Source organism: Hesperophylax consimilis, chromosome 3, assembly GCF_061612785.1.
Source record: "Hesperophylax consimilis isolate HC1 chromosome 3, BYU_Hcon_1.0, whole genome shotgun sequence".
NCBI lineage: Eukaryota > Metazoa > Arthropoda > Insecta > Trichoptera > Limnephilidae > Hesperophylax > Hesperophylax consimilis.
In genome coordinates this window covers 43,474,965-43,547,053 of record NC_142838.1, presented here as the reverse complement: position 1 = coordinate 43,547,053, position 72,089 = coordinate 43,474,965, and the positions used below count along the sequence as shown (strand labels likewise).

The window sequence follows — 72,089 nt, the reverse complement described above, 5'->3', positions numbered from 1 at the left end:
TGAATACGCGGTATTGTAGAGGATTTAGTATTTTTGAATAGTTTCAAAAGTATATTTTTAGCATAAATTTGTTGTACATTTGGTACATCAAAACTATTGAAAATTTCAATCAGTTATTTTCCATAATTTGTACAAGTGTTGTCTATTTCAGTTTTTTTGAAGCAACTGGCCCATAATGATATAATAACAGAATTTGAATAGAAATTTGACAGAACTTGAAAAAGAACTTTAAAATTGGATGAATTGTCAATTACTGTGAATAACCCTTAACGCTGCAACATTACAGTAGCAAGAGTAAGTACAGTATGCGGACATTGATCCTACAAACGCCGATTAGAAATCTTGCAATTGGGGTGGTTTGAAACATGAAAATAAAGTCTGGGGAATGATTCACTGCTAGAATTATTTTCCACTGAAGTAAGTTCACTGAAATAACACGAAGGAGTCTTTTATCAGACTAGTTTTACTCCCTAGCGTCGCTCGTGATTTAAAATCATGTAAGAAGGAAATTTCGATAAATAAAGTTAAAAACAGTAATAAATTAAATCCATTACCGTATCAAATTTCTTTTTTTTCTATGACGTCGTTCTTATGACATTCAAAATAGATAGAAATGGGCTGAATAAATTCCAGACAGAAAAGCTCTCAATGTTTCATGATGCCTCTGTTCGAGAATATTTTCTAAAACAAGCTAACGGATAAGATTAGAAAAGTTCTGTGTTCGTCATACTGCATGAAAAAATAATCGCATTGTTTTCACTTTCGCTTGCACCTAAAATTTTCACAAAGCATAGACTGTTTTCAATCAAACAAATGTTTTCTTGAAAAACCATCATACGTCATTATACGTCAGATATTCTGCTGTATAATTTGTACAATTCATCAATTATGATTCATCAATGTGAAAGTTCTATTCAAGTGGTGTCATTCTTTCATTTTTTTGAAGAAACTGGCCCATAATGATAAAATAACAGAAATTGAATAGAACTTTCTACCTATTATACCCACCAAGGAAAACATTTTTTTATTAAATTAGCAGAAGAAATCAGAAACATTAATGATAAAAAACAAATATTGAACCATTTAAAAAAATATTTTAGGGAAAAATCATTTACAAAAATACTGATTCCCCTAGTATAACTTGAAAATCTCACAAATTATCCTACAATACTCTATTTATCCTCCATAATATATACCTGCATATTGTTTTTTTTTCTTCTTTCCAAATACAACAATTTGTATGGTTTTTAATTTCGTAATTATTTTTTATTTTGTAACCAAGTTATATTATTTTTTTCGCAAATGGACACTCCTCTTCTATTCACAAGCAAATGCTTTTAATGGAAGTGTAGTATAAATTAAAACAAATAAATAAATTATTATAAAATAAATAAATAAATACACTCCACGCAGGGAAAAAATAATTACTAATAAAACATTCTTACTAAGTGAAAAGGTATTCTCTAGACGACATTATAAAAACCCCTCATCAAATATGTATTCGTGTCACATGTCACCTAGAGCGATAGTGGCTCTATTTGGAGAAAATCGTGATCGTGAGTCATACGCATTTATACAAAATAGGGAAACCAATTCATGTATAAGTACAAAAATAATACGGCTTCGCAAAAACTAGGCGTGATCCAACATAATTCAGTTAGGAGTTATATAGGAATAATAGGAGTCCCATAAAGCTACCTTGTGGCACCCCCCTTTAGTGACGCATCAAGGCAAGTTTTTGGGGATCAATTTTTATATTCGCATTTGACGTGTTTGTGGCATGCTTCCGACTACTGGAACTATGTTCACGGAAAAAGTATTAACTCGGTTATGTGTCGGAGGTTTTTATGTGTTACTATAAAGTTTATTGCGTTTTTACTGGTTGTGCATGCAAATCTAGAAGAATAATTTTCTTAGAGAAATGGTTGATACGTGTGAAGTCGAGTATAAAACCACAGAGAAAATACGATTGACAGTATTTGTGAATATTTTAACATATTTAGTAATTAACTACATTATCTCACATACAATGCGCATTGATCTAAACATGTAAATCAGATATGAAATTAAGCGTTTATCAATAGAAGCGTGCAGTTAATTAAATCTGAAAAAGTGTGTAGCGTGTATGTCCCAGAAAACTAGCCAATTTATTTTATTATTGATATTCAAAAACTAAAGAACTAGCAAGGATGTACTTCGAATTTTCCTTGAATATCCATTGATAATCTACTCTTGGTCAGTACTCGTTTATTTATGTTTAGGGGTATCAGGTTTCTTGCAATGTGGGACCGTGGTTACATTGTAGGACCGTGGTAACATTGTGGGACCATGGTTGCATTAATTAATTTTATAGATCAAATTATTTAGATATTTTTATGCATCAATAAACGGTAGGTAATATTTAAGATTCCTTTGAATGGTAGTCTTTTAATATGATGGTATATAAAATAGTGAATAAGTGGGTGATTTCTAAATCTAGACACATCCGTCGGTATAAAATTACAGTAGGAACCGGAAAATGTGTAATTTCCTCAGGGCGTGACTTGGGAAGTGGGTTCACCCTCGGTCCAATTTACTATGAACCATTGAAGTTATGCCGTCAAAAGGGATGTACCAACAAATTAGATTCGTTCCACTTTGATCTAGTTCAATAATTGACAAGTCAAATATGAAATCGATAAAAAATAATGAACAGTACATATATCTACCATTATTATATAGTTATGGAGGCGCTATTGCGTACTATCTCTTCGTGACTAGATTTAGCAGTTTGCAGACGTTTGGCGCTATAGCGTTGGAGGTCAAATTGAACTACTTTGAGGCATGCAAGTGGATCTCATTGGATTGCTATTGGTATAGGAAGGATGGGTTTTTTCACAGAATCTGAACAATTCTTAAAATTTAAAAATAAATTTTCTACTTCTGTGAAAGTTCAATTCAAGTTTTTTTTATTATTTCAGTTCTGCGGAACATCTGACCCATAGTGAAATAGCAACAGAACTTGAATAGAACTTTCACATGACTTAAAAATAAGCTTTGAAATTTGAGAAATTGTTCAAATTCTATGAAACAACTGGTCCTAAGTGTCTCATTCATGGGTTACTCTGAATTCTTCACGAATCAGTTTTTAAAATGGAAATTTAAACAATTATCTGTGAAAATCATTATGTTATAGGTAGGTACTATAACCCTTGTATGTATTCTGCCAACTAACACGCATTCATTGAAAGGAAAAGTTCTAGATTTCATTCAATCGAATTACAGATAGACACATACACACATACACACAAGGGAAATCAATATTTTTAATTTGCAACCCTACAACAACGCCCTAAGAACAACTTGTTACCTATCAACCTACCCTTAAACTTGATGTTAGTTGATGATGTAACATATTTCAATTATAATGTTTATAAATGGCAACTTCAAATATTTTGACTTCAGTTTTAGTTATCGTTTCAAGAACTAATTATATGAACTACCTTCGTGCGGAGAAAACTGACTGACTAAACCCGCTTTTAACCCGATCATAATAAATCAACATTACTCATTTTTCTCCGAGCATTTATCCACCATCAAATACTTCCTTCAAAACGGATAAATAAATCATTATTTTCACTGGTGCATTCTGAAGATTACGTAATATTGAAATAAAATTGAAGGTATGTACAAACATAGTAGAATAATGTACACTGGTTACTTCTGAAATTTTGTTAGCACTGTTCTGATGTTTTCAAATTCCATCCACACAACGAACTTCCTGAAACTAAAAGCTCTGCCGACAAGATTGTACACCGAAACCCATTTGAGTCTTGGGAGGCTCGTTGGGAAGGGTTCTGCAATTACAATTACATAACAATTACTCTAAGAAAGTGTGACACGCCAGCCAGACCCTGTAATAATGACTATCATGACGACGGTTTGTTCCAACGACTTGACATTACGGGGTACATTACCCGGTAGTATAAGATATAGGAGGCAGGAGGTATAGGGACTAGAGACACCCTTACTTAAGAACACGATGTTATATTTAAAAGGCCGACTAGAGTACAAGCCTGGGCTCGCGACAGATTTTATTTATTTATATTATAAATTATACAGGCTTTTACAAACACTTAAAGAAGTAAAATTTATTAAAGAAATTTTTAATTAGCAAATAAGTAAATGAAAAAAATAATAAATACATTGTTCGAGGAACGAATAAGGGTTGGGATAGCCGTATTTTAAAGGGCTATTCCACACAGATAAAGCATGGATGAAGCCTATGGCTTATGACAGGCGAATGCGATAACACAATTTGTAAGGTTAATTCACAGTCAGCTTACCGGTGGTGGCGAACGAAATCTGCATCTCGAGAATCATCTGTCAGCACTGGAACGGTGATCGTTGTACGGTAGCACTCGTTATTTTGAATTGGATTGCGATAAAATAGTTTAAGGGATTATTCCGATAAATAACCGGCGATAGTATACACATTGGTTTTGACAGGACGAACGTTTTTGTGCGATTGTGCGGCTCACAGCACTCCGTGGTTATAGCTGACGTGTGTGAATTTAAACTGCACAGTTCAAATTCTGACCAAACTATTGGTTAGCACACGGCCTGTCAAAAGCAATCGGCGTGGCGGAACAATATACTTAGAAACATTTTTTTTAGTGTCACGTGATCAAGTCAGTGCCATCGAGCAGCGGCACTTTCAAGATGCCAGCGATTGTTATTGCTATTCATTTTATCCGCCTCAGTGGTCGAGGGGTTTGGCTCTCAACAAGCAAACTAAAAGCTTATTTGAGTATTTTTTTGTTTAATTACTCATTTAAAATAATTTATAATATATTTGCGGCACGTTCAGGAGTGGAAGACACTCTCAGTATCGCCCTGATGTAAGACCACCATTTAGAATTGAAACGTTGCTCGAGATGGCTTTGGGCCACCTTCCTCTCCCCCATCTCCTTTCCACCCCACTACCTTCAGCCTCAAAAAAACTGCTGATTTATGTGTTGTTTTACAGCACTACACGGAGGAAACTTACTGATATAAAATTATTTATAAATTTATTAAAAATCTCTTCAAACTACTCGTATTCCTATTAAAAACGGGACTGCCAGCCTTTAACGGATAAATTGACAGATCTGCTAACAAACTATCAGTCAGACACGAATGTGTTATGGAATTGTCCGAACACGTATATAATAACGGGATAGGCGCAGCTGCACGAACACGTGTTCCGATTTATTATGAAGGTACTAAAAGTTTATTAGGAAATGCTTAGCTATCAACCTTTTTAACAGGATTTTAATAAATCAGCCATACTAATTTTCACCATGTGACTTTGTAATTTAGCTTTCGCGCGCGCAGGCCTATACCCTAGTCGGCCTTGTATATTGAAGTGTGACGTCACCTTTCCTTCCCCTATATAATAATGTAAGGGATAAGTGAAGGGACTAGCGGAGTAGTGTCTTTCAACTTAGTTAATGGATTTTATTGTACATCAGAGGGTTTAAATAATAAACTAAGCGTTTTTATTGGAAACATTATATTCTGAACACGACCGTCGTAAAAGATGCATTCTTGATTGGTTTGTGGGTGGGTGGGAGAGCTGTCTCTGATCGATGCCGAATAAATGTTTCAACGCGGATGGCTTGAAGCTCGGTGAACTCAGGAAGCATGTTTATAATTATTTATAACTTATTTAAATTCAACTGCCTCCAAACAGGACGTCTATTTTTTTGATTAAATCCTATTGTTTAAAATCCTAAATAATGGTCTGGACAGAACTTACCAATTTAATAAATGTTCATATTCCGTCAAAATCAACCCGACAATCTGATTTATTTTATTTATCCCTCGGGTAAAACAAATATTAGAAAAAATCCCCAATTCCTCGTGTATGCGCACAATATAATACAAAATTTCACAGCATTGAAATTTTTGGTAATAACCTAAAGAAATGTCGATATGAAGTAATGCGTATGATCGATTATTAATATGAGAGTATGGTATGTATCGGGAGCATCTCCTATCCTGTTCCTATATTCCTCTTCCTCTCCCCTCCCTACAACCCAAAATTAATTGTAAGTTATTAAAACTTAATTTCCAATGAACTTTAGCATAAGAAACTTCTGTGGGTTGACTTCATTTCATTTGTATATTTATCATTGTATATTTTGTAAAAGCTGTTGGTTTCTTACAAATAAAGAAATAAATAATAGATAATACGAGGGATAAAAACGGGCTAATAGAAGACGTTACTCATAATCAAATGCATGCGTAATGCGAATACCGACTGCATTAGTTGACAGATTTTTAAACCGCCCGACGCCATGTATAGGAACGTATTCCGATCGTAATAAGACCGAGATCACAGGCTTTGTTAGCAATGAAATAAAATTTCTCGCAACGAAAATGTAAAAAGCAGTAATATAAATTTGCAGTACCTACTATCAGAGGAATATGTTGAATAGAAATATCGATTTACGCAATTCTCGAAAGCTAATCTTTGTGGATAGGCGGAAAGAGAAGTGTCAGTAGAGTATAAAACGTGAAAGCAAATGAAAGAAGTACAAAATACTTGAGTCTCGTCATGAGTTGGTATAAAATAAAGGGTATACAAATTACATTATATGAATGTGAATGAAGCAAATGGTGTACGCGAGACTGAGCTCAGTAATGACTAATCCTCTCTATCTACACCTGCGTGAATGTTATTAAAGGTTAATAATAACAAACCTCAGGTGTAAAATATAAAATATTATTGGTTTTGTTTCAACTCGACTGTTTTACTTTTCGTCTGTCCGTAAATTAGTTTTGTACGTTCCGTTTCCATTTTAAGATGGTGGCCGTTTTAGTGGTTCAGTAAAGATTATTTTTTAAATGTGAAATCGTCGTGTTTATTTGATATTTCTTATTCATATTTTTTTCAATATTGATGTTAACTACCTGATTAAAGAAAGTTAAATATTTTAAAAAAGGCTTGTCATTGAGATAGTGACGTTTTTTTGACAAATTGTAAATTATTTATTTTTATTTTTTTCCTAATATGGTTTATTATAACTGGTTAGGTATTTAAGTATCTACTTACAAATCTTATGATTTCATGGGAATTTTTTGTTGCGCGTTGTAAAAAATACTTTATAATGGGTGATATTTTATGTGAAACATATTAAAATAGTTATAACAAATTAAATTAAAAATGAGGTAAGTTCCAATATCGAGTCTCTCGCTGATGTCAATGGTAACAACAAGTATTCCCGAAACGCTCAGCGTGTACGTGTAGGTTCTATTGTATGTCGAAGTCAGTGCATTATCATTATGTCGAAGTGAAGAGAAGTGTGCAAGTGAAAATGTGGCAGGTGGTTATCTCTATGGAACTTCGAAGTGACTTAAAACGCTTCAAATAATGTACGACTACTTACTAAAATAATTTTAACAGAGAGAATCTTGTATGTGTGTATTATGTTACGTTTTATAATTGCATTTATTTTTAGAAAGACAATAAAATGCTTAAATTTGATTACGCAGCAGTAAAAACTCTCAAATATAGACCTCTGGCGTAACGGGAATTGCATATTTTCAGCTCATTCATCATTTCCATTGCGAGCTCTTGAGGTTAATTAACTACTGGTATCGAATAAAAGTACTAGCCATGTCTTGATACTCGGGTAGTTAACTACTGGTATCGAATAAAAGGTCTAGCCATGTCTTGATACTCGGGTAGTTAACTACTGGTATCGAATAAAAGGACTAGCCATGTTTTTGATACTGGGGTAGCTAACTACTGATACTCGGGTAATAAACTATTGGTATCGAAAAAATGATTAGCGATGTCAATTATTACAATAGCAATGCTCTGAAGTTCTTGAAAAAACTTCACGTTCTCATTATTTGTATGTAGTTACTGGCGTTACTGCATAACTATTAAGTTAGTAATTTTTTTATGGGAACACATTATGCGTTCATATTATGTAAATATTAAACATTTATTATTTGTTTACAATGAAAAATGCTTTCATACCAAAGACGCACATATTCTAAATCAAAATCTGCGTCCATTTCAAGAAAAAGTGAACCAGAACAGTGTTCAGAATTGATTTAAATAGCTTTTAGGTACCATTTGTTCATAATATGTTGCTGGTTTATTTTTTATTCGCACCTATTCTTAATCAGAATCTGCGTCAATTTCAAAAGAAAGTGAACCTTAACAGTATTCAGAATTGATTTAAGTAGGATTTAGGTAACGTTTGTTACTGATTTATTTGCCTATATGAAAATAAAAATGATTTTCTACCTATCATAATGAGATGATGCACCTTTACTAAATCAGAATCAACCATAACAGTGTTCAGAATTGGATTACGGATGATTTACAACTAATTTGTTCATATTATTCTACTGATTTATTTGTTTAACATAAAAATTGCAAATTATTTTGTACCTTAGTCAAAATGAGAACAGCCCTTTTTCTAAATCAAAATCTGTGTCAATTGCGAGAGAACGTGAACCGGAACAGTGTTCAGAATAGGATTAAGGTCTCATTTGTTCCAGTAACGTACACAGTACTTAATGTCAGTAATCTAATGGTGTGGGAACTAAGTGTCATCTGTCAAAGATAATGCATTTGATGAGGCTTAACTGGTCTTACTTATCCCACTTCCTTTTCAGCTTGGCAGCTCACTTGTTGGCAGCTGATGTTATTTCTTCTGAAAATAATCCGAAGAATTTTATTTAAAAAATTGATAACAGATTTAGTTTGTGATTTGGTATGTTACACGATGTTAAATAACAAACAAATAAATATGATATTATTACTATTTTTTTCGGTTTGACTAAGGATCAAACTTCCTACCCAGGAACTAAAGTCCACAACTCAACCAACCGCACCAAATCCCGATTGGATATGACTGATATTTATTTAAGTGTTTAACATTTATTAACACCGCGTGTGTGTATGTGATTGCAAAGTTGATAGAATAGATTGAATGATCAATTAGTGAGAAGAAATTATTAGTATTTTTTTTTTGTACAATATTGTATATTTCTATTTATATATTTTTTAAACTTCCGATTTAGTTGTCCGGGTTAAGTCTTCCCCAAAGGAAAAACTTAACCCTTCCACTCACTTTTCCACAAATGATCAGCTAGTCAATCAACACTATGTAAGTGCATTATATAAGTAAAATAAATACAAAACAATACAAGAACAACAACACGTCAAATCACCAGATATCAAATGGGAAAAAAAATTCACCGTCTCCAGATATTTTCATATCAGAGGGTTCGGCTCGGTAGAACTTCTAACAGGGCCTATAAATCCTACTGATCCCTCAACATAAATATTTAAAAAATCTTTTTTTATCCTACATGTATTCAAAATGACCGACTTTTGCATCTTTATATATAAATTTTTTGATAGATCTAATACGCCTAAATTTTATATATTTATATTTGGTACATTTCAGAGCACAATCCAGTAATGTTGGTCTCACTGGGTGGCTTATCCGTGCTAAGACCTCCATTTTATAATAGAAAAAATATACATAATACATTTGAAGAAAATATGTATAATGTTGGTGAAGAAAAAAACATAAGATTAACATAAATTTAAACTAAAAATATAGATTTAAAATTAAAGTAAAATAAAATAAAAATAAAATGAAATAAAGTTAAAATCGGAAAAATAAAATATGTGTTTGTGAGTGATGTGTGTTTTATATTGGTTTTGTGTGTTACTTGTAGATTTTATTATGTTATGTTTTGAAATTTTGGTAATATTGTCTTTTTTGTTCTTTAATCCATTTTGTAATTTTGTGTCTGAACTAATTTTTGTTTTCCTGTGTTAGACTGTTTAATGCTTTTGTAGCATGGTATTGATAGTGTCTTTGTCCAAAGCTTGTATTTACGATCTGAGTTTTCTTGTTTTCTTTGTACATTTATCTAACTTGTTTGTTAGTGATATTTTGTGTATTTTGAAAATTGTTTTTGGGTCTATAATGTAGTTTAGTAGTGTTTTATCGTATAATTGGCTAGTATGTCACAACTATAGGTTATTTAGTCTGTATCAATCAGTCTATGTTTTATTAGTATTACCTTTAAGATCGTTTTCTGTGCAATTTATAATGAATGGATAGCCGAGTTCGTTGCTCCTCTCCAAGCAATAATTCCATATTCTATAATTGATTGGCATAGTGAAAAATACATTGTTTTCAGATGTTTTATTTTGTATATGTTTCTTATGTTTAGGAAAATGTTTATTGTTTTGATGAGTTTATTTACGATTTGTTTGACGTGAGGTATCCATCTAAGGTTATGGTCAATTATGATTCCTAGATACTTTTTTGTTCTGTTTTTTTCTAGAGGAGGGCAATCGCAGATGTTGGTGTTTAAACATTCGTGTATTTTTATGGTGTTTGTGTTGTTTTTTTTGGCTGTCCCGTGCTATTTGTACTGTGTGTTGTGAATTTTGTTTTCGATATGTTTAGTATAAGTATGTTTGAGTCTAGCCATGTTTTCACTTGCGAGATTCCTAAATTCGCTATGTTATAATTCCAAACCTTAGATTTAAAGAGTAAAACTGTGTCGTCAGCATAACTAACTATTTTCATAACTAACCCTCTATTTTTATGTTGGAAAAAGCATTTATGTAAATAGTAAAAAAACGAAATATAATATTTTAACCATTTAGAGATTTTCTTTATCAGCTTTACATGTTGAGCCACCATGTCTGTCTGTCATTTCGCCATGTTGATGGCGAATGATAAATGATTAATTAATATATTCTCTTATCGTGTACCTTCGTGTCTCGCAACGCAACGCAACCAGGTAATTGGAAATTGTATTACAAAGTGTTGAACGGTTTACACTTGATTTACTGATGCCTCAATTCAATCTAATACTATAAATATTATGACTATTTACTGCATACCGCCGCCCCGGTAACCATTTGTTGGAAAACCAATACCCCTACCATAGGTCACCCAAAGTGGTTCGCTACGTTTGGTGACTTAGCAGGAGTGCTCAGGTTTAGAGGCTGAGGTTTGTATAAGTCTTAGCGGCGGATACGTTTGCCCACATACCGTATGGCAGGCCGGATTGGAAGAGACTGGTTGTGGGATGTTTTTTGACCTCTCCAGCCGGACCCTCTCGACCCATCTCCTTGCACCGCAGTGGGAGGGATGAATTCATACGTCCGTCACTCCAGGACACATTGACCCCAAATCCCTAACCACCACTCATACCTTCTTCCTTCTCAGCACAGCATCACCAAAGATAACATTTTTGTATAAAGATTTAATCCATGAAACTAAAATGCCTGAAGTAACATTTTTGCACCAACTATTAATTCCCATTCTGTTATGGAAAGCATCTGCCATTTTTTGCTAAATTTACTGTCGTGACAGAATTCGCTGGCAGTAAAAAGAAGAATCCGAGGATGAATGTGACGTTAATTTGGGAAGTGGTCCAGGATGGGAGGCTGCGTGGTGGTGGGGGGGGGGGGTTTAAGTGATAATTTGATGGAGATGTTGATGGAGTGGTAGGTTCTCAGTTTGGCGCCACTTCCCTGCAATTACTGGCATTTTTGAATGCCTAACAGATGTCATGGGGTTTTCTTTTTTCTTTTGGGCTATTCAGCATTGTGAGTGATGATTATTTGCGATAAGGAATTTGTTAAATTACGTAATATCATTAATGTTATTACATAAATACACATAATCTAATTCTTCTTCGTGTAATGTTTACCACTGAACCAAAGAACCATGATGAAGCCTCGTCTGTTTGTGCACGCTCTGTATTGTGTTGTACATTACATTATGTTTCCTGTTTGTTTATTTCTGTTTGTGTATCAAGTTAAAATATTACAGTAAAAATGGTGCCAAACATAACATTTTCAAGAGTCAGGGGGGAAAATCTGTTATCTGGGGTGATATTACACCTATAGTTATATAATTATAAAATAAACCGCGTTTTTCATCAAATTTCCAAAAGGCCTTTTCTCATCGTCCAATTCCACCGCGATCACCTCCGTTCTGTCATCTAATATTTTTGTTGTGGTGAAATAAAATGTTTTTAATTCTTAAAAATAATATTATCTAATTATTCTCCGTGTAGTGTTTATCACTGAACCAAAGAACTGATGAAGCTTGACGTAAATGTGTTAATTAATAAAAAAACTCGTGGTTAATAAACAAAGTATTTTATTTAAATATAAAACCTTTTATATAACAAGACGCTTCAGACAATGTAGTCAGTAACGGCAACACGAACATATCGATGTTATGAAAGAATGTGATAAGTAGTTTTGACAGTTGGAATGTTTGATTGCATCTTCATTTTTATGCAGATTTCCGCGTATAACCTTGGCCAGAGTTGGCACGGTATCAAATTATTATTACGTGCACCAGGAATGTTATTTTATGGAGGATAGGTTGTATATCCTGACAATATTTGATTTTGAACTGATTCTATCATAAAATAACACTATCAATAATACCACGTAAAATAACATTACTTTTAAAATTCAGACGAATGTCAGCAACCGGGCATTGATCATCTTATCATGTACGTGGAGTCTTTAATATATTACATAAAAAAGAGAACATCATTAATAATTAGGTCACATTAGAGTTATTGCGGTGCATACCATTGACGTACGGGTTTATGTATGGTGCGTGGTGCATACACAAAGTTTTTAACTAGTACTTTTATTTTAAATATATTAAATATTATATAATATAACATGCACCTTGTATCCTGGTTAAGAAACATTTGATTATTCTGATTAAATGGTGGGGTACACATAGTGTTAAATTAACCAACAAGAAGACAGAAATTTGATTCCAGATAAATTCGCTGTTTTAAAACGAATTTCAAAATAAAAATACTGTTTTTGAAAATAGATTAAAGGCTTATGAATGCAAACATAGAAAGTAGATGAAAGGCTTGTCAACGAAAACATAGAAAGTAGATGAAAGGCTTGTCAACGCAAACATATAAAGTAGATGAAAGGCTTGTGAACGTAAACATAGAAAGTAGGATGAATGGCTTGTGAACGCAAACATAGAAAGTAGGATGAAAGGCTTTTGAACGCAAACATAGAAAGTAGATGAAAGGCTTGTGAACCCAAACATAGAAAGTAGGATGAAAAGCTTGTGAACGCAAACATAGAAAGTAGGATGAAAGGTTTGTGAACGCAAACATAGAAAGTAGATGAAAGGCTTGTGAACGCAAACATAGAAATTAGGATGAAAAGCTTGTGAACGCAAACGTAGAAAGTAGATGAAAGGCTTGTGAACCCAAACATAGAAAAAGTTTTTAAAGTCGCTTACCGATAGTTTTTATCGTGTAAACTGTAATTACCACTTTATACGAAGCTTAATTAGATAAAGATATTATATAAGTTATTGTCACTTCACCTTTCTTGGTAAATATATTTTTTTTACTAAAAAATTTGCAAACCTTGACAAATATTTTTCAAATGCAAAATTTTGTTTCATAGAATTATTGCAAAATTTTCAGAATGTTTGTGTTAACCTTTTGTATGCAAATTAAAAGCGCGGTGTTCTCTCTTTCTTAATGAGATCGCATAATTTTTACGAGACCGTGTTAGGCTGGGAATAAATGTCCGAAAAAGACTCAACGTTTGTTTTATGTTAGTAATATCTCCGAAAATTGCCCTAGGGATGAAAATTTGTTTATTTTATTCATTTACAACACTTTGTTATTACATTACAGATTGGGGTCTAGATCGTTTAATTGTACTGTTTATACAATGTATTTGCAATGACCAAAATCTTGTAAGAGCGGTGTAGGAAATGAAAAACAAATTGATATTTTGTTGAATTACATTCAGGAAGTACGCGGCTCCCCCACGGGTGAGTTCATAAACAAATTGATTGGGCTTGCTCTACAATAAAGGAGGTTGATAATGACACTCTGGTACAAAGAAATGTATTTGATCCAGAATCTTATCGTTAGGTATGTAACCGTTTATTAAGAGATACAAAAATTAAATGACGCCTCAAAGTAGATTTGCGATTACCGAAGATGTAATATTACGTTGCATCTGCCATGAAGGTAGGTAATGATTTTGTAAATAAAAGAATGTGTGTACAAACGCCGCCGTATTAACTTCCTCCGACGAGAGAACGAGTCTCTCGGAGTTCTTGAAATCGCCAGTAAATAACGAGGCGACAATTGTGGCTGTCAGGACATATCAGTGGCAATAAACCGGACCTGTGATGGAGGGCCAGGCTGACCAGGACTACCAGGACTCCGGACATTCCTCATTTACCCATCATCGCCATTTCAAACCTGTTAGAAGTGGACAGCGCTCTGTCGTCAGACTTGTGATTTATAATTTCCTGGTCATTGTTGCCATATTAGTTTATTGAAACCCTACTAACATTTTTTTTATTTATTTATTTTTTTATTTTATTTTTTTTTTTATTATTGTACGACAGACAGGTAAGTCCAATTATGGTACAATTTTATTAAAACTAACAATACATGTACATATATTTTTTAAAACATGGTATAGTGATATTAAACACATCTATATCCGCTGGTAGGGCATTTAGTAAGGTCATACCTCTTGTCATGCTATGTCGGGCAATGACATCTGTCCGACCCTGCGGTATACAGAATAGGTCGTGGCTACGATTTCGACAGTATTTATCAGGAACGAATAATCCACAGCATGACAGGAGATATGGGCAATCGATAAGGTTTTTTAGTAACTTTAATTCAAATACCATGAGTCCGGCATTACGCCTAGTCTCCAGGCTTTGGTAATTTGTCTCCTTTAGCAGTTCCACGTGATGCATGAATTTCGGATATATTCCGTATGATCGCATGTAAACATACCTTAGGAATTTTTTTTGAATTTGTTCAATCATATTTATGTATTTAAGTTGATAAGGTATCCAGACAGTACTGGCGTACTCCAGCTTGCTTCTGACCACTCCGTTGAACATGGAGGTCATTGCTTCTTTGTTATTGAATTGTTTGCAAGTTCTAATTACAAAACCAAGAGTTTTGGAGCAAGCCGAGGTAAGCTGGACTATGTGGTTTGAAAATGTCAGCTTAGGATCAAAGATCACCCCAAGGTCCTTGATGATGTTTACGCGTGTAAGTACTTCACCATTCATTCTATACTGGCAGAATACCGGATTTTGTGAACGACTATAAGTCATAACAACGCATTTTTTAATATTGAAGTTAAGTTTATTTTCTACCGACCATATCATGATTGAATCGAGGTCGGCCTGCAGTTTCGAATAATCATAATCTGATTCGATTTCCTTCATCAGTTTCATGTCATCTGCGAATAGTAGACATGAGCTGTGACGTATGCAATCCTGAATGTCATCAATCAGAATGAGGAATAACATGGGACCGAGATTCGATCCTTGAGGAATTCCTGACAGAGCTGCGAACTTATGGGAGTCGTATCCATTTATATTTACATACTGACTTCTATCTTTTAAATATGACGCAAAAAATGTCAGTAAGGGTTGATTAAAACCTATTTTATGCATCTTTTTTATTAGAATATCGTGATCTACTCGGTCAAATGCCTTTGCGAAGTCCGTGTAAATTACGTCCGTCTGATGCCTACAGTCTAGGCTTTGTGCTACCCGTCGAGAGAAAGAGAGTAAGTTGGTTATAAAATGACAATATTTTCATTTCTAGATTATAATAATACATATAATATCTGGAGATTCCCGCGTCTTGATGTTCTAAATTATGGAATATTGACAGCAGAAAGAACGTACTCTAAAATTTCTCAATAATTCTTAATATGTCGTTCTTTCTCGCAAAGCGAATGTCGTCGTGCCTTTTAAGGATTTGATTAAAGTGCAAAAAATATCATTTATTTGATGTACGCAGCAGTCAACCTCATCCATCGATTGGAAGATTCCTTGCCTTACAAGGCTTTAAACGTTCTTCATTCTTTAGAAACCTGACTAAACCTCCAACGGATCGCAGATGCTTCAGGTTCTACGTTGTAGAATATGCAGGAAGTTTGGCCCGGAGGCTTTGGCCTATGGGGGAGCTTTGCCGCTTTTATAATTAACTGTCAACTTACTCAATTTAAACGCTCATTAGTGGAGAGTGGAAAATGCACCAACGCTTTTCCTAGATTGAATTTCCTCATCTGGTAAGTTCCCGGCTGCGTGCGTTAATTGCTTCGAGTTTCCATTTTACTTGTTTCTTCTAGCGTATTCCGTATTATATTATGTGGTCGGGAAAGGGTTGCTTAATTTAAACCATAGTATTAAATACTTTGCAAAGTTTGTTGCGCAAAAACGTTTGCGTAATTAATTCTCGGATATGGAGCACTCATTCAAAAACACATTTAAACCATATTTGTGAGGGAGTCCCTAAACGTTTCGGAAAAGAAAACAAAGAGCATTACACACATATATGAAGGGTCGGTTGATAGTTTGGCCCATCCACAAGTACTTGTGCAAGTTTTATCAGTAGCGATGCTCCCAGGAATCCAGGAACAAGGACGTCAACTAGTTCCCCTCCTTAATTCCTTTAAATTAAATAATGGAAGGTCAACTAATGAAATGAGAGCATTCCGCCCGAGTCCCGGCGGTGCCCGGTAGCAGTAAGAGGTACCTACTCCGACGAGAAGTTCCTTCACTTTCATTCCGCCCCAATGGAAAATCTAATAAAATTGAGCACAAAGTTACAGGAGCGGGCTTCAGGGATAGCGAAGTTTAAAGTCCACGCATTAAATTTACTTATAATCAACTCAATTCTCAATTTTTACATGTTTCTGCAGGTAAAGGTTAATACTGTTCTTCGAATTCGATTCTCGAGTTCGAGGTATCAATAATACTTAAATTTAACATGTAATGATCAAGAATTTAAGGCTTCATTCACGTAAAGAGTCTTTTAACGCATTGCAATTTTAGCAAGCCAGATTTTGTGTATAATCCATCGGTGTATATTATCACAGCGCGTGTTTTGCTGTAGAAACAAAGTTGCCACACCTCGATTAGTATGCAGCTAATGAGAACCATTATTACAATCGATGTTTTTTTTAACAATATTTTATATAAAAGAAAAGAATGTACATTTTTATGCAAACATCGCTTATAGTAGTAATTATTATAAAAATTTGCATAAATGCCTGCCACGTGTTCAAATACAAAGTAATACAACAATAGCTGATCGAAATGTCGATGTCAATAAAAGTAAATAGATAATTGACTGAGCGGTTGGATAGCATATTTTACATAGATATATGAACCCCACACAGGAGGATGCTGTATGGAGGTTCTTTTTAAGGAAAGAAGGGAGGAGGTTCTGGTAAGTGGGTAGGTAGGTTATGAGGGGTGAGAGGGAATCTGGAGGCAGTGTGTCCGTGAGTGACGGACGTATGAAACCATCCCTCCCGCTGCGAAGCAAGGCGATATTATACAATTGAGATAGTGGTGTTTCTTCGGACAAATTGTACAATTCCTTATTTAAAAAACATATTTGTTTAAAAAAAATATTTAGGGTTTATAAATTAACTAGGTAGATATTTTTAAATATTTTATGCTAATCGAAAGAATCGTTAGGTACTAAACCGCTTTAACAAAAACAAATGCGAAATATAACAAAATTTAATATTAAAAGGATTGTACATATTATGTGTTTTTGTATTCTGTAAAATTAGATGTTTTATATTGTGTTGGAAGTGAATTGTATAGTTTTATAGCCTGGAATCTGTAGTGTTTTTGTCCAAAGGATGTGTTGGTTTTTGGTATTAGTAGTTGGTGTGCATGTCTTGTTCTAGTATTGTGAGAAGTTTGTGAAGTTTTAAATGTGTTTAGGTTCTTGTAAAGGAAAGTAAGTATTTATTTGCAGGTCAGTGGTTGAGTGGGCATAGCGCTTGGGTCTCACCCGAGCGTCGCGTGTTCGATTCCTCGGTTGGCTAAGTCCTCCATCACAACACAAGCAACATTTTCGGCTTTCTGTGGTGGTAGTAGGAGATTTTCAAACATTGTTGGGTTATCCGTGACCCGGGAATGTTTGTCTTTCTTTTTTAAAAAAAAAAAAAAAAAAAATTTAGAATATAATTTTTGAATCTTCAACACTGGGAATTTTTTGAATATGGTTGACGTGGGTGTCAGTATTGGTACTTTGTATTACTTTTATTAAAAGGTTTTCTGAGCTTTATACAGTGTGTCTATGTATTTTTTTTATTGGCATAGCCCTAGGCAATAATGCCGTATTCCATTATGGATTGTGCTATTGCGAGGTATACATTCTTTATATCATATATTTTTAGCATATTTCTTAGGTTTTTGAAAAAGTAAAACAACTTTTAAATTGAAATTGTAAATTATTCCCAAATTAAAGATGATACAAGACAAGATGACATTTATTTTGTATTTTACTACACGATACATTAATAGATTTTAAGAGAAGGTGTATTTTTCATTGATGAAATTGTATATGAAAATGCATCTACCTACCATATAATTAATTACTTAGGTGTACACTATTTTTTAATTATTTTTTATTTGAAACTGCACAAGAGTCCCAACTGCTCCTCGTCTGATGCCAGTGGGACTATGGCATGCCCAACTAGGGTATGTTGCGAGGCTAAAAGGTAGTGGGGAGAGGAACGAGATGGGGGAGAGGGAGTTGGGAAAGTACCTGTCTATTCAGATCTGGTCACCAAACACAGCCAAATCCATTTCAAGCCACTTTTCAATTCTAAATGGTGGTCTTACACCAGAAAGATTCTGAGATTATCTTCCACTCTGGAACGTACCGCAAATATACAATATATTATTTTTAATTAGTAATTTGTGAAATAACATAATTTCATTTAAATTTACTTGCGCACGCCGGGATTTGATCCCGCGACCTTCAGCTTGCCAGTCAATACCCCCACCCTTCGACCACGGACGCTGTCAACCACAATCTGACGCTTGTATTAATTATTATTAACGCTGAAAGTAGTATTCAAACTCACCACAAGTACAACACAAAATAAATAACATTTAATATGTACTTACCTAATTTCTTTAATACATCAAAAAAGTACCTTAAGATATTTATATAAATACGATTGACGAAGCTCCATTTTAAGTCAGCACTCGTCACTTGCCGGCTCTGCGCTCTGCTCGAAGCTCGAAGGTGGAGTCCATAAGCCCTCAGAGACGGGTTTTGTCCCTATGACAAATAAATCCCCCAACACCCACACTCTTGTAATGTGCCAAGAACCTTGTCTTGTGCCTCAGCCTTCTACTAAATCTACACATTTAATGATATATGCCATTCTGCCGATAAATTTTATTGCTTCCCTTTTCCGTGGTGTACAAGCGTAGGGAGATAAATCTACACAATGCATATTATAGATTAGATTTATTTATAAAAGTACATTGGCAAAATTTGTAAAATGTACCTACTTCTAGGTAAGTAAGACATTAAGAGTTATTTTCCTCCCGACAAAGCCATACGATAACTTCTCTTTGTTAAATTTTCTTACAACCACTTTCTTTAGTTATTCAGACTTACAAATTAAACGAGACGTAAAAATTCCGTCCAAAAAGGGACGTTTTCCGTTTAAAAAATCAGAATCAAAATAATCCTTTAAATCATACGATTTGTAAGTAGATACATAAATACCGACCTACAAAATTATAAACTACATATCATGTAACGTTTTTAAATGTTTGATTTCATGTATGGAATTAGACAACTTTTTTTAACGAAACTTCTTTTCAAGCAGGATCATAATGTTAGTAAAAATGCCTAATAAACCCGACGATTTAACATGTGAAAAAATAATCTTTACTAAACCAGTAAAACGGCCAACATGTTGAAACGAAAAACGGAAAGTACACACAATTTTACATAGAAACAGAATGCAAAACGGTCGAGTTAAAACAGGACTTCGCTACGCTCAGTCAGTAAACGAACATAGGTAAGTACTCGTATTTGCATATTTACGCATTTTGACTGTGAAATAAAAGTTTAAGGATATAATATATTATATATTAGATAAGTTTTGCTCTGATGTTAGAATCTGAAAAGTTTTATTTGTATCCAATGAGTAGGTACTAATGAAAACCAAGAGATTTTATATTTATGTGAAAAAATAGATCCACAGCACTACATATATTAACAGGTCAACAAAACCATTATAAATGTATGTGGTTTGGTTTAGTTCCGTCGAGAGAAACTAAATTTAAAATCAGCGTCTAAACACCGCCATCTTAGTAAAGCGTTATCAGAAATTTAATGATAGCCTCCTACTCCACCCCTGTGCGTTGCCGCGCTGATAAATTTAGTGTTTCTGAGTTGGCTGGATGTCGCGGAAGACAAATTTATCACCCAGAGGTGTAGCCGAGTCGCCGCGTGTTTTAAATTATGTTTAACGCCTCTTAGCATATTTGCTAACTATTTCACAACAGCCATACATCACCGCGGATAGTCTCGTATAACGATTTTTTAAACGAAAGATTTATTGAATTATGGAATCTTCTTTTGCTGGTATTAATAGTTTCGTATTTTGAAATATATATTTGAAACTAGTGGGTATATACTTATTTCATAATGAAATGTAGTTATAAAACTTATTTTTCTTACAGATTACGAACTATAAACTTACCTTTGTTCTTAGGTACCTATTTTAAGCCCCCTTAATAATAATAACAATTATAATAAAATTATTTTGAAAGCCCTATGTTTGTCAAAAATCACCTCAAGGGCGCTGTAAAAATATATAATATATTTTTACAATCTTCTATCTTATCACTGAGATCCCTGAGGCTTATGTGTGGTAAAACCATATGTGATCGTGTGAGAAATGTGGATATCCGCAAAGAGTGCAAGGCTAATGTAATCGTAATGAGTAAGATCAAGAAAGGGACGCTTAGATGGTTTGGGCATGTAGAGCAAATGAGCGAAGAAAGGAGTGTAAGGAGAATATACGATGCAAATGTGAATGGTAGCAGAAGTCGGGGGCGCCCGAGGATTACATGAGACGACCAACTGAATCAGATACTTGAGTCGGGCCATATCAAGAATCAGAATAATAGAAGAGTATGTATGGGACGATGTATGAATGTGAATAAGGCAAGGAGTGTGTGCCAAAACTATATGTAAACTGCATTTGATCAATTAAGGTGATGCTGCGTTAGAATGCTAATCCATTATTGTTTATTTAAATTCTGTACAGGCAGATAATAAACTGGACCATAGTTACCTGGGGGACACTGGGAAATTATGTACAGTTCGTACGCAGAGGACTTGTAGAAATAGTTGTTACAACGAAGCTCACAGTGGTATGCTCATGCTCATGAGGTGATATCGTTTTACGCTGCTCTAATTTTGAGGAAAAAAAATCCTCTTCCTCTGTTTTAGCTAATAAAATCAATAAGTTACACAATCATTGGATGCGAGAAGCTTAAATCACAGATAAAGTGTGTTGTATCATTCGATATAAATCACAATCAACACAAAAACTGCAGTAAAATTGACAGTGACACGCGACACATCGACTGACATAACAAGCAGATCGTGCGCTCTCCACGCAAATAGCCGTAATAGCTTCCACTTGATTAGTCTCGCGTTCTTCCTGTCAAAACTCTATTACGGACACCCATTGTGCTTTCTGCGCCCCGCACACTCCGCGCTTGTGCTTTATCTCTAATCAATAATGCAGCGTTAAAGGTTTCTTTTATTTATTGTTACACGCGTCGTAGAAAATTATCCGTGAACTATTATACTATATTTATTTATATGGGAAACGCGGCAATGTGACGTTTTGAGAGCAGTTGCAGCATCCCACCGAAAATACAAACCAAAATAAAACTGTAAATTTCCACAAATCGTCAAAAGGGGAAGACTTATTCAATAGCAAGGCGATAATACATATGTTGGTAGTGTAGCATTTTTCTTACGTGTGTTTGCTGTTTGATTTATGTTTTTTTATGGTGGACGCAGTTACAGTACTCGGCTCACAGTCGATTAGCTATTTAATGTTCAGGAAGTGAGCTCGTATTAGCCTGGGCTTGATAGATTAACGCGGCCAAGTAAAACTAACCATAAAATAGGAAAAGCAATAACCATTAGCAAACACATTCCTACCGCAGTGTAAAATGAAAGATCGCGAGCTTTGTTTTACGACCCAGTGCACAAAGGTACGAATAAAACTTTAGGTGGCTAAAAATGATACGTTTTTTAACTAACTAACAATCTCACTACTACACACTCCTTGCCTCACTATGTTTATGTTTTTCAATCTTATTAAAATATTTATATCATAAATACATTTGTTTGAAAATTAAAATAAATAAAAAAAAACACAATGCGTAATCGTTAATGGCAGCACAGAAAATAAGCCACTAAATCAAACTTTTATTTTTAATTGTTGAATTAGTTATTTAATTAAATTCGTATTTTTTTACAAATAAATGTTACAGTTTAACGCAGTGAACTAAGCAAATGGCTGTTATTAAATACAAATAAATAAGTGTCTTGTGTAGGAATTTCACTAAAATAATAAAATAATACAACAAAATTATTATATTTAGTTTTTACAAAACATCAGAGAAAAATATGAAGCATCAGAGTAAAATTTGTTATACTAATAAATGCTAGTAAATCATAAATATAAAAAACACAAGTTTTGTGGAAACTGAAAAATAAAAAAGAAAGAAAAGGGACTAATAAAGTAGTTTGAGGTACCTAATATTTCAATTTAAGCTGAAATTCATGAACTAATATTTTCTATAATTTTCATAATTTTTCACAGATCTTTTCCGGTTGAATATACTTGCGTAGTCCCGTGAAAAATCATGGGAGGTTTAGTCATAACACAATTTTGTTAGTGTTAAATATTAAATTATTTTTTAATGATACACTATTTTTTATAAGACAATGTTTTTATGAATAGCATAAGGGATAAACAATTATTATAATAATTTTTATGGTTATTTCAGGCGAGTAATTGATGCTTATAATAATTTGGTAAATATTATATTTAAAATGCTAAATTTAAATGTTTAATTTCTAACTGTCTCTTATAATACATTCTTTGTATATATTTGGTTGAAAATCACTATAAAAAACATGTTATAGATCAAATAATTATCCGTCTCCCTTTTTTACAAGTTTTTTGACCAGCTAAAATTTCTATTCACTACTTTGTGTAGTGCGCTATGCAGCATATAATGGGCTCGTTTTATTTCCAACCGCAACTATTGAATTTTCATTAAAATGCGTTATGACTTTAACTAAAGCAAGGCTTCATAATATTATTTGACACATAGTAGATATTATCTCAACCGCCTTTGACTTGCGGAGTAAAGGCGAAGCATGACTATTTTCGATTAATCTTTATAGCGATATTATGAATACCAAAAAATATGCTTTGGATAAAATGAAGCTATTCCTATAGTTTCCCTTGAGTAGAAAAAAAAAATTTACTCAATATAAAATATAAAAGTAAACTACTAAAACATGTTTTTATTAAATAGAAATGTATGAACGCATAAATGAAACAACTTAAAAAATATATGATTTTATGGCTAAGATTATCTGTGATAGTTTTCCTTGATTACATTTTTGCTTTCTTATAAATTGCTTACAAAATAAATAAAAACCACTTCTCCGCTTGAATTCGAGCGTTTCTTGACTCTGTTTGCCAAGCGATTTTAATGCCCGTTACCTATAATCGTGAAGATATAAGGCATACCAATAATATACATATTTTTGGTTTGTGGCTTCCTCTCTGGTTCTCTAAGGTGCCTCCTGATTTCATACTTTTTTTCACTGCCTACCCCTGTGGGGACTCGTCATGATGGTTAGTTGTTAGTTGGTTATTTATTTTATGGAAATACGCTGTGGAAAGAAAAGAATGTTTAATTCTTTCAAATTTAATTTGTGTATGGTTTGTGTTTTAAAAATCATCATAAAACTAAACTTCTACACATATTACTACATTCTACAAGTTCGCTAGATCGCTAAACTGTAACCTATTCCCTGAGAAAAGAATTCGTTGTAATAGTAGCCGGGTTTTAACCCTATTTTCTATTATAAGTCTACTGCTCTCAAACTTCTTTCAGAAAATACCAAATAGCTAAATTCATTTCGAGTGTACACACAATATTTGAATGCGTTACTAAAAATATTTTTATTGACACGTATTTGCTCCGAGAGCAGAAATTATAATTCCTGTCTATTGAATTTTTATCAATATTTATGCAAGTGTTCCAAAGGTGCCAAGTGTGTTGCAAGCGGAATGGTTTAGATATTTAGACACATGTGTCAGTCAAAACGCAATCAAATAAACAACTTGTCGACAATCAATAAGCGATAAAATGTAATAATTTCAACAATATGGTTGTTTATCCAGTTGTTGTAATCAGAGGCGGATTTGCCCTTAGGCCTATGTAGGCCCGGGCCTAGGGCGGCCAGATATTAGGGGCGGCCAATCGTGACAAAAAAGTCACAGATGATAACAAGAAATTACTTCCTTAGTACCTAAATATTCTACGTACGAAATAGCGATATGCAAGAGCGTGTTCACACACAGCACACAGCGCACGACAATCGACAATTATACAGTAATTGAACTAGCGAATTTAGCAAGCGTATTTTTTTACATTAATTCCACACAGGAGGCTTTGAGGAAAATATTTTCCCTCACTATATATGTCATCTTAAGTGATGCTGTGTGGAGGGTCTTTTTAAGGAAGGGAAGGATAGGAAGTTCTGAAAAGGAAAATGTATCAGGGGTGGGTAGGAATCTGGGGATTAGTGTGTCCAGGAGTGACATACGTATGAATACATCCCTCCAACTGCGGTGCAAGGCGATGGGTCAAGATAGTCCGGCTGGAAAGGTCAAAAGGCCTCCCTCACCCAGTCTCTCTCGATTCGGCCCGCCACGCAGCAGGTGGGCAGACGTATCCGCCACCAAGACCTGGACAAATCTCACCCCATGAACCATGAATGATAATGGCAGGAAAATTAAAACGGTTTTGACCCTAGGAACTTACTGAAAAGTTTGGATACTCCTGGTCAATATGATGGGTACTGAGAAAGGGCCGGCTACATGGTCTGGGGCCTTAGGGCCTAGGGCGGCCAAGACTGCAAATCCGCCTCTGGTTGTAATGTAGGATTAAAAGATAACAACTGAGTAAACAACATACTTGGCACTGAAATACTATATTTATGTTGTTTTGTTAATTGAACGATTGTTGTTAGTTATATTTTTTATAAATACTTATGTATTCCGTGAGTTAGGTCAATGTATTATAAATATATCGCTTGAACTAAATAACGGGAAATTTCTACATTTGACGTTGTACTAAAATTATGATAGTAATAATAACAATATTTGTATGGTTTTTGTGTAAAGTACAAATATATAATACACTTTTACAATGATCTACTAACTAAATGTGGAGATAATATGCAGTACCAAACTTACCTGATAGGTCACTTGAGATGAACACTTAATTAACATTAACTATTTGTTTATTAGCGAAATTTTGATACAGGATGTAGGACATAATTGGAAAAATGGATATATTTGGACTTTATCTCAGGAATGGTAAATTTAATTTAAGTTTATGATAGCTTAAAAGGTAAGTTTTTAGTTTTGACCTGAATTCTGTTGGACTTTTTATGGATCTTAGTTCCGGAGGGAGTTTATTCCAAGCCTTCGACCCAGATGCTCCGAAAGCGCGATCACATAACTTAGTATTTGGCTTGCGCTTAGGTTCCATCAGTCTGCCTACAGCTGATACAGTAGCATAATATTTCCTTATGTGTTTGGCAAATTGATGGTATTGAGGTAAGTTTATCCAAAGTATGAAGTGTGAATATAGGCAGAGATGTGGATAAATGAAGATGAAAATCAATGTAAATACTGTCATACAGGGGGACGTGCCGAAAAAAATAATTTGTCGATGTAACGGAACAAAGTTAGAGTTAATTGTTGTGTGTTTTTTTGTTTCTGTAAATAACTGATTTTATTTTTTGTGTTTTAATCTTCTTTAGACGTTTTTTCGTCTGATTAAAAATCCGTGATCGAATGATGATCGATTATAGATGTAATGAACAGACAAAATATAGATAAGATCTTCTTCAATTACTGCAAAATCACTCTGTGGTGTAATTTTAAATTTAATAAAATAAATAACATTATATTCACCACTATTTAATCAAAAAGGATCGACATGTTTCAAAACCAATGGTTTCTTTGTCTTATAATTATATACTTTTATCCTGACAAAGAAACCATTGATTTTGAAACGTGTCGATCCTTTTTGATTAAATAGTGGTGAATACAAAGGTATTACACGGACAAGATGTTTATTTTTATTTCATCGAGTAGAATTAATTTGCAATTAAATTTTTAACGTATTATTTCATTCATTATTATCGTAAAACCATTTAAAATCACTTTTTCCTTTGATAAAAAAAGTGTTTTGTAAAATAAACAAAAAGATCACGAGCAAATAAATAGATATGCAATAATTGCCTTCTCTGTTAGTAGTCAAATTATATAAATAATAATATTCGAATCTCTATTAAGTTATCTTTGCTAGTTACGAGATATGATTTGTTTACAAATCTCTTCCAATATGATCATCGGTTCCATGGTGTAACGGTTAGCACTCAGGACTCTGAATCCTGCGATCCGAGTTCAAATCTCGGTGGAACCTGATTTTTTTACACTTTCCTCCTTGATCTTTATATCTATCTTTATATCTAAATATTATATTTTCCATCATCACTGACGCATAGGGATTAAGGACGGGTTGTTTCGGAGAATCTGAACAATTCATCAAATTTCAACGTTCATTTTCAAGTTCTGTGAAAGATTTTTTCAAGTTCTGTTTTTATTTCAGTTTTGTCAAGCAACTACCCTACAATGATATAAAAAACAGAACTTGAATAAGTCTTTCATAGAACCCGAAAATGAACGTTGAAATTTGATGAATTGTTCAAATTCTCCGAAACAACCCGTCCTAAGTGATTTAAAATTCTACTTAATGTTAAAAATATTGGATTCGAATTTTTTTGAAATAATTTATTTCTTCCCCGACCCACCGCATAACCAGTTCTGCTAGTTATGGTATTTTTTATTAGAGCCCACCACTTTCCCGCCCTAGTTTAAGTAACAGATGGTTACACCTTCAGGGATCTCACTTTTTTGTAAATGAAGGTACTCATAACATGTATAATTACTGTAAACCATTAGTGTTCCTGCACAGCAGAGATTATTATAAGACTGATGAGTGAGCAAGGTATACTTATTATGATAATAGTGATAAAATTAACAAAGAAAGGCTAACCTTAAAGAAAACAAAATGAAGGAAAGTATTAGCTAATGCATAAATCAAAACAAAATAATAGTTTATGGGGTACAACAAAACGTGAAGAGAAATACCTGGTCGTACGCAGGGGCAGGGTCAAACCACTCCCAAAGCGGGGAGGTGGACGGAACTAGCTATGATCTATGAAAATTACCGGGATTTAAAGCAAACCAGTTATTCAACACTTCTTGAAATAGGCTGAAGTCCTCATTAAAATATTAAATATTAGCTTTGAAAAGTCAGGATTTTCATTGCATGGTATATTTTTACATTCTCCCTTTACGCGTTCTTTCTACCTAATAATATTATTTTTGGGGTGTGTCAAACTTCGCTCTCTCTCCATTATTTACTTTCGGTTTCAATATATTTCCCAGAGCTTAGCGGAGGGAGATTTATTATTCGCAAATCTGCCAATCATCCATGTTTGTATTATTCCCTCCACCCCAAAGAGCTTTCGGACACACAAAATGCTTTATCATTCTTTTCTCACTTCATAAAATCATTTTTGTTTTCACTCGCTCGCATCTCCCCTTTTTAGTATCTACTTACATTAGTACGTAGATCAAAATTGATGCCCATCATCTTATCTATTTTTTATAAACAAATACACGGATTAAATTCCCACTTATAAGACAAAAACATATCTAGTTTTTTTTCTGTTGTAATTAATTAATTAATAAGAAACAAATCTAAGCTGTTAATTTTTATTGATATAAATTTTATTTAATAATTATGAAGGTTTTATATCAATGTAAATAAATTCATTTAGACTTTTAGGAAAGTCGATAAGCTGATCGATAGCTAATCCATGTAAAAAATCGGATATGTTTATTCGAGTCACTATCTAGGTTGCAAACCAATTATTTAGAACTTTGTAATAATTCAAAGAAAACTGCCAAAATATGGGAAAAGATAGTTGTAAGATTATACCGTTGGTTAATTCTGAATTTGAAATACGTATAATTTAATAAGGTCACAGTGGCCGATTGGTTAGAGGCGTTGTTCGAGTAAGACAGAGATCCTGGGTTTGATTCCCATTTGACACCGTTACCTTTTATTGTTCAGTGCCTTGTTGTTCTCTTTCATGGATCGTTTAGATTTATCAGTATTATCTTCTTCTACAATCATATATTACATTGATGAGTATAACCTTCAAAGTTATTGACCTATTAAGCTTATTATTAAAATTAAAATGAATTAATTATTTATTTACCCCAAAATTGAGCACCATACATTTAACATTTTTAGTACAGCATACATTAATACCATTGACTAATTACAACCATCAATGATTAATGCAGTGTGTATTGCAGCGATGTAAATTAAAATATAAAAAAAGGAAAAAATTAATAACCAAGCAATGGCGTAGAAACTAAATATCCACCGGTATTATTGTGGTTTCAATATGACTTTATTAAATTGTGACTTTATTCTTGTATTGTGCTACATCATGTACTGACTTTGTTATGGAACTAATAAAAAAAAAAAAAAAAAAAAAATATTTTGGCGATTATGTTTTCAAAACTGGGATTTTTTGTACTGTGACTAAATGTATGCATTTTATGAAAACATTTACTCCCAATGATAATACTATGACCTTATCATCGCATGAATGAGTTTGGGGCTGATAATATACTTGCTTGTCACAGGACCCGCAAGTATGTCTCATATAAACGCCCCTGTAAATAATAATTCCTTCATAAACAAACTAAGTAATCAAGAAATTTTAACCGCTCAGTAATAACCTCATAATTAATAACAAAACATCCATCACCACTCTAAACCAGCCCAACTTTAAAATGTTTAAGAATTTAATATAAGAGAACTTACAATATATTCTTTAACGATCCTCAGTTTGAGGAAATACAAACAAAACATCCATGAAATCCTAATGAACGCATAATTTTATAAAATATTTTGCCTGAGTTGGTCGAGTTACTTTAACTTAGTGTACATTTTACTTACAAATTACCTTCATGCAAAATTTGGGGCAATGTTATCCTGATTATTCCTCTGCCTTGTCTTGCATATTCCATTATCAATCATTTCGGTGACTAAGAACGGGTTGTTTCACAGAATTTGAACAATTCATCAAATTTCGAAGTTATTTTTCTAGTTCTTTTAAAGTTCTGTTCAATCGAGTCAGTCAAAATTCAAGTTCTGTTATTATTTCAGTTTTGTGAAGCAACTGGCCCATAATGATATAATAAGAAAATTTAAATAGGACTTTCACGGAACTATAAAATAAACAATTATTTTTCAATGATAAACTTATGTTTAAAATATAAAAATTGTATGCATAGAACAAAGGATAACAAATTATAATAATCATAAATTTTTAGAAAAAAAAATTTATAAAATATATTATGATAAAACCATACTAACAGACCGAACGATTAGTCATAATAGACCCGATATAGTTTTACATGACAAAATTAAAAAAAAATAACTTATATCATTGATGTCGCTATTCCAAATTCTTGTAATATTAAAAAATCTGCTAATGAAAAAATAAGAAAATACACAGATTTAGGAAATGAAATAAAAAGAATTTGGCATTCTCAGCTCTCTTATTAAAAATTTAGGCGTATTAGATCTATCAAAAAAATTATATATAAAGATGCAAAATTCGGTCACCGAGCCGAACCCTCTGATATGAAAATATCTGGAGTCGGTGAATTATTTTCCCATTTGATCTCTGGTGAGTTGACGTGTTGTTCTGGTATAGTTTTGTATTTATTTTGCTTATATAATGCACTTGTTGATTGACTAGATGATCATTTGTGGAAAAGTGTGTGGAAGGGTTTAGTTTTTCCTATGGGGAAGATTTAACCCGGACAATAAAATATGTTATCCTTTGTGCTCTACTTATAAACATTACTTTATCATTAAAAAATAATAATATTTGACAAGTCAAAATATTTGACCAACAAATGTGATATAATATATCTCGACGCCATCTAGTGGGAAATGCAGCGCTAACAAAGCCTTTCCTACAGAAATAACTCTAATAGTTTACATGTGAAAAAAATAATATAATAAGCAGTAATTTTCGATTCAAGTACTTGTACATATTGAATTTTTTGCCGGGTCGGGAATAGGCCGACGTAGCTTAGTGGTCCAGAGCACCTGACCGGACATCAGAAGGTGCGGGTTCAATTCCCATCGGCGGCATTTATTTTTATTCGGAAGATACGTTTCGTCTTTCTCTTAGACGAAATAGAAAGAAAGATTGCAGCGGAGCTCTCAGGAACAAATTATTCGGTTTATTGATTAACATTCTAAATGCTTGCAATATATTCGACTAAATTTTAAATCTAGTTTAGTTTCAAAACAGAATAATCTTCCGACCGGGGCTTTCAAGATGCATCGCTGGTTCGCCGTTCAGTGTGGCGACAAACAAGATCTCCCCAGTGTCTAAAATGAATAGTACCTAAGATTTCGATTCGTTGTTCAATTCAAAATTTTTCGTTGAGAGAACTCATTGAGGCAACCAGAACTGATATTTTGAAAGCATTCATTACCTATTTATTTATTTAATACATGTTACATTATTATGAAATTTACATAAAGTAGATATAATGAATCACCATACTAGGCGTAAGTTATCATACCTATGTAAGTTATCATTATGTTTCCTGCTTTGTATTATTTGCAGTGTGTTGATGTTTTAATTTTTCTACTAATGATCTTTAATTACCTTTAAAACGTGTCCAAATATTTGACACACAGGTGTGTATTGATGAGGGTGCTCAGGTCCGAATTCGGGGGTTAAAAGAGATATGACCAAGGCCTTCTGAGTTTAAAAAAATATTTATTTATTTATTTTTGTTCATTTATTTTTTTCCAAATTACTTTTAAATTAATGTATAAGTGATTGCATGAGATGGGAACCCAATCGCCTAATCAGGCGCTGTGGTAATTGTGTAATAAGTGTAATTTCTGTGATTATTAGCATAAACATTCCCACTCGGTGATCGTTGAGTGGCTGAGTTCGCATCGTGTTTGGGTCCCACCCTTGCGTCGTACGTTCAATTCCTCGGCTGGCTAAGTCCTCCATCACGACACGTGATGGTAGGAGTACGGGAGTCTTCAATAATTGTTTTATTCGTTCAAGATCACAAGAAGTTTACTATGATTATAACTATAATAAATGTCGTACTAGATACACGTCCGCTATGTTTGAGAACATACGTTATTCCGTTTGAGATGAAATACAAATGAGCTTCCGGCCTATCAATTCGGGTGCAGTCGGAACCATTCGGGACCCGACAGTGCAAGTACCGCCATCTATGACTAACTCTCAAAACTATCTTTAGGCGATGCACTACGTCGCGTCGTGTAATATTTTAAATTGAGCCGCTATCAATAACAACCCCTACGTAGATGGCGATAAGGTTTAAACTCCCGCTTAACACCATCCGCCTGTTTTAATTTATGCAAGAAAAAAACATGGCCAAAAAGTGCGTTTTATTTTATTTTGTGGATGTTCAGGCATACATTTTTTTCCTATCTTTTTATAAATAACTTAATTTGCCACATTATACAATACAATCATAACCGAAAATGGGTTCGTAAGTAGGAGATTTTGAACTTTAAAGCAGTTTTCATAGGCCTTATACATTATTTTTTTCTGGGCTTATAAAAAGACATATAAAAACTAATCGATTATTCCAAGGCCAAGATGTATTCTACTCGCAGTATTTAATTAAAGCATCTGAAACATTTCTAGGCGACCAAATTTTCAAACCAAAAACGCATGATTTTGCATTACTACGCATGGCATTAACTGCCGCAGATAACAACACTAAAATAAGTAATACCAAGGAGTAATGAATATAGACTAGCAGTTAAAAACCCGCTCCGCGGGTTTTTGCTGCTAGGCCCTGCGGGCGGCACTTCTTCCACGGCACTGATATTAACTGTTATGGTACCTAATATAATTTGCTCATAGGAGACTTGCAGTGCTTAAATATGTGTTACAACCGTCAATGTCTATAAGTTGAATCAATATCGTATAGTTTGTCACAACAATTAAAGATAGTTATAACAAAGTTGACTGAAATAATAGATTATTACATATTGATTAATTGTACCCGTGTTTATGGATAAAAGGAGGGTAATTGTGCGATGAGATTAAGAGTCGGTTTAATTAAGGTGTAAATTTTACTCCAACTGGTGGTAATTCTTTACCTAAAGCTGTTACTGTATCTAATAAAGTTTAAAGTTAGAATATATATACACCTTCATCAGGAGAGTAAAAATCTATATATAAAGGTAGATTATTACAATATAGCGCCCCTGAGGTGATATCTCACAAAAGCGGCGCTATGCAAATTGTCCAATTAATAAATAAATATAATGTTTACATTTTATTATGTACGTATGCATTGATATACAATGGAAATAGATAAAATAATGTTATCCTATTAAACTTTATTTTATTAAAAAACAAATAACTTTTTTAATATCACTTTATTATATACAACCAATACATGTTTCATGAACGAAGTATACACCGAAGTCAAAAATTAAATATAGATTACAATTGGAAAAAAGAAGTGGAAGGAGGGGGGAGGGGTGAGAGTAGGCTGGGTTTATAAGAATTAGGAATTACAATATGAAAGACCAGTTAAGTGGGAAAATATTTAAAAGAGAGTTTATAAAAAAAAATTCTTGTTAATTATATCTACTTTTATAAACATGTTCTCTTATTTCTAAAATTTCGAAATTATTTATTTGTGATGCTTTATATCCTGTGTGAAGTATTTTAAGACCTGAAAAAAAAATTGCATAAAACCATAAAACAATATATTCATAAAACAAATAACATTATATAAGTGTAAGTGTATGTATTTGTGTATACATGTATGCATGTAGGTGCATTCATGTACATTATTCTTTACTTATAGTTTTGTGTTCATCAATGTTGTGTTTGTCTGTAATTAGTGATAGTATCAGCCAAGTTTAATTAGTGTAATTGAATTTCGAGAGCTTTGATATGAATCACTGTTGACAAACCTAAGAAAAAAAAAAAAATTTAATAACGGTTATTCTAATAAATTGATAGTTGAAATACTAAATAAAAAAATTAAACATATTCTCTTCAAACGGTATTTTTACCCTATTTCTTAAGATATAAATAAACAATCAGGATTAAAGCATCGCAAATAAATAATTTTTAAATTTTAGAAATTATAAAACATGTCAATAGAAAATCAGATATAATTAATAAGCAAAAAAAATTATAAATAATAATGAAAAATGCCATTGCAAAGTTTAAATAAACTTCCAGAAGAAATCTTCTTATGAAACGCTTAATGGTCAAGTAATTTTGCATATTTAAATATTCGCGCCAGTTATTTGGTTAGTTTTTACACCGCCAGAGGTGCGCTCTGTGTCGGCCAGCTATTGCCGGCCATATTGAATGAACGTGTGCTTTTTTCGTCAAACGTAATCACGTAATTGTGGATAATTTTCACTGTAATTTAATTAATCCAATGGAATATAAACTTTCTAAAACATATTTTCTTCGATATTATCCAAAAATTATATGAGGAGAAACGATATTTTTGAAGAAATATCGTATTACATGTGGCGATTCTTTTTCAGTATCAAATCGTGTCTTAATTTTTAATGTCTTATTTTTTTTTGTATCCAGTCGCCTGCAAACCGAAATGAACCTTACGGTTGCTTAAAATTGAGGGGCAGATTGGTATTTTTTGCCTGCAGACCCCCAATGCAGAATTTATCCGAATCACATAATATGAATTTGATCAATCAGAGGGCCTACATCATCCAGACGCTGGGACAATAATACGATCAGATTATTTAAGAAATTGTAACATCTAGAAAGATATTGTATTTAGTGAAATTTTGAAGATACTTTGATACAGACAAGTGGAGTAGATATTATAATTGTGATTACAGTAAATTTATAGAAATAGAGTTTTTGTAACATAAATAATGAAAGAAATACAAAAGATGGATAATTTGAACCAAAAAATATACAATGATGTAGAATTAAAAAAAGATTTTTACAGAAATAGTGTTTCAACATTTAAGGCGTTCAGTTATTATTTTACATTATTATATATTTTATCATTAGTTTGAATATGTTTAAGATATCTACGATCAATAAAAAAATGAACTTCAATTATTTTATTACTTTCAGTTTAAAGTCGATGCAATGGAAAAACTTTTTTTAATTAGATAAAATAAAATTCATTACAATTAGCCAATTCTAGGATAAATCCGGCCATAGCGGTGCTGTGTTTTTATTAGTGATCTAATGATTTCTGAATATTTTATACTAATTTACATAAAAAATGGACTACGAAAAGTAGTAGTAGTACTAGTAGGATGTTTTGAGCTTATAAGTGTCTGCAATCACCTTCCTCAGTATCAATTTGCAATGCAGTTTAAGCATCGAATAAGCTGATTATTATGGCGTCTGTAGGTGTGTGACTGAAAGCTAATGACATCCCTTATTGGATGGAATATTCATCACAGACCATGAGGTCTTAAAGCAAGGCCCACACACTGTATGAGACACTGTCTGTGGGTCCCAGGGGCGCCACATCCTTAAAGACAATGTGTGCAACGCACACGGGCGGCCGAACCAGGGGGGCGACCTCCTGGTTTTTCCTCAGAAATAAGATCCCTCAGGCATACGAGTTTTATAACTACATATGAACGAATTACAAAATTCAACTATTATTTACAAGAAATATAAACATTACCAGGTTACGAATACAATTCAACATTTAAAAACGCCAAATACTACCATTAAAACAGAATATGTTGCTTGTACGTTGATGGAGGCATTAGCCTGTCGAAGAATTAAACCCACACAAATAATATTGTTACAAAAACTGTTAGCAATGGAAAGTGTTAAACTAGGTAATTCTGCGTGACAGAAACAAGAATGAGAGTGCTTCAAAAGCAATTAAACGTGGCTAAAATTAACATACAATCTCCAGCCTCCAATGAAACTATGATAGGCACAGAGCAAGTGGTACGACTTGCAGATTACCGTTGGTATTAGATCATTGGTGGAGTCATTAGTTGGGAAAGAAAAGCAGACATCGCGTACATATGAGATGGGTGACCAGACGACTTCAAACAAACTGCCTGCTTAGGATTGGTGAGAGCAGCCGAGATCGGCAAAAATGGAAAAAATACATTTGAACGGCCTTTGTCTTAAGCTGGTCCTACGCAGCGGCCCTGCCGGTGACCGTGGGTGTGACGTACAGTGTGCAGTTTGCATTTTACAGTTTGCAGTGTGCAGGAAAGAGAAGAAAAGACCAATAAGTTGATCAACGCGGAGGTCCGCGGTAAGTAGCGGCCGATTAACATGGCAATTCATTCCGCCAGCAGTTAATGATGGAATTAATGGCCCGCCGGATGACTGATGGGAGATGTATAGAGAGTGGTACAGCGATGTTGCTGCCTGGGAAATTAAATCAGACCTTCATACTGAATCTGAACACGAATGCCCCATTTCACAGAGTCCAAAGATAAATTATGTGGAAAACTGAAAATTTATAAAAATAAAACCTACCTTCTCCTTTACTTTACGCTGGTCCGTTCTCAACTTGAATATTACCCTTCCACATGGACTACACTTTACTTACAATGGTCCGTTCTCAACTTGAATATTACCCTTCCATATGGACTACACTTTACTTACAATGGTCCGTTCTCAACTTGAATATTAGTCCTCCACATGGACTACACATTACGGTATGTACAGAAAATATTGAAAGCATCCAAAATAAATTTCTGCTGCCTCTCAATTTCTGAATGAGTGCACCTAAACGGGGATACATACATTTGCTATCAAAATATACGTCTCCACCTCACTAACAGGCGAACGTACCTTGACCTCATGACATAATAATAATTTTATCGACTGTCCGGACTTACTCAAACTAATAAACTTTAAAATGTAACCCATAAAACCTAGGTTTAACGACATATTCCACTTTAACCAGTTGCGCACAAACGCTGGTGTCAGGGATCCAATCAGAAGAATGCGCGAATTGTTTAATCAAAATCAAAACCTCAAGGATTTGGACATATTTTTTGATACATACAGAACTCTTAGTAGAAATTTGAAAGCTGTTTTCCCGTACAAAAATAATAAAAAACGACAACTTTGACATACTTTCCTAACACATTATGTATTTAATTATTTCTCTGTTTTTGAATCAATGTATTTTTCCTTGTATTCTCTAAAAAATATTTGTAAATATTGAGCACTTCTCCCAATTTGTCATATAAGATCATTTTCTTTGCTAACTCTCTAATTATATTTTTTATCGTCTTGTTTATTACTGTTTGCATCTATGTTTCGGAAGTTTGAATGGTAGCGGGGAGAGATAGAGTAAGAAAAATAACTTTCTACTTGGCTGCTCCGTTATTATTTAATCACAGAACACATCTAAAACTATTTAAAATCTGAATTCTGCGGTACAATTATTATTGACAGTTAGTAATTAAATAGATGTAAAAGCCATGTTAAGTAGTAAAATACTACATTTTATTTTCTTTCCTACATATTACGAAGCCACGACCTTTTGTCTTGGATTTATAAGTTATTACTGCTTTGTCGTAGAAGCTGTCATCGTCGGTAGCATGAGATTGGCGTTGGTGCATGTGTAAGTAAGTATATAATATGAAATATTCCTACGTAATGCCTAACATTATTCAAGTCTTCTTCTTTCGTATGGTGGGGAGGTCAGAGGGGGACATCTAGGTCTGCGAGCCAGTCTAGGGCCTCAGGTATCGCCATGTGAACCTCATCAATCCCGCCCGGGAATGAATGGAGCGGGAATTCGTTGACCACATGTTCGGTGGTCTGCACCACACCACATTCACACATCGCCGACTCTTTAAGGCCCCATCTGTGCATCATGTGGGCACAGCGGCTATGGGAGCACCTAAACCTATTGATGGCGGGCCAGGTTTTGCGAGGCAATGTCATCCCAGGCTGTCTCTCGGTGGGGTCCTGTATGAGATGGGCATTTTCCACGATGGCCGTTTGCCACTCAAGTTTCCACCTATCTTCTGGGGTAAGAGGTAATCGGAGGAGCTCTTATTCAAGTTCAGTGTACTTAATTTTAAAAACATTGAACCTCTTATTGGAATTACTTATGATATCAGACAAGCAATAAAACATGTACTAAAATTATTTTACGCTATTCAAAATGTGTATTTGTGTTGTTAAAATGTTTGTTTTGAATTAATATACGTTACTGAGACAACGCGCGTGGTTTCACTGAACTAGGTCCAATGGACATACTTCAGCAGCACATTCATACACATATCGTCACCCGAAAAGAAAAACGGCGTCAGCGACAATTTAGTCAAAAATCATTTAATCTTATAGTTTTGATAAGAATTTTTGTCTGATCAAAACTGTATATTTCACTCATTTTTTACTAAATTGTCGGTTATGCCATTTTGCCTTTCCAGCATCGATATATTTTTTGAATAGCTATCCTTTCTATAAGCGGTTCAACATGATTTGTTCGCTTAGTATATGAATATAACATGTCTTGTACTTTTATAATGTTGGATAAATAAAAATTCTGAACAACTACAGCCAGTAACGGCCCCACGATCTGTTATGTATACCACATAGCAGAACGGACGTACTGGCTCGGCATGGCATGATACAATATATGGCGCTATTAAATAACACACAAGATTGTTGACATTTATAACAGTATCCTGAAGGATTTAAGGGGCATATAAATGCCACATATTACCTATTATAATATGTACGAGAATTTCTTGTTTTCTATTCATATTTTTTAAAGAGTGAATATCATGACGGTCTCCGTGGTAGATGGGTAAGGCTCTCCACTAGCAAGTTGGAGGTTGCGGGTTCGAATCCCGGCGTGCGCAAATAAATTTTATTTGATTCATTTGTCATTTCACAAATTACTCATTTAAAAGATTATATATGGTATATTTGCGGCACGTTACAGAGTGGAAGATACTCTCAGTATCGCCCTGGTGTGAGATCACAATTCAGAATTGAAGTATTGCTTGAAGTAGCTTTGGCTGTGTTTGATGACCAGATTTGAATAGCCAGGTACTTCCCAACCTTCCTCTTCCCCATCTCCTTCCCCTCTGTCTGCTATGCTATAGTCTCACTGGCTCCAGACGGTTGGGAGCAGTTGGGACTCTAGTGCGGTTTTACATAAAAAAATAAAAATCTACAAATATTTATTTTAAATGTTACATGTGAATTATAAATGGACGCTGTAATAGACACAAAAAATTATAATCTGTTTATATCACATTTAAAAAACATGTAATACAACTATTTTTACTTTCTAACTGCAATGTACTTACTACACCTCAAAATACACGTACCTACTATATTATTGATTACTTTAATGACTACAATAATGTACTGTACACTCCTCTTCCAAACACAAGCCAACGCTTCCATGGATTAAAGCTTCAATTCTCACAATATGTACAAACACAATGTAAGTACCATTTTATATTATTTCTTTAATAAAAAAATAAATTTAAATCTAATAATATTCTATGTGATCAATATTGCATGCAAATTCAACATAATGTGTGTTCGGAAAATCTATTTCCTATTTAAAATTTACAAAGAAAATAATAAATGATGTCATATGTTTGTAGTCTAATGACACAAGGGAATGAATTTCCCACGCTACCAAAGAATCCAAGAATCATAAATCACATAATTGCTGTTCAATATGCTGCGACTTTATTATGAAGAGTCAATGGCCCGAAAGCAGCACGCGATGTAACGATGTTTGATCATTACTTATTATCGTATGACATTAATAATTTATTTATACTATCAGTGTTTTGTGCCCGGCTTGGCACTGTATTTGAAGAGCTCCGAAATAGTTTAGAATATCCGTTAAAAATCTTCTATATTCCGAAAATTCGTATAGGCAACACCTACTTTCTTGCTAAATTTGATTAAATCGAGGGCTTCAAGCCAAACAACGTTATCTATAAAAACCTGCAAATAATTCTGGGTCTTAATGTCAAATATAAATAATAATTATTATCTGCAAAAAACACGCCAATACTTATTATTGATGTGTCTTTTTGTAGACGTTGTTATTGTTGTTTTGAACGAAGCACAAAACCTAGTCTATTTTCTATTGGACGAGGGATTTATTTATTTATTGTTTTTATTTTAGTAATTTGTACATTTAAGTTTACAAATGACTAATTAATTATTACATACAAATATACTATGTTTTTTTTTCTTGCTTGATGTGGCTCCTACACAACATCTTGAACTTTTCAATTGGGGCAGACTTAAGGTTTTCCGGCAGCGCGTTATAGTATTTCATCCCTTTATATAATATACTATTCTGGGTATTCGCTTTGTCCTTCTTTGGTAGTCTAATTTGATTGTACGTCCTAGTTTTATGTTTGTGTATGTCCTTGTTGTATACAATTTTATTCGAAAAATATTTGGGTAGCAGGTTGTTTACAATTTTGTGTAAAAATATCATCGTGTTCAAGGTCAACATCTGTTTCACCGTTAGCCAATTTAGTTCGTTTAACATTTTATTTACTTTTGAATACCTATTTCGTCTGAGTATTATTCTCATTGCCCTATTTTGGAGAATTTGAAATTTATTTTGCTCTCGGTCGTTACACAGGAAAAGGATAGTTGAGCAGTAATTAAAATGTGGAGCAATAATGGAGTTATAAATGATGATTGCAGTTTTTTCGGACAGTTTTTGGCGAAAAAAATTTAGAAAAACAAAGATTTAGGAGGGAAGTGCTGAACAAGTAAATTAAGATGGCCTCCGTGTTGAGTGGATCACGGGTTCTTTGCGTTATTTCACAAATTATTAATTTTATATTATAGTGTGTTTGTCGCACGTTTCAGAGTGGTAAATACATTCAGTGTCGTCCTGGTAAAAAAACTACCATTTGGAATCGAAACGTTGCTTCCACTCGCTTTAGCCGTGTTCCGTGACCAGAACTGAATAGCCAGTTACTTCCCCACCTTCCTTTTCTTCATTTTACTTTCCCTCATACCCTCATCCTACTACCCTCATCCTCACAACATACCTCATTTGAGTAGGATATAGTCCCACTGGCCTCAGACGTTTGGAACATTAGCGAACTCTTATTCGTTTTCCTGTTAAAAATGGGACTGGAGGCTTATAAAGAATGATTTGACAAATTTGATAACAAACTATCAGATAGTTCGATTATGTTATGAGGATGTCGGAACATGTGCTAAAATAGGTGACCGGATAACTCATCAAGATGACAATTCAACACACCCATAAAAAGTGTTATATCACTTTTTAAAGGTGTGTTGAATTGTCATTTTGAGGAGTTATCATGGAACCGTTAAACTAATAATAGTTTCGCATCTCGTCCGTGGTGTTTATTCGGATAAGGGCACCTGCGTGATCACGTGATCAGATATATTTTGAATGACTAATATTTTATTGGGAAATGATCATGCAGTCACATTTTTAACATTATCTTGATAAAAAAAAGTCGTACGCGTTATTCTTAATTAAACTTAGCTTATTGGTATCAAGCAACAATAATATAAAATCAAAAAGTCATAAAAATAAATATAAGAGACAGATAATGTGAGGTGTGGTGGGGTGGGAGGTATGCAACCCATGAACTTTTCTGAACTGGTCCATTGGTTCAACTACCCTTTCCAGTTTTTGTATGGTGTACGCGCTCCGAACCGGAAAATAGCTTTCACGTTTTTCAAACAAAATAATATGCTTCCCTTCTAGTGGCTAGACTAGACAAATTATTGATCCCAATTTCATTGTATGGAAAGTATCATTTTTTGATCTTAAAAACAATATTAAATCACCTGGAAAAAGACCGTTGAAAGCTTATTTCGGACTAGCACAGATCTATGAATAATCACGGGATATTATAATAGTATGATTTGTTTCGAAAGTAATTATAAAAACTATTTTCTCATTGATAAATAAGAAATTTTCCTACCGAATGTTAGAAAACTTGGAGAATTACAGCATTTATCCAAAGTCATTATAAAAGTATATGACAGGCTAAATTCATACTAATCGAACAAAAAATGTAGCACCGCTTATGAAAGAGATATCCATTCAAGAAGTATGTATGTGAACAGGTCGCTAACGCATGTCCACTAGTCAGTGAAACCTTGAAAGTCAAAGCGAATTGTCTTAGGGCCAGTTGTTTCACAAAATTTGAACAATTCGTTAATTTTCATGTTTTGTCAAAATTCTAATCATGTTTTGTTATTATTCCAGATTTGTGATATAATTGGTTAATAATGAGTCTGTTTGTAATAATTTCCGTCAGGGCCTATGTCATCTTTGGATATGCAGTGTGGAGGGTCTTAAAGAGTAAAGTATCATCACTTTATTAATTCATGTAAGCATCCGTCAAGCATTTTGAATAAAAGAATTTTTAATTCATAATAAATAAATAGTTTTGGTATATTTATACTCTATCGCCTGTCTGATATGATAAGAAGTACCAATTTTGAAAATTAAAAGTTGATTGAGCTTGAATAATAATAATAACGCATGAATATTTCACATTATTTACTGAATTAGTATGTTTAATAAGGTACTATGAATGAATGAAAACAAACCCTAGTAAATTTGAAAGAGCATTTGATATTATTATAATGATGATAACTTTTCTCTGCTTTTCTTATCACCACACTGCAAAGAGGAACTTTGTTCAATTCGTCGATTCCGGCCACTCTGGAGAAATCAGCTGCAGATACTGTGCGAGGAAGCTGGGTAATGGGCATGCAATGCTCTGAGTCTGCTGAAGCAGCGCATGACAGAACAGTTTGGAGGCGCCTTCTTGAAGAGATGGATTCCCAACCGACCAGGACATGGTAGTCAATGACGACGATGACTAATAATCATATTGAACAAGCGATCTGCTTTTCGTACTTCCATTAACACATTATTCTAAAGCTGGACACACACGACTGATCACTTTATCGAAAGCTATTTGGACTGTGTCCATTTATGCATGGTCCAAATTAGTGGGACATCTACGACCGAGCCGAGCAACGCTGAGCCACGCCGAGCCAGGCAAGTTTGATCATGTCAACATCGAGTGAACAACTCGAACTTGCGAACTAAAATATGTCATTTTTTTACAAATATTAAACAGGGTTTATTAAAATAAAGAAATAAAAAATAATTTAGACTAAAAAGTTTCTTTAATGTTTAACAGAGGTTTAAAAAAAATAAGTAGCAAAAATAACATGGGTGGGTACATAAAATATTTTTTTCTTAAAACGCCTGCTTGAAACGTTAATTCGAATGAACGGATTTTTGATCTGTGGCTCGGCTTGGTGGATTTCCATCTCGCCAAAAATCAATCGGGGCCTGCTGAGCCGTATCATCGCTCGGCGCGGGGCCGTTTGTCTCGCTGGCTCTGTCGTGTACGTCGAGCTTTATATGTTCACCGTGGAAAATAAATCATATCTGTATGTTGTGCTTTTCTGTAAACATGAAAGCCTGTGGGATGTAGTACATCAAACATGGCGTCTGCAGTCTGCGCCCACTCGCTTGTCTGGTAGAATCTTCCATAACAAGCTTGTTTGTTCCTCGAAGCTTACTGGTCAGGTAGTGGGTAGTTAGTAGGTACTTTACCACTTTACCAGTGGCGTACGTACACAAGTAGTAATTGGCATTCGATGCTTTCTCAATCCAACCGTCACGATAAAGCTAGTCACATACCAGAGATATATCCTCATAACTCATAAGATATGTGGGCTTGGCTTATATCGGCATATCGCTCGCCATAAATTGCCAATGGGAATGCGATATGCACGGAGAAAACTCACTAATATAAAATACTGATAATTTATTAAGAATCTCTTCAAATTCGGTTAAAACGGGACTGCAGGCCCTTAACAAATGAATTGGTAGGTTTCCTGTTAGGTTTTAATAAAAGAGAAATGTATTATCGCGATGTAGAAACACGGATTCATAAAAATAATAATATTTGCACTTTTCGTCATCTCATATTAGCAAGGCATCGAGTATGTATTCCGATATATTAGGAATGTACTAAAAATAAGCAATACTGATTTTTCTCCTTGTGGAGATATGGTATATTATGAGGTTATATCACTCGTCTGAGACAGCTAAGCAGCTTCAATTATATTTTTTAATAACCCTCAAATTATATTAGACGTCGGAAAAACCTATGTACACGCTACTGTGTAGATAGAGAGTAGCATTCTTATTTTACCTATAATATATTCTATATCACTTGTTTTCTCAATGGATTTACGTTATTCGAAGCTTTACTTCTCAATCTGTCTCATACCGATGGTTGAATCACATTTAGGAAGAACAATCCTAATCGCATCCTTGTACTGATTACCGACCAACATAAAATTTGCCTTTCGTCTCCTATAGACGTGCATTAAACAACATAAAAACATATAAATAAAATGATTACCAGAATTAATAATGTCATATCTAATTATATGTGTTCCCTATATATATGTAGATAGGCATAAAAACAACCATATTAATAAATAATTAAAATTAATATTTTTTAAGTAGGTACATTGTTATCTAAAAATGAAAATCCGTAATTATCTTATGTTTTGTTTATTTTCTCTCTCCCTTTTCCCCGTATTTGTATTTATTCATAATTTATTTATTCGTCTGGATATACAGTTATTCGTAAATTCATACTTTAGAATTGTGCTTTTTTGTAGGTACATATTTAAATGCTTGTTTATTGTTGTTTGTTCTATTCTCTCTTTTTTGTACTGTATGCGAAAATTTTGATTTATCATAAAATTCCTGTAAAATTATTAATTTAAATTATATAAAATTACCGATAAAATTGTATCACCTCCCACTATAACTCACCTTCTCAACTCATCATTATCTCTCACTTTTATAACTCATCGGCATTACTATGTAACAAGAAATATATATCATTTATTTCCTTTTCTTATAATTATTTATAATATGTTATTACTTATGTGACTTTATTAATCCTTACCCATAATAGGAGTCTTTATTCTTTATGGTAGAGAATACAAATGAACTCCACTGTGTTGCCATCCATGTATCTAAATAAGTAGGTACTATGGGTAGGTACTAACAAGGGGGATAATTATTATGAAAGACGAGCCGCTTCAGAATCTGTCACTTGTAATAAATATATCTGACGACCACGGGATCATTATTGCTTCTTTGTTTACGTTGTAAATTGGTGCGGCATTTTCAACTAAAAGGTTTTTATTTTGATAAGTTATTCGTCAACACGTACGTCGTAGTACACAAGTGTATTCTTGGGTGTTTTTTTTTTGTTCTATAAACATCGGAGTAAATAGTATGTATTTCTATTGAGGATTATCAATTTGCGTACATCGATAGCAATAACGAATAAAATGTAATTGTTAGGTACTAGCTGACACTATGATACCTTGTCTTCCTAGGTTGTTCTGTACTTCTTCAATCGTTTACTTCTAAGTCATATATTGTACTCACACCTCTTTCTTCCTTCATCACGTAATTACCAAAAAATAATTATTTGATTTGAATCTAATTCTATCATTCATGTGCTATATAATGCGGTTGTGTGTGTTTTTAAGTTCTACCCCATTATATAATGCCATACCTACTATATTAGTGATTGGTAGTGATCAAAGTGTGTCATTGAGTAAATCTTTATTTAGTACATGTCTGAGACTTCTAAAGATGTGTGTTAGTTTCCTCACTCTGTCTTTGAGTATGTTTATGTGTGTGGACCATTATAGGCATTGGTCTAATGTAATGCCTGTGTATTTTATTTCGGTTTTTCTTCCAATTACTAAACATAAGTTAATAATAAAATAATAATAATAATGATTTCTTTTTGAGTTGTGGATTTAGTATATTTTTATTTTATTTTATTTTTTTTTTTTTACTGTGAATACCTCACAAGAGTCCCAACTGCTCCCGTCTGGAGCCAGTGAGACTATGGCATCCCCAATTGGGGGATGTTGTGAGGCTGAAAGTAAGTGGGGAAGGGAAAGAGGAAGGTGAGGAAGTACCTGGCTATTCAGATCTAGTCACTAAACACGGCTAAAGCCATTTGGAGCAACGTTTCAATTCTGAATGGTGGTCTTACACCAGGGCGATACTGGTAGTATCTTCCACTCTGAATTTCACTGCACTGTCACATCAATTTGCACTGCCCCATCCGATAATACCGTATTCTAACAGTGATTGGCAGAGAGCCATGTAAATTTTGGTCAAGTCTTTTTTAATGAGCACATTCCTGATAGTTTTGAAAAAATAACTTAGTTTTTTAATTTTATTATCTAAATAGCTAATATGATTGGTCCGTTTTAAATTTACATCAATTTTTAGACCCAGATACGTTATATGGTCAACGTTTTCTAATGAGGGACAATTACAATGCTCATTTAAGTGATGCGGGCTGTGAATTTTCAAGTTAAGGTTTTCTTCAGAGTTTTTTCTATTTTTTTTTTATTTTGAAAGTGATGAATTTGGTTTTATTATCATTTAGTGTAAGTGAGTTACTGCAGTTATGTTGTTGTGCATTTGTCCTAGAGCGAAGTTATAGTTAAATCTTATTTTTTATGCTAAATTGTATATAATAATTTTTATTCGAATTTATTGTCAGAAAATTAATATCAAACCATTTTTTTTAGTTTGTTCATGTTGTTGGCTTCCGTCCAAGTATTAACAATACCGTGTCGTCTGCGTTTGAATAATTTTGCCATATTTAGAGACATTAAATATATCATGTTTCGCTCATAATGACTTAGGAGTTAATACAAAACAACTAACTAACCAACACGCCAAACAACTCGATCTTGGCACGCAATTTTTGCCTAATTCACATTCATACATCGTCTCATACATAGGTACTATTATTCTGACTCATGACATGGCGCGACTGAAGTATCTGATTCACTTAATCGTGCCATGTCTTCCTCAGGCGTCTGCGACCTCTGCTACCATTCGCATTTGCGTCGTATATTCTCCTTACACTCCTTTCTTCGCTCATTCGCTATTCATGCCCAAACCATCTAAGCGTCTCTTTCTTAATTTTACTCATTACACTTACATTACCCTTGCACTCTTTGCGGATCTCCATATTTCGCACACGATCATACATGGTTTTATCACACATACATCTTAGGGATCTCATTTCTACAGAATTCAGTCTACTTTCTTCCGTTCTCTGCCAGTTCCATGCCTCACTTCCATAAATCAGGGTAGGTACCAACACTCTATTGGGGACTGCTAACTTCGCATTTTTGGAGAATATTTTGTTGACGCTAACTGTGTTTAGTCCTCCATTAATGGAGTTACCCACATTTACTCTTCTTATAATATCTCTGTCAGCCTTCCCATCTCTCTAGAACATACTTCCTAAATACACAAACTAATCCTCCTGCTCCAAGTATTCCTCATTCACCACCATATTAATGCACACTGTTTTCGTACTCTCTCATTCAAATACAATGACTTTAGACTTACTTAGATTCGTCATTAACTCATTCTTCATACATACTTTGTTCATCCTAGAAACGAGAGACTGTCTTCCATCCTGTTAGCAATCAGCACCGCATCATCAGCATACACCAAGCAACATACTTTCAGATTATTCAAATTTAATTAGAAAACAAAATCCTCCCGCCCTTACAATTTATTAATACCTAATTATCATTAAAAAAAACTACATACAAATTAATAAAATAAAATTTGAAGTTGATATCATCGTGTCGTGTAAAAAAGTCCTTTGTCGGGACAAATAAATTCATAACAGTTTACAGAAAACATAGGTAGTTGATAGAAGATGCGTTAATAATTTTAAATAAACAAACATTGAGTGCGGTAGATGGTAATTTAACTTTCCTTGTGTTTTATTTGTATACACAGCGATTTAATATAATTCAATGACCCAGGCCCAGTAAATTAAACGATACTCTTAAAGAAATGTTTTGATCTGAAGTGCAGGGCTGTAGAGAGGGCTGTATTGGAAATTTAGAGGCCCCTAAGCCCTAATACCACACGAGAAATGCCACGTGGGCATGTTTTGTGATCAATTTTATTCCTGATTATATGTAGCTAGGAACTTACTTTATCGCTTTTCTGAATTCACACAATCATGAGTTCCAAGTTTGAAAAATTCGAAGCAAATTAAAAACATGTTAATTAAGCAGGAATATTCACGTCACAGAAAACCGAAATTAAATTTAATAAAAACTTAAATTTTCTATTCGAATCCGCGTTAAAAAAGCGCAAATTTATCGATCTAGTTCACGAATACACAAGCAAGGATCTCTTTAAAATGATTTAGTGTATACTGTGTACAGTTTTTTATTTGTTCGTCAATATTTCCATCTATATATTTAATCCACCCCTGGATCTTCATTTCAACTAATACTGCTAGTACGTAAACAGAAAACACGATCCCAGAATATTGAGCGCCCCTGATTACATAAAGAAGGTGATTTACCACATTAGCGGTCAAAGTTGAACGCTGCGACGCGCCCTGAATGTGAGATGAGATTTGTGTTTACATTCACTGCAGCACACGGTACACACGATGCACACAGATGCAGATTTAACAGGGTTGCCACCGTCATATTTGGGTAGGTTTTTAATTGTTTTTCTATATATACTCATTAAACGTCTGTATTTTAGAGTGATATATACTCTCAGTAATGCCCTGGTGAAATTCGAAATCGAAAAGTTACTTGGAATGGCTTTAACCGTGTTTGGTGACTAGATGTGAATAATTCCCATCCACCTTCTCCATATCCTCCCCGTCACCACTTTTTTTCAGTCTAAAAACATATCAGAATTAGGGAGTTGGATCTCTTCAGTGCGGTATTACACTTTTTAATGTGAATATTGCACAAAAGGCCCAACTGCTCCAAACCGTTTTTTTTTTTTTTTTTTTTTTTTTCTTTATTCATGAAATATTAATGTGTACAGTTTTTACATGCTTTTCGACTACCACACTAGACACACGCCCGTATTATGGTAGTCGAATTGGAGTCAGTGAGACTATGGCATCCCCAATTGGGGAATGTTGTAAGGCTGAATGTGGTGGGGAGGGGAAGGTGGTGGTGGGGATGTACCTGATTATTCTGATCTTGTCACCAATTCAAGCAACGTTTCATCAGGGTGATTGTTAAAAATTGGGGATGATCCTTTTTGAATAAAAACTGGTTTTCTTGATACCACTTTACATTTATTTCAAACTATTGAAACAGGTACAATATTTATAAAGAAACTGTGCGAATAACACTGCTACGATCGCTCTGACTTATGAGCTTGTTTATTATCGAGTTATTGTTGAGAAAAGAACGAAAAAACACATAATGCGAGCCTTTTTAAAGACTTCAAAACCCACTACATGTAAATAAAAACACTTGTCATTGTGATGTCTAGCAGTAAAAATGAAACCTGCTATACCGACCAAATTGACACTATTTTCTAAGCAAGGACTCACACCATTTTGGTTAAACGTAGTAACTTCAAATTTCTAGACTACAGATGTCGGTAGCCTGCAAAATTGAACATATTGCCAGGGGGCGGGATTCAAAAATTGCACTAAATTTTTGAATGATAATCTATTTAAAAATAAACTATAAACCAAACAGAATAAACTAAAAATTCTTAATCTAAATATACCACAAAAATACTAACAAAATAATTCAAAATAGCAGAAATTAACAAAATAAAACCCCCTTTTTTTTATGCCCTGCTGGTAAACTTATAAATTTAACTGTATAAATGCTGTTGAATTACTCTATTAATAAACTAAAGATAACTAGAAAATTATTAATCCTATTAAATAACCAAAAAAAATTCAAAAATGACTAAATTACACACGTCTGCATACTAATTTTTACATATTTAAATAGTTCAATAACACAAATAATATAGTTTACACTGAACACAACACAATTATTGTTCTTTTTTTTTTTTCTTTCTTCTCAGGTCTTCTGCTTGATCCATCCAAGGTGGAGTCGAGAAGATAAGCATCATAGTGTAATGTACATAATCAATCCTTGGTAAGGTCCGGGACGTCAATTACAGGTTTAGTGTCTGAATCCAGGGGCATCAGACATATCTTTGTGATGGGCCTCACAAAGACTCCTTGAGGTGTTTTTAGGGTAACAACTCGTACTACTCCATCCGCTCCAGGGTGTGTATGCAGAATTCGGGCCATTTTCCATAAAGGTGGAGGTAAATGATCTTCCTTTAAAATCACCAGATCGTCTTTTTGCAGTGCCCGTTGAGTGCTGGTCTGCCATTTAGTTCTCTTTTGTAGTTCCATCAGGTAATCTTGCTTCCATCTAGACCAAAAAGATTGAATTAGCGAACTGATCCTCTGATATTGAGTTAGTCTGTTGTCCGGTATCGCCCGGACGTCTCTCTCAGGAATGATACAGGATTCAGTGCCTATAAGGAAATGGTTTGGGGTAAGAGGTTGGTAATCATGGATGTCGTCGGATAAGGAAGTTAATGGACGGGAGTTCAAACAGGCCTCAATCTGACAAATTAAGGTATATAAGAGTTCAAATGTTAATGAAGAATTGTTAGTGATTCTATATAAATGGAATTTTGCTGATTTTACTGCTGCTTCCCACAAACCTCCCTGATTAGGGGCTCGAGGGGTTATGAACTTCCACTCAATACCTCTGTTCACTAAATAATTTTGAATATTGTCGTTGTTTTCCCTCAAGCTGGTGTACAGCTCTTTGAGCCTGCTGCTAGCTCCTTTAAAATTACTAGCATTGTCGGAAAAGATCTTTTCAGGTTGTCCCCTACGGGATATAAACCTTTTTAAACTGTTCAAAAAAGCATTGCTAGATAAATCCGAAACTAATTCCAAGTGAACAGCCTTGGTTGAGAAGCAAATAAAGATACATAAATACGATTTTGCGAGGGAAGCCTTCCTCAGCGTCCCACTTTTAATTAGAATTGGTCCGGCGTAATCTATTCCGGTGATAGCGAAAGGACGACTCGGCGTAATTCTTTCGGGTGGCAAATTTCCCATGATTTGATGACCGGTTCGGGGACGACATCTAAAACATACAACACATTTATGTAATATCTTTTTAATAGTATTTTTACCAAAGATGGGCCAAAATTTTAATCGTATTTCAGCTAACAAAGCTTGAGGTCCTGCGTGTAGGTTTACATAATGGTAGTGACGTATTATCAATTCAGTTAGCTTATGTTTAGCCGGCAAGATAACTGGGTGTTTTTGTTGGTAAGATAAATGTGTAGCCAAATTCAACCTACCGCCTACATATATTAGACCATCATGTAAGAAGGGATTAAGAGATTTTAAATTACTTTTCTTGTTGACGATGCCATGGTTTTTTAATTCTTTCAATTCCTTTTGAAAGGCGTGTATTTGAGCTGATCTCAATAGACATTTCAAGCCTGATTCCAATTCAGCCACACTTAAATTGTCTGAAATTTTACCCTTAACACTTCTGCAGTTATTGACAAATCGCAATACATACGCAGTAACTCTTTTCAATTTAATAAATGATGAGAATTTTTCAAATATCTCCCATTCTTGAATATCTGTGGATAATAGAATATTTTTGCCTTTGAGTTCAGGAGGGTTTGAACACGAAATATTTGATATAGGCCAAGCGTTGACTCCCTCGGTCAACCAACTTGGTCCATTCCACCATATTGCAGAATTTATCAATTTATCTGTAGTGGTTCCTCTTGAAAGTATATCTGCTGCATTGTCGGCTGATGATACATGTCTCCATAGATCTGGATCACTAAGTTCTTGTATTTCGGCTACTCGGTTTGCAACGAAAGTAGCCCATCTCGTAGGTTGACCTTTCAGCCAGCACAACGTTATCATGGAGTCACACCAATAATGTGTGTCGATCTCCACTATATTTAGCGCTTGTTTTATATTTTTTATTAATTTCGCCAGTAGCACAGCACTACAAAGCTCTAACTTGGGCAGGGAAATACACTTCAATGGCGCCACTCTTGATTTGGACGTTATTAAATGTGAATGCCGCTTACCGACATGGTCCACCGACACCATGTAAACGCAGGCTCCGTAAGCTTTCTCAGATGAGTCGCAAAAACCGTGTAGTTGTAGATATGTAGATTGCCTGCAAATAATTTTTCTTGGTATTTTCAACACATTTAGTTGAATTAATTCTTGAAGGTAGGACCTCCAGGGTGCTAATATTTCATTAGGCAATGGATCATCCCACGCTGCTTTAGACTGCCATAACTTCTGCATTATCAATTTGGCTACAACTATAATCGGTCCTAGAAGACCTAATGGATCGAAGGTTGATGCGATGCAAGATAATATCTGTCTTTTACTCTCGGTTCGACTTGATGGTTTCATTATTACATAAGAAAAATAATCAGATTCATTATTCCATATTAATCCTAATATTTTCTCAGTCTTTGGATTGTCAGTAATAATTTTTTCAGAATTGCCTGATTCGGCAATCTTAGCTTGGCCCGACTCGGCTGACAACTCCAAGACATTGGACCTCCATTTCCTCAAGGTCATCCCCGCAGACAAAAAGATGTTGATTAATTGCTCTTTTAACTCTCTACAGGATTCCATGTCATCTCCTCCGGTTAACAAGTCATCCATATAGAAGTCATTTTCTATGACCTGACTAGCTCTAGGAAAATTTATATTGTTATCCATACCAATTTGCCGTAGACTTCTAGTGGCTAAGAAAGAGGAAGGCCCCAGACCATATGTGACTGTCTTCAGACGGTAATGCTTGAGCACCTCCTGCGGCGACTCGCGCCACACTATCTTCTGCAGGTCACGGTCCGCTTCACACACATTAATCTGGCGGTACATCTTCTCGATGTCAGCCGTCAGTACTACTTGATGTTTCCTGAAATGCAATAGTTGGGTGTATAAGTCCTTTTGTATAACAGGTCCTGTCATCAAGGCGTCATTGAGAGAAATTCCATTTGAAGTTTTGGCGGAGCCGTCAAAAACGACCCTCACTTTAGTAGTAGTGCTTGATTCTTTTATTACAGCGTGATGAGGTAAAAAATAGGATTCACGATCCCCCTTTGACTGGTCACACACCTCCATATGACCTAATTCCTCATATTCACGCATGAATTGTATATATTGTGTCTTCAATTCGGGATTTGACACAAATTTTCTTTCTATATTTTTAAATCTTTTTTCAGCAGTGAGCAATGAACTTCCCAGCTGATCAATGCATGCTCGACGCGGTAAACTTACTACGTATCTACCGTCGTCTTGTCTAGTATGAGTACTAGCAAAACTGGCTTCACAAGCCTTTTCTTCATGATTTAGAATCTTAGTGGGATTAATCTCCTCCAATTTCCAAAATTTTTCTATTTGGTGACTTATTTTATTTATAGATAAATTACAACAATCTGATACAGGCCTTTGCTTTGGGTACATGTGGATTGGTCCTGATATGATCCATCCCAGTTGCGTACGTTGAAGTGTTGGTCCCGATTCGAGTTTCAATCTATCGTTGGTTAGGATTTCCCAAAAACTCTCCGCGCCCAACAGGATGTCGATGGGTGCAGCTATATTGAAGTTCGGGTCAGCTAGCTCCAATCCTCGTGGTAACTTGAAGTCTTTTTTCGCCATTGTCACTTGTGGTAAATTTGTTGTAATCTCCTGTAAAATCAGACATGATATTTCACTTTTATAATCAGTATGAAGCGAATTCATCTCCACTGAAATTCTCTTTTTTATGTGAGTGATGTTATTATGGATCCCAGAAACGGGTTTGTTTATCAATTCACATGGTAAATTTAATTTATTAGCAAATTCTGCTCTCATAAAATTTGACTGGGCCCCTGAATCAATCAGAATGCGGGCTTTAAAAATTTTATTGTTGCTACCCACAACTCCTATGTTGGCAGTTGACAATAATATTATTTTTTCTGCTTTATCCGATGCAGAAAAATTCGATACTGAAACCTCGTTATCAGCATCCATATTGGAGGCCTCCCGCAGAGGTACCTCATTGTGTAGTAAGGTGTTGTGATTATCTTTGCCACAACGCCTGCAAGAAAAGGTTGCCTTGCAACTCTGTGCCTGGTGACCCACCTTTAAACATTTAAAACAAGCTTGGATTGATTTCGTAGCATCAATCCTCTCATGTAATTTTAATTTCAGAAATTTTTTACAATAATAAATATGGTGACCTTTCTCGTTACAATAAATGCAGTTGTTAGCCTTTACCGCTAAAAATACTGATGAATCTTTTTTGCAATTATTGTTGCCTAGTTGTGTTTTATGTAAGCTAGAAAATTTTTTCTCAGAAGCGTTCATCAGTTCCAATACTTGGGCTCTAGCAGATAAACATTTTAAGAATTCCTTTAACGTCGGTAATTCGTCTTGTAATATATATTGTTCCCAATTTTTTCGGGTAGCTGTGTCTAATTTATTTGATATTATATAAATAACCAATGGATCCCATTGATCTACCTTGACCCCGATATTTTGTAATGCCTTTAAACTAACGTTTGTTTCATCAATTAGATACCTCAATGCTACAGGCTCTTCTTGTTTCATGTCTTTTAATGAAAATAGAGCTTGGATGTGTTTATGAACGGTAGTTCTTAAATTTGCATAACGTTCATTTAATAATTCCCAAGCGGAAATGTAATTTAATTCAGAAATTTCTAGATTAGCAATTATCTTTAATGCGTTTCCCTTTAAAGTTGATTGCAAATAAAAGAATTTTTGTACGTTGCTTAAATTACTATTGCTATGGACTAAAGTCTTGAAGGTTTCGACGAAATTAACCCAATTTTTCTGATCGCCATGAAATTCCCGTAATTGGAGGTTGGGTAGTTTAATTTCCACCTTACTTTGATCGACGGATTCGATCGCGCCTTTGGCCGTTGCCAAAACTGAGAAATATTGGTTTTCGAAAGCTTCTCGTTGACTATAATTTTCAATTTCGTCTGAATCCGGTAACATTTCAATTTTCTGTTGAACTGCTTCGAATTCATCTAACAATGATTTCACCCGCTCATATCTTAATTTAATTTCATTTACCGACAATGCATTTAAGGAATCCGCGAATCGGGTTAGTTTTCCTTTGATTACGCCGCGTTTGTTTATTAATGACTTCATATTTTCCATTTTTAATTATATTTTGTTAATATCGGTTGACAATTATTTTATTTTAGCAAACACCCGTTTGAAAGAATACCACGACAATCTTGACAATACTATTTGAGAACACTATTCAATAATATTATATTCTTATTTTCAAGTGGGTAGTGATTTTATTTATAATATTGACTCTATTTAAGATTAATCTCGTTTAAATTACATGAGACCTGAATAAACATAAAATGGATGATAGGAAGGAAAGCACTGAATACTTATCTCAGATTTGCGATGTGGTCCACTTTCCTTAATGATTTCCAGTTTCAATCAATTTTGTATCCTTTTGGCTGCTGGTTCTTTGTTTTTTTTTACATACAATCTCCTGATCGTAATCCGGCTCGAAGGACCAAATGTTAAAAATTGGGGATGATCCTTTTTGAATAAAAACTGGTTTTCTTGATACCACTTTACATTTATTTCAAACTATTGAAACAGGTACAATATTTATAAAGAAACTGTGCGAATAACACTGCTACGATCGCTCTGACTTATGAGCTTGTTTATTATCGAGTTATTGTTGAGAAAAGAACGAAAAAACACATAATGCGAGCCTTTTTAAAGACTTCAAAACCCACTACATGTAAATAAAAACACTTGTCATTGTGATGTCTAGCAGTAAAAATGAAACCTGCTATACCGACCAAATTGACACTATTTTCTAAGCAAGGACTCACACCATTTTGGTTAAACGTAGTAACTTCAAATTTCTAGACTACAGATGTCGGTAGCCTGCAAAATTGAACAGTGATACTGAGAGTATTGAGTAGAGTATGAGAGTATTTTACCCCTCCGAAACATGCCGCAAATATGCTATAGTGTATATTATTTTTATTTGATTCATTGTGAAACAACCGCCGGGATTTGAACCCGCGACCTCCGGATCGCTAGTCGACTTCGATCATGATGAAGATACCATTAAAAGTTCCGAATAAAAATCTAATTGTTCCAACTGCCAGGAGACAGTGGGACTATGATAATGGCTTACCGTATGACATGGCACACCCAATACAATATGCCATGGCACACCCAATACCATATGCCATGGCATACCCAATACCATATATTATGCCATGGCACACCCAATATCATATGGCATGGTACACTCAAAACCATATGGCATGGCACACCCAATACCATATGCCGTGGCACACCCAATTAAGGGCATGTGCCTAGTATGGTGGCTATAAAAACAAAACACTGTAATCATTTAAATTTTAATGAATAAAGAAACACAAAAATAAAATAAAAAATTGAGTTGGGGAAGTACTTGGCTATCCAGTTATGGTCACAATACACGCTTAAGTCATTTCAAGAAAAGTTTAATTTCTAATCGACACCCTTATTAATGGAAACAAAAGTATTATACGTAAGACAGATGTATATACATGCACTCATAATGTACTATATGAACAATCCCGAGCTTCATAGTCTTGGAGATCACAGTTTCACAACAAGACTAAGATCAGAACAAAGGATGATAGTACCAAAAATGAATACATCGTTTGGACAACGTTTCCATGTATTCCTGGCTCCTAAGGTGTATAATAGGTTCAAGCAGCAATGCAGTAAGGTTAAAACAGACCCTCTTCAAAAGCAAATTACCGTATGGCTGATATAAGTGGCAGAACGAAATCGGAAAGCTTCCTGAATTGAATTATTGTGACTGAAGAAAGACCCGTAAGTGAAATCTTTTTGTCTTTATCTCTATTATCGTATATATTATTTTTATTTTTGTATTAGCATTTGTATTACGATATATTTACAACATTGCCCTTGAGGTGATTTCTCACGAAAACGGCGCTATATAAATTAGCCAAATATTAAATATTATTATTGTATTATTGTTTGTATATGTTCTTTATGTTTATGTTACCACCACACTCCGAAATAATGAATTGCTGTTCCTCAATCAGCATTCCACTAATTATGATTACCACTCTCCTTTGTCCAGAATGTCGAGACTTGATTTTTTCATTGATTTTTTTGGTGTAAGCCTGAATAAATTTCGACAGTCGATACGTAATGTGTTTTTTTAAAGCCCTTTAAACCTTTCATGCATTGTAATTGTAATTGTCTTCCATCTGTACTTTTTATATTATAAATATGTATATTGTCATTGCTCAACCTTTATATATATATGCTCTCCTTTCACTGCCATCTGTGTTTCTTATTCGTGTAAAAATATTATATTGTTAATGGACTATTTGTCAGTAAATAAATAAATAAATAATACGGGCATTTGCCTAGTTTGGGGTATTATTAATAATAAATAAATAATAATAATTACGCTAACAGTGCTTGTTTTATATTGTAACGGTTGACAAGTGGCAACCCTAACCAATCTAAGCATCCAATGCAGCAAGCAGCATTCCTTCAATTTAAATTTAAATTCAAATAAAGAGGTGTGTGTGTCATTTATTTGTTTCTCACGCTTAATACATACAACATAACTCTCATAAACGCTTTGCTTTTCTGAATGACACTAAATTATTAATCGACACTTGACCTTGGTGTAATGAGTAAGTATGTACATATTGTACATGGGTAAATTGTAACTAATTGGAATCATTTAAGATAATTGCAAACAGATTGAAATTGGCAGCTTAGCCAAGTACATCCCGTATGGTCTAGTGGCTAGGATAGCTGGCTTTCACCCAGCAGGCTCGGGTTCGATTCCCGGTACGGGAAACTTTTTTGTTTCTTTTCTTCCATTTTAATACAATTATTTCATTGATTCTTACTTTGATATATATTTTTATTTAAAAAATATCAATCCGATATTGTGAAATAATTGCTATGTTAAAAAAAGTCATGATGATATTTCGTACGGTTCGATGATAACTTCTTAAAATGACAATTCAAACCTTTAAAAGGTAATATAAATTAATTAAAACTGATGAAAAAACGAGGTTAAATAGTTAAATGTGTAACCTATTTAACCTAGTTTTTGTTTCATCACTTTTCATAAGTTTATAAAACTTTTTATAGGTGTGTTAAATTGTCATTTTGAAGAGTTATCCGGTCACCATTTCATACACATACTTACGTATCGGAGTTTGTCTAAAAAACTAATCCGAATATGTTTTGATAATCTATATTATTTATTGATACGTTATTCCTTGAACATCGTCTGAGAAAACATTTCAAATGCCGTGGGATTTCAGCTGCTGCCATTAGCCTCCGATTTCGGAGAATATATCAGCTCCGCAGTCCGCACGTGTCGCCCAAATTGCTTACTATTTATTTAGCCGAGGCCCGAACCGTATACGTGACGACGCGACGCCTAGAGATGTTTTATAAAAGCTGTGCGCTGAATAAAATATACCTAATTTTACTATAATTATTTTACCGTAAAGTTAATTCAACATAGATTCAAAATAAATTCTTTAGAAAGACAATTAGATATTTTGTTTTATTTGAACAGGACTTACGTATCATTCATAAGTAAGTACTGTTCAGATGGAAGTAAAATGTTAGGAGTCCACTTAGGATATGATGGTTTATCGTTCGCACTGAGTACTGTCTAGGCAAGTTTTGGCTACATTTAGCCTGTCGTCCCACGTGTCGGTAAGAAAAGTTCCACACTGAACTGCGCTGCAGACCGTTACCTTACCATGGAGAAAATAATTTTCTGCGCAGGATCTTGCAGCATTCGGTTTATGTCGATTACCAACCCGTGGGAAGACAGGCTTAATCATTTACTTTTCCAGTTGGAGTCTTATATTTTATATAAAAATGTACTGTTTTACTCCACTATCACGTGAAAACTCATCTCAAATGCGTTTTAAAGTGAATTTTATAAAATAAAATAAAAACTCGAGGAAATCATATTACTTATAAAAACATAACACGAACACAATATCATTATACCTAAGTAAGTGTACTAACGCATTGATAGTGATAGCGTGTCATCTATTTAGCAACTTCCTATAACAACTATTAACAAGTCATAAACATTAAGAAAATAATTTTATTTATAATGATATTTATGAATTAAAAAATAGTTTGCATCTTCCATGACATCAATCAACAATAGAACATGATAGGTTGCGTTCAATGAGAATGTTTCCAATCAAGTGTAATAAATGAATTATATATATTGCCAGTCTTTGTTAATAGCCGTCTAGGAAATAATAACTACCATCACGCCGTTTCCAACTCACATTTATACATCATATCATACATTTTTATTTATTTATTTATAGATAGATAAAAAAAGTATAAATTACATATTAGGAAGCTTTGCCTGTCCAACTAGGAAAGTTTCCCGTTCCAGGACAGACAAAATAAATATATTGGTAAAAACACTGGTCTGAGGCATTCAACTCTTAGATCAGCAACATCAGCTGTAGGCAGACTGGTAGAACCTAAGCGCAAGCCAAATACTAAGTTTGGTGATCGCGCTTTCGGAGTATCTGGGCCGAAGGCTTGGAATAAACTCGCTCGGGAACTAAGATCCATAACAAGTCCCAACAGAATTCAGGTCTAAACTAAAAACTTACCTTTTTAAGCTGTCATACCCTTAAATTAAATATACCATTCCTGAGAGAATGTCCAGTTATACCCAATTATGTCAACAATTAGTTAATGTTAATTTAGTGTTAATCTCAAGTGACCTACCAGGTAAGTATTGTACTGTATATTATCTCCATATATAGTTAGTAATAACATAGATAATTGTAGAAATGTATAATATATTTGTACAGCGCCCTTGAGGTGATTTTGCACAAAAACGGTGATATAAAAATCATCCAAATATTATTATTATTATATTCTTCAAAACATATTCTTCTATTATTCTGACTCTTGACAAGGCCAGATCCCAGTATCTGATTCTCATAGCACCAAACCATCTGAGCGTCCTTTTCTTAATCTTACAAATTACTCATTACGCTTACATCAGCCTTGCATTATTTGCGGATCTCTACATATCTCACACGATCATACATGGTTTTACTACACACACGCCTCAAGAATCTCATTTCTACAGCATTCAGTGTACTCCCATCTTTCCTCTGCCAGTTCCATGCATCACTGCTACAATCAGGGTAGGTACTAGCACTCCATTGTGGAATGCTAGCCTAGCTTCTTTGGACAGTTTTTGTTAGCGCCAACCACCTACAATCCTCCCTCCATTTACCATTCTTTCAATGCCTTACCATCTCTCGTAAATATACTTACTTCCCAAATACACAAACTCATCCACCTGCTCCCAGTATTTACAACTATATTGCACACCGTTTTCGTACTCTCTCTTTCAAATACCATGACTAATATAGCTAAACAAAATCGCATGTTTATTCTATACAAAATATGGATAGCGAAAATAGAATTGCGTTCTAAATCCTCCTATGCGAATGAGGCTTTATTAAATAACAAGATAAATTATACTAAACCAAGCATATCTCACCAGTAGTAAAGTCGGCATTGAATACGGATGTAAGCCTTCGTCGATAGCCTGATTTATGCACTTAATCACGGAGGAAACACTACGTCTCCACGCTACGTCTCGTAAAATATTTTACGATTACCTGTAAATTATTTCTAAGGAACATGTAATTTGGGGCCGACACGAATATTGTGTGACCAAATCAAATGAAGAAACTATTTAGTGTTTAAATTTTTTTAAATGTTATTTGAAATCATTTTTGGGCACGCTTCTGCGTTCAGTTAAAAAATAGCTCAAGCGGTCAATAGTCACAAACTTCATTTATTAAATACCCTAGTATTGACCCATGAAGAAAACGGTGAATTGTCTGAATTCTTTAAAAATCTATTTCAATTTTGAAAGTGACAATTAAAATAACTTTCTTGTAAAATGTTTATATGTAGGTATTTTATTAAGCTTTTACACAAAAAACACACAAAGTTCAGTTCAAGTTATAAACGCTGGACAGAAATTAGTATTTTTTTAATAACATTATTTTATTTTTGTGTGAACACTGCACAATAATCCCAACTGCTACAAACCGTCTGAAGCCAGTGAGACTATGGTATCCCCAAAAGGGGTATGTTGTGAGGCTAAAGGTAGTTGGGATGGGATGGAGAAGAGAAAGAGGAAGGTGGGGGACTTCCTGGCTATTCAGATCTGGTCACCAAACACGTCTAAAGCCGGGTATGATTTGATATATTTTCACGGCCAAAAGTGTAATAGTGATTGGTTTTTGGGGTATTATGCCGTGTTGCACTACCTCCTTCTTTAGCCAAAGTTTCTGACAGCATTGCAGTGTCCATCATCAGGGCAGATGTGTGATCTACGTACGTTTCGGACACTGCAATGCTGTCCGAAACGTTGGCTAAAGAAGGAGGTAGCGCAACACGGCATAGTACCCCAAAAACAAATCACTATAACGTCTAAGGTCATTACACCAGGAAGATTCTGAAATTATCTTCCGCTCGAACGTGCCGCAAATATACTATATATTATAATTAATCTTCACTTTGCAATATTATGCACTTATTTTTGTAATTATCTTATAAATGGTGTCCAAAAATATGTTATTGCGGATGGAACTAACCAGAGTTTTCAAATAACAGCGACCATTTTAATAATTCCACAAAATACCGCAGAATCCTTTTAGAAAAACTTCCAATTGATTAAAATTCTTGGTATAAAAAAATACGTCCTCGTTTCTTTATTGTCCCCCTGCGAATTAAAGTTTCCCATACTTAGTAACTTGGGGGAAGTTATCAACTCCAGTTATTCCACGCGGGAGGTGATATTAATGGAAGATGGGATATAAGATAGAAGATAGAAGGGAAGACGATAAAAGTAGAAAAAGATATCAAGCTAAAATAAAATACAGAAAAGTTTTTGGCACATTAAAAACTTCTTGTAGGAAGGAAAATGGGTAACGTTTCTCGTAAGAACTGTGGAAATGTGTTGGAAGTTATATGATAATAATAATATTTTGACCGTTTTTGTGCAAAATCACGTCAAGGGCGCTGTACAAATATATAATACACAGTACCATACTTACCTGGTAGGTCATTTGAGATTAAACTTAATTTACATTAACTAATTGTTTATTAGCGAAATTTAGATACAGGATTTGAGACATAATTGGAAAATTGGATATTATTCGACTTTCTCTCAGGAATGATATATTTAATTGAGGAAATATCTTTTTTGAAACTTATATATATTTATTTTAGTTTAATTAATAATTAAATAACTAACGCAGACCTCAGAAAAATCACGGGATGTTATAATTGAAGGCTTTGCGAATCTTAAAGCATGTATAAAATGTGTAGAAATATATTTACCTTTCTACCTTTACCTTTCTTATATTTACCTTTCAAAAGAACAAATTTATTTTTCGAATGATAGTTAACTTGAAAAATTACGATTCCACATCATATGCCAATTCGAACAAGAGAAATTAAGAATTATATTAGATAGGTACCTACTTTATACCTACTTATCTTGTGCTTACTTATATGGTAGGTACTTACTTAATCGCTTGTAAAATAATTATATATCTAGGTATTTGTCGCTTGTTTGAACAATTATATAATATGTCCGCGTGTATGTAAGCGGTTGATACCAAGCCTTGATAGAATGCATTGTCATCGACTCATTTTGATGCCTGAACTTGATCGGATGTTTAGAAGTGGGTTAATTTCCGCTTCTAAGATTTGAATTCATTCTTTAAACAAAAGTAAAATTCAAATAGATATATTTAAAAAGACAGTACAGGAAACAATCACGCACAATGTAACTATACATAATGTAACAAAATAAGAAAGTTAAATAATGATAATTTTAATAATTAGTTACAATCTGATTTTGACTTCTGTGTGCAGTTACATTTTTTTACATTAACCCCACACATGAGGCCCTGAAGAAAATAATTTTCCCCGGGGCCTATGTCATCTTTTCTGAAGTGTATTTATGGAAAGGAAGAAGAGGTCAAAGGGTCTCCCTAAAACAGCCTCTCCCGATCTGGCACCCGCGCAGCTGGTGGGCAGACGCATCCTGAACACACCGCACCCGATGAACCCGGACACCTATGTTACCGAGTTACCTTTTTTATTATGACGTAGATCCGTCGTTGCTCGACTTTTCTCTACTTTCTTTAAATATAATATACAAGCATAATATATATAAACCTTTCGGAAGAAATTTTCTAAATTATAGTGAAAAGCCTTTCAAAATCCGTTGCGTAGTTTAGAAGAACTAAGCGCATAAACATACAGACTAGGATAGCGACATTATTTTAGAAGAATAGAGATGAGCAGGAAACAGAAGACATAAAATAGTAGACATTATACAGTAGATAGTAGGTATTTTTAGTAGTTGTATATGGTTGTTCGGTGGATGTGTCTAAAAGAAGTAGCTCCAGTTTAATTGTTGGATATGGTTGTTCGGTGGATGTGTCTACAAGAATTAGTTTTAGTTTCCCCTGAAAAATGTAAGTACGTATTTATAAACGAATTGATAACATTTTTTTAACAATATATTAATGGTGTTGGGACATAGAGCTGATAATATCTCTTCGAAAAGTGTATTTTGTAGTTTCCGGTCTTTCGGTGTTAGAGCGTTGTTAGCGTTGGAGGCCAAATCGGAGTACAAAAGTGAAACCAATTTTTCGCTTCATGTCTCATCTAAATACGTCAATGTGTAGGGAATGTAGGGATGCAAAAAATTATAATAATTTCTTTATTCGGAGGGTGCTGGTGCAATCTTACACATACCAAAAGAATCCTAATAATATCTAGGGTTGATATAGACTGGAGTGGTTATATACTAGGGTTAATAAATACTAAGGTGTGGACTGAATACTGTTACTTTCAGTATTGCCCTGGTGAAAGACCACCAATCAGAATCAAACTTGCTTGATATGGCTTTAGTCGTGTTTGTTGACTAGATCATAATGCCCCATGTCTTCCTCTCCCTGCTTCCTTCAGCCTCGCAACATACCCCGATTGGGGATGCCATAGTCTCTCTGGCTCCCGACGGTTGGTATTGGTTGAGGCTTTTGTGTGGTAATAAAAATTGATTACATCATCAATTTATTTATATTTTATGATCTCTATAAAACGGTTATACACCATTCACCAATGTATTACTGAGAAGTTTACAAATTTAGAACATATATAAAGGTACAGCTAATGAGAAATGTCCATGGGGGGCAGTTTTACTATTTTGTGATATGCGTCATAAGATACTTGCTAAAGATGGAATGTCCGTGGGGGGCAGTTTCACTATTTGTAACATGCGTCATAAGATGATACTTGCTAAAGATGGAATATCCATGGGGGGCAGTTTTACTATTTTGTGACATGCGTCATAAGATAATTGCCAAAGACGGAATTCTACGGGGGCAGTTTTACTGTTTTGTGACATGCGTCAAAGGATAATACTCGTAACTAAGTTGGACCATCGTGTGGAATACAAATATCTGTATAATCTTATTGTATCTTATATCACCACGAAAATGGTTAGTAAACATACAAATGCTTGGCAAACGGAATCTAGAGACGATCGATTTTAACACGTTTTAAAAAAAATTATTTAGTGAATAATTTTATAAGAAAGAAAAAAGTTAATGGAGGAAAACTGCCACAGATAATCTTAGCCATTATATTGTATTTTTAGGTTGTTTCTTATATTTATTTATGCGTTCATACATTTCTAATGAAAAATATCATTAATCTTTTTGTCTATCGTATTAATAAAAGAGTAAGAGACATTTTCAAGTTACTCTGAAACTGGAGTCTAAACTCCTTTTTAGTGTGATATACACACAAAGAGAACAGTTCAATGTTGACAAATGAAACAAAAATGTCCAATGTTGGACGGTTCCATGATAACTCAACACAGTGACATTTCAACACACTTTTAAAATGTGATATAAAGACATTAGAAACGATGAAAAGTTTTTTTAACCTAACCTAACCTACTTAACCCAGTTAATAAAGTTTTTGTTTCATCACTTTCCATGACTTTATATAACTTTTTAAAGATGTGATGAATTATCATTGTGATGATTTATCCGGTCACCAAAGAATTCAGAGGCAAATTTGACGATTTTTGTGAGTTAATGATTGCTTATATTTTTTTTATTAATTAATTAAGAATTTTATTTTGTTTCTATTCAAGCGAAATGATAGGAAAAACCTTAATTTATACAAAGCATATTTTTTGGAATTCATAATGTAAACCAATTCGTAGTAAAGATTAATCGAAAATGGGGATTTGCTCTAGTGATTGGCGCGTTCTTCGCTTTCGGAGTATAAAAAGTATACAATTAAAATAACCGAACGACAGAAGAGAAGAGAATTAAAGCGATTAAAACCTTTAAAATTGCACTATTGAAGACATCCGACAGGAGAACACATTAAAAAAGAAGTATTTCTTTTATAATTAACTGGAAGTTTTAACTCAACCTTTCGGCATTTCATTTGTCTGTACATTTCTTAGTTACATTACGTTTTCGGTCATATATGGTGGGGGGGATACTACCTTTTTAGAGCGCCAGAGTTTGCATGAGCTTGGATCATAAGTACAACGAGCTGTCAAATCGGAATATTCAATTTTACGGTACCATATATATGTCTATCTCACGAATAATGTTTGAAAAACGATTGTCATTGATATAGTGACATCTCTTTGGAGAAATTGTGTTATTACTAATTTGAATTACATAAAATATTTATGGTTTATAATTACGGCAGGTTTTTGAGTGCCTAGTTACAAATATTACGATTTCAGGGGAAATTTAATTTTTGATTTATTACAATAATTATATTTACTGTTCACAGAACGACGTTTGACACTAACATTTGAACAAAGTATAATAAGTGAGATTCAAGAATATCATTTTGTGATTCGGCTCTAGTTTCTAAAGGGTAGAAAGTAGTAAGGGGTAATAGACAGGAGCGTCTTGGGGCCGAGCGGGGTGAATACCGAAATAATGGGCCCATATAGACGCAACTACGTCATCTGTATTCCACATAAATCCCTCTCCCAGCCCCGGCTCTCTGGGTTACAGGGTTAATATGATTAACCTCTTGGTGACACGATGCATGAAGAAATGGGAATCTAAAAGCTGTAGCGAAGACGTAACGCTTCTAGTATTAAATAAAGGACTGTTATTAATCATAGAGACCTTTATGTTTACCTACGGAGGGCTTTTGTCTTTTGTCCCAACATATTATGATAATTTACACTTTAAAACGTGACAGCATTACGCATCCTGAAGAAATGTTTGCCTAATGTATATTGCAGTGGCGTACATCGCTCTACGAGCTAGGCTGCAATCGTTTCAATTATAAAGTATATTAGTAAATTCATTTATAATAACTAATAAACAGTATATTTGCAGCACGTTTCAGAGTGGAAGTTAATGTTGTGGTATCGACGTCAAAGAGTGTGAAAGACCACCATTAAAAATGAAACGTTTCTTGAAATGGCTTTAGTCATTTTTAATTGTTTGACGCATATCAGGTACCCCCCCCCCACCTTCCCCTTCTCAGTCTCCTTCTCCACCCCACTACCTTGAGCTTCACAACATACCCCGAATTGGGGACGCAATAATCTCACCGGCTCAAGACGGTTGGTAGCAGGTACTCTTGTAAGGATTTGCCTAAAATGATATATTTTTATTTACACAAAGTTACATAATTGCATAACACCTTTTTGTGGCCTTCAAACGAGCTGATTTTATTATTATCTTCTATTGATGACTTTGCACGAAGAAAACTTCCTGATCAAAAATATTGCTAATTTATTTGAGAGATTTTCAATAAATCAGCATTACTCATTTTTCTCCGAGTGGCCAGGCTAGGTTGACATATTACTCCGTGAGGCCAGGCTAGGTTGACATATTTCTCCGTGAGGCCAGGTTAGGTTGACATATTTCTCCGAGTGGTCAGGCTATGTTGACATATTACTCCGTGAGGCCAGGCTAGGTTGACATATTTCTCCGAGTGGCCAGGCTAGGTTGACATATTACTCCGTGAGGCCAGGCTAGGTTGACGTATTACTCCGTGAGGCCAGGCTAGGTTGACATATTACTCCGTGAGGCCAGGCTAGGTTGACATATTACTCCGTGAGGCCAGGATAGGTTGAAATATTTAAAGAAAGTAAACGTTGCTTACCTTCTGTATGACCTATTTGGTCTTTCTTTTTTGAAGCTTATGGATTACATTAACAATTCCGCTCCATTCTATTAAAGTAGGCACAGCTTTTCAGCCTTTATGGACTGCACGCCACTGACTTGATTTAATTTATAACAGTTTATAAAAATGTATTTTAAAAGCGTTTCATTTTGATACATTAAGTCAATTGTCCGAAATTCAAGATTATAAAAAAATATTGTAATATTTCACAGCTAAAGAAATCTGAAATAAATCCTTATTTCATTGTTGGGCGTAAGTGTGAAAATATGTTTTTAAAATGTTTCATTAAAAAGATTTTAGATATCTACCTAAAATCATTTTGGAAAATCCCTTTCTCCCTTTAACCATAATATAACATGATTAGATAGGTCTACCTTAAAGTGAGATCCAGATTGCAAAAGGGAAAGTCGTGACAAAACGGAAAGATGGCTATTTCGGTAAAATTCACGACATGGAATCAGGTCTGAAAGTGTATGGCAGTTCCACTGAAAAAAAAACGGAAAGCAACCAACCCTAGTGTAAAAAGACCTGATCAAAGATTTATTTCGGTGTTTAGCACGATTTACAACAAATGATCTTTTGCATCAGTGCCTGTTTTTACATTGCCTTTACTACAGAAAGGGAATGGGAAGAATATGAGCTGGAATATATTTGTTTGCTTATATTTTTGACCTGCTTACAATTTTGTGCACAATCTCACTGGGGTATCCAAGTTTCAATATTTCCTAGGTTTCTCAGCCTCCCATTCTGCAAAAGGCTTTATTGTCGCCCCAAAGAGAAGCCTTAGAATTAATATCGCATTCCCGAGACTTAGCTATAATGGGCATTATACGACTCAAATAAGCAACACAGATAAAAAGGATAGTACAAAAGTCCCGAAATTACTCACATACTCGTAAATACATAAACATTTAATAAATGAAACATAGATACCCTAAGAAATTTAAACAAACAAATACACATTTCAAAAATAAAACTAGTTATTAAATTATATTTTTTTTAACAAAAATATATTTTTGATTAATGTGTTTACAAATATATTTATTTTATAAATTATATTTTTGGTAAAAAAAATATAATTTAATTAAAGGTATGTACTTTAAGTACTTACTAAAAAAAATTATAGAAAAAAATGTGGTAAAAAACATTATTCTATGGGTTATTACAGTTCATTATTTTGAAGATGAAACTTAAATTCAAAGCAAATTCGAGCTCCAGAGTTCATTGAACCAGAGTTACAGACACCCAGCTGAAATAATTAGTTTTACTTTGATAGAAGTAAGGTATGTTTGTTATTCAGGAAGTAGTTGATTTATGAGTATGTCGGTCTCCTTGGTCGAGAGTTTAGGCTCTCGACTAGCAAACCGGAGATTGCGGTTTCAAATCGAGGCGCGCGCAAGTAAATTTTATTAGATTAATTTGTGTTATTTCACAATAGGATTTTTGCGGAACGTTCCAGATAGGAAGAAACTCTCAGTATTGCCCTGGTGTAAGACCGCCATTCAAAATTTGCTTGAAATGGCTTTGGTTATGTGTGGTGACCAGATCTGATTAGCTAGGTACTTCCCCACATACTCAAATTAGAAATGCCATAGTGTCCCTGGCTCCAGACGGTTGGGAGCAGTTGATCTAAATCTCTTTTTTCCTGTGAATTTTCCCAATTACAATGTTATTTTTATTATCGCTTATTATTTGTTTATTTCTGTGTCTTAGGAAAGTATCATCTTCTACATTCTTCCAAAACATCCCCCCATACCCCCCCAAGTGAGGGGTACACAACACCCGACCAGCAGTAATTTCGGGAAAGGAATTTTTGTCTTTCTTTTCACGTTCCATTTTCCCCTTTGTCACATCAACCCCTAGCCACCCACCCCTCCCCCTCGCTACCCTAACTGGGGAGGCTGTGGCATCACTTATTTCCGTTACGGTTCTGTCGTTGCTTTTGTTTGTTCCGTTGCTACGATACAAACACATAACGACTTGAAGTAGTCATAAAGGCTACCCTTCCCGCCGCGAAAGGAACGAGCAAATTATATTTTGGAAACAAATCTCGTAAGCACAAGAAATATAATTTTAGCGCTGTACGTTTTGAAGGTGGAATCGGGGATGCAATCAAAAGGAGAGGATAGGACTTATTTCAATGGGGTTGCCATTAAATAATGTCTGCAGAGTGGATTTTAAATATATTTATATTTGGCCCGTTTTAAAATAATGCGGCCCTTCTCGAGTTTACCTTACGTTTTTCTACCGAATGTGCAAGTAATCTACCAAACCACAAGAGTTCAGTATTTAAACTATAAACTACCACAAACCTGTGAGACATCATGGAATCTTTAATAATTGTAGCATTTGTGAAGTCAAAAGAATTTATTAAATATTTGACTCAAGATTATTTATCCTGAAACAAATGTGTATCTTCAATTTTCTTTATAATGTAAGTAAAAAGACATGACCAGAATTACCATTCGATTACCCTTAATTAACTATAAAAATAATTAGCAATTCAAATTTCAAAGCAGACAACAAAAAAAATACACATTTCAAATCTTGAATTATTATTAAAATAAAATAATTTTAGTATAATACTTTATCGCTTTTCTCGTATGATTTAAACTTATAAGTTCTAATTTTGAAAATTTAAAGTCATTGAACTTGAATAATTTGACTCTTTACCCAGGAATACAATTAAAATCACGCATAAATTATTATAAGCAATGATAGTCTCCTGAAATATCCAAACAAATTGAAAATATCTCCCGAGTAAAAATAAACGCCGCCGACGGGAATTGAACCCGCACCTTCTGATGTCCGGTCAGGTGCTCTGGACCACTGAGCTACGTCGGCTTATTTTCAACACGCATTATTGCTTATAATCATTTGTTATCGTTTGTTCTATACATAAAAAACCTTGTCTTATAAACATTAGTTTATCATTATAAAAATAAAATCACGCATGCACCGACAAACGAAATTAGTAGGTACTCGTATGATTAATAATAAATGGCGTAGAAGAGGGGAAAAAGCTTCATTCAAAATGACTTCAAAAAAGAAAGTTTAATTCAAAATGACTTCAGATAATGTTTCCTAAGTTTAGATTGTCTGGATCCCACCACCGCCATAGCTGACCACAATTAGCAGGTAAGGGATGAATATAATATCAGTAAGGGTTTTAAATGTAGCAGATAATTTACTTTTATCACGGTGGTTGTCTTTAATTTTTTACATTAGCTCCATGCAGATGTCCCAGACGAAAAGAATGCCCTCAGGGCCAATGTCATCTTTAGGGATGCTGTGTGGAGGGTCTTTTTAGGGAAAGGGAGGGAAAGAAGAGGAACTTCTGGGAAGGAAAAAAGGGATGAGGGATGGGTAGGAATCTGGGGGGTCAATGTGTCCAGGAGTGACGGAAGTATGAATCTCTGCCTGAAGTCACCAAACGTAGCGAACCACTTTGGGTGACCTATGGTGACGATTGTTCGTCATCCAATAAATGGCTCTCGGGGCAGCGGTACCCATACCCGCCTCAAATTGAAATGTTATCACCCAAATCCGACATATACCATGGCACCTCGGCTATTTTTTGTAATAAAGTGAATATTTGAAAGGTTCTAAAGCCTTTTTTTGTTTTAGCACACAAATTATCTGTTTGCTTGTTAACATCACTGAACTTATTCTCTCGTTACGGCACATACTTCTGGAGGTTATACCCATCAATGTAATTTAATCGTTGAAGAAGAAGAAGATAATACCAATAAATCTAAACAAAACATGAAACAGAACAAGACACATCAAATAAAAAGATAACAATCGCATCTGGGAATCGAACCCAGGATCTCTGTCTTACTGGGACAATGCCCCTGACCACTACGCCAGTAACAACATAATCTTCAACTAATTTTCCCATTATTTTTACACTGCTATCTTTTTGTATGAGTTCTACACATTGATATTTGTTGAATTTATTCAATGGTTCTACACGAATTTATTTGAAATCTATACGGAGAAATATGAGTATTGCTGATTGATTAAAATCCGGTTTAAAAACGGGATTGCAGGCCGTTACCCGATAAACTTTTTTGTAAATTACTAATATGTCAGAATACATGTTCATGCACCTGCATTCGCCTTGATAATATATAATGTCGAAATGCGAAAATATAACGATTTTTTTGAACACGTGTTCCGACATAGTGATAATATATTCGCATTTTACTAAAACTTTATTAGGAAACCTATTAATTCATTCGATAAGGGTTTGCGACCCCGCTTTTAACTGAAGTACCAATAATTTGAAGAGATTCTAAATAAATTTATTTATTGCATCTCACTATACATAAATCAGGTTTTTTCTCACAAAAATCAACCCCACTAGGACTAAGTCTGTATCGAGGTTAACAATTTACATTTGAGTGAAGCAAAACATAGAGAAATCGCAAACATAGAGAAATACAACATACAGACACAAATTATCAACCCAGTGTCTCTGTCTTACTGGGACAACGTTTTTTAACCACTGGCCATTGTGCCTGATTTTTTTTATTTTTTTACGCCCTTAACAATATTATCTTAAGAGGAAGCTACAAGCCAAAAATGTGTATATTCTTGGTATACCTAATTTTTTAGATAATAGGCATTAAAATCGCTTGACAAACGTAGTCTAGAAACAGAAAATTTAACCAATACACATAAATACATGTACCATTTGATCATAACCACGTAAACACCTCAGCACAGGTTCTCCCAGTGAGGTGTTCACGAAACATATAACATTACCCACCACAGTGTCACCTACTCAAACCTACCTCACACCCAGCATAAAACACCATATTAACAACAGTTCTAAATGTATGTATTATATACAAATGTAAATATTTGGTAGACACTGTAATGTATCTATAGAAATAAATAATAAAAAAAAATTAAAAAAACGTTCGATTTCAAGCTCAAAACTGATTTTTATTTCTTATGTAAATAATTTTACAAGAAAGCAAAAAATTTAATCCTGTGAAACTATCACATATAATCTTAGCTATAATACTGTATTTTTATTAGTAGTTTACATTTAATATTTTTAATGAGTAATTTATTTTTTTATTTGTATTCTACTTAAGCGAAACAATAGGAAAACTTTCAATTTATCTAAATCATATTTTTTTGGTATTCATAATGTACACCAATTTGTTATAAAGATTAATCAAAATAGTGATTTAGCATTAAGCTTCGTCTTAAACTAATGTTCCCCTTATTGTTTGGCTGCTATCTTTTTGTATGATTACAAAGTTTTACATAGGTGTCCTATTTAAATAAAAATCAGAAATGTACATTCGAGACCGTTGCGGTTTTTATTTTCTGTGTTTTGTCATGTTTCATGTTTATTTTAGATTTATTAGTATTATCTTCTTCTTCAATGAC

The 72,089-nt window shown here is 34.1% G+C and overlaps 1 protein-coding gene and 2 non-coding genes across 4 annotated transcripts; 2 read left to right on the top strand and 1 right to left on the bottom strand.

Moving 5' to 3' along the window:
- Positions 1-26,612: 26,612 nt before the first annotated feature.
- TRNAQ-CUG (transfer RNA glutamine (anticodon CUG)) lies at positions 26,613-26,684 on the top strand. The gene has a single exon. It is a non-coding gene; the product is annotated as a tRNA-Gln (tRNA).
- Positions 26,685-48,564: 21,880 nt separating this feature from the next.
- On the bottom strand, positions 48,565-53,157 carry LOC149425572 (uncharacterized). 2 transcript variants are annotated; one of them, XR_016305692.1, is made up of 2 exons: positions 50,288-53,157; positions 48,565-49,713 (listed from the first exon to the last, which is right to left on the bottom strand). XR_016305692.1 is itself a non-coding variant. In XM_089651186.1 (2 exons), the coding sequence occupies exons 1-2, from the start codon at positions 53,013-53,015 to the stop codon at positions 49,694-49,696; spliced, it is 960 nt and encodes a 319-aa protein (XP_089507312.1). In that variant the 5' UTR covers positions 53,016-53,069; the 3' UTR covers positions 48,603-49,693. The 2 variants fall into 2 exon arrangements, 1 of the variants encoding a protein (XP_089507312.1); XM_089651186.1 differs by having other exon boundaries at positions 48,603-49,713; positions 52,076-53,069.
- A 4,013-nt stretch (positions 53,158-57,170) lies between these two features.
- On the top strand, positions 57,171-57,242 carry TRNAE-UUC (transfer RNA glutamic acid (anticodon UUC)). The gene has a single exon. It is a non-coding gene; the product is annotated as a tRNA-Glu (tRNA).
- The last annotated feature ends 14,847 nt before the right edge of the window (positions 57,243-72,089 follow it).

Excerpts from the sequence above, each read along its gene's own strand:
- LOC149425572 (XM_089651186.1), bottom strand. The coding sequence starts at position 53,015 with ATGGCGAAAAAAGACTTCAAGTTACCACGAGGATTGGAGCTAGCTGAC. Across the intron at positions 49,714-52,075 it reads TAGAAGTCTACGGCAAATTG|ATGGAAGCAAGATTACCTGA; the intron begins GTATGGATAACA and ends TTTTTGGTCTAG.